We start from the raw sequence: 68,109 nt of genomic DNA on the forward strand, positions 1-68,109 counted from the left end.
ACATCTTACAGCAGCAAATAGGGTGTTGCAATACATCAAAGGGACTCCTAGACAAGGCCTTTTTCTATCCTCTAAATCAAAGCTACACTTGAAAGGTTTTGTAGATGCAGACCAGGCAGGTTGTGTAGATACTAGGAGAAGTGTCACTGGCTTTTGCGTTTTTCTTGGGGCATCATTAATTTCTTGGAGGTCCAAGAAACAATCAACTGTCTCTAGGAGCTCTGTAGAGGCAGAATACAGATCCATGGCATTGACAGTTTTTGAATTAATGTGGCTGGTTCAATTACTCAAAGACCTGCATGTCCTTCACTCACATCCAGCATTTTTATTTTGTGACAACTAGGCGACATTGCATATATCTGCTAACCCTGTCTTCCATGAGAGGACAAAACACACTGACATTGACTGTCATATAGCAAGGGAGAAGCTTCAAGCTTGGTTGATCAAGACACTACATGTCAAAAGCAATATGCAATTAGCAGACATTTTCACCAAAGCTCTAGGACAGCAACAATTCGAAACTCTAATTTCTAAGATGAGACTATTGAACATGTATAGTCCATCTTAAGGGGGGATTGTTAAAAGTTCTAGTGTAAAATAATCATTCTTGAATATTTTTTAGCATATGTGTAAATCTGCTATTTTGCACGTCAATAAGTTTGTTAGGATTTCTTGTCATTTTCTTCTCTGACAGTATAGAGCAGAGGCGTCAAGTGTATATAGTAACCATTATAGGAACTTTTATAATAGAAAAATACTATTTCCACAGAAGGGTAGAAAGCTTCTACTGAATTTCATTTTGTTTTATTTTAATTTTTTTTATTTAATAATTAAGGAAGTATTTTTAAATGAATTTGTACTCTTTTTGTATCTTTTAAAAATGTTTAAAGTTTTTTAAGAAATGATTGAAAAAAAATTGCATTTGGGTGAAGATCCTCGTGGGTGTAGCATCACCCTTTGTAATAATACAATTCAGTAAAGAATATTCGTTCACCCAACAACCTCCTTTTTTGTCAAAAAACCAAATTACATGGTTGGGCCTTCTCTCTCATCCTCTCTCTCTCTCTGACTTCTCTCTAGGAAAAAACCCATATTTTCGTTTAGTGTTGTAGGAGAGGAAACTCTACCTTCCTCTCCATCTCCTTTTACTTTTCCTTTTCTTTTCCATTACCTATATGTGAATATATTTATATTGTAGTTTTTCTCTCCCAATTAGGATTTTCTCAGATCTGCTGCATTACGGCCATGGAAAGTCTTCACGCGCCCCACCATGAAGTACTCCTGCTGTTGATCTGCTGGGATGATGCGGAACCGCCCCCAAAATGTCTGCTTGTGGCTCTCACGAGCAGCTTGTTTCCACGTGTTGTCTTCATGGGCCGCCGCCCTCCAACAGCTCTGCCAGCTACACGCGTCCCACTAGCAGAATCCCCACCCTCCGATCCTTTAGATCGACCTGACCCCACCTCCATACCACCGGCGCGTGGCTCTCACTCACCACTCCAGAGGCGCCGGTTTACTTTCCCTCTTTAGATCTGCTCTTACGATGCTGGTCTATCTGGGTTATTGTTTTCCCTAACCAGTTATCATGTAAAAGGGACTAAGGATCTCTCCAAAAAATATCTCAAGACAATGGACTACAATGCACCCGCTTAAACCATTTCCAATGGTGGCGTGCATTCTGAACCTCTTTTAAGACGGTACCCTCTTTGTAGGGCTTGGGTAGAGACCAAGAAATTGGTCTCAAAATCCGTTTTATTTTCTTTTTTATCACCACTTTTGCGCCGTGGTTGTTGTATTGGGGTATTTGTTGGGGAACCCCACCCCCTAGCATGTATCATCTTTTATTTTAATGAAGTTTGCTTGCTTAGGAAAAAAAAAAAACTCATTTTTTTGTCAGGATCTAGCACTCACTCTCATATTAGACCAAAGCTGTGAATTCAGCTCAATCGTCTATTTCTTCATCTTCTTCGTGAAGGACCAAAAAAGGCGTGTTTGACTCGCTATCTGACTCAAGATATTGAGGCCAAGCTGGAATATGGTGTCCTTAATTTCTGGCTTATTTCTCGGATATTCAAACGATTAATTTCCCTTTGTCCCAAAGAGCATAACTCCACTCTTTAGCCTCTGTTTAAATTGAGAAACCATCTCAATTTATCTTATCTCATCATTACAATTTTCTCAAATTTTCATACAAAATATAATAAACAATTCAATTTTTTCAAATCAAATATTCAATTCTTACAAATCAAATATTATATTATTCAAGTGATATGGATGGTGCGCTCTACAGCCTACACACCAGTTTGAAAATAAAATATTTTTTCTTAAAAATCATTTTATTTTTATATTTAAATAATAAGTAAATGAAAATTTAAAATACTACATATATATATATATACTCCTTTAATTCAACATGACATTAGAAACAAGGCATTTGCACTCTTAAGTGGGATCAGTTGTCATCCACAAATATAATCTTACAAGAAAAATATTAGGCTTGATTAAGTTTAAGTCTGACTTTGTCTATATTGAATGAGAAACAAACAAAAAATTATGATAAGTTAATAAATAATATAACTAGTATAAAACTCGACTCATATAAGCTCGTATCAATGTGAATATATTCGTATTTATTATTTGTAACCTTATAATAAGAATATCTTCAGAATTAATTATGTTTCTCTCTTCCCTCTCTTGTAACATTAATTTTTTAGAATTGAAATCGTCTCCAATTAATTATGTAAACTGAAGAATTCAAAAAACGAGTAATAAATAATAAATAAGCGAATAAAAGTAAATAAAGAGAGACACAAAAATTTACATGGTTCGGCATAATGTCTACATCCACGAGTTGTTTCGAGATGAAATCTAATATAATGGGTGATTTTACAATCTTTCATGACTCACACATCTCACAATACAATGAAGGAATTTTGGGAAGATCAATTGGAGTCGCTATGTGTGGTGGAGTTTGGCATAAGGAGCTTCTGTGGATAGAGCTTGTCGAGAGTCCATCTGTTCTGTGGAGAGAGCTTGTTGAGAGTCCAACTTGCCTTATGAAGTCCTTTCCTATTAGAAGTCTTAGTCACTTTCCTTTTAGGAGTCTGAATCACTTTCCGTTTAGCAGTCTGAATTCTTTCTTTTTAGAAGTATGAGTCAACTTGTCCCACCTCCTCATGTCTTTATCTCTTAGCTTGATCTTCAGTTTTATCTCGAGGCTAAATTATAGGCTGTTGATTTGACCCATACAGATGCCCACGATTCTTAAGGGCGATTTGCAGGACAAGAAGGCCTTGAGAATTTTCAAGTCAATAATCTACAGAATAAATTTTGAAAATTTGTCCCTTATTTGTTGTTTGGTCCCCGTTTGTTGTTTGGCCCTTGGTTTTCTGATTGTTTTGTGCTAGGCGGTGAGGGGCTCAGCTTGGAGAGATAGACAGGAGGTGTAACCGACCATATTAGGTGTGAGCGTAGAGCTTTACTTTGGTAGGAGATGTACTCAACCGCATTAAGTGTGACCGTGGAGTTCGACTTTGGCGGGAGGTGTACTCGACCGTAGTAGGTGAGGGTACAGAGCTCTACTTTGGCGGGAAATGTACTCAATCGCGGTAGTGGCGAGCACGAGGCTTAGCTTTGAGCTTGTTTATTTGTGGAGATGTTTGTCATAAGAGAATGTTTTTTGTCAGCGAAGAGTGCATATTTCCATGATTGGTTTTTTGTATATATTTTTGTGGTCTTTCTTACTTTTGTTGGTAGTAGTGGATTTTTTGCCTGCTTGGTGTAAATTGTTGTTGGTGTTCCCGTTTTGTTGTTTTTTGGTAATAGTAGATTTTTTACCCACTTGGTGTGAATTGTTGTTGGTGTTCTCATTTTGTTGTTTGTTTATTGTAACTTGCGTTTAAGTGGTCAGGGTGCCTGTCGACCCCCTCGATCCATCTTAGGCGGTTGTTGAGCTTGTTGACTCATTTCCGAAGGACACCAGCTCGAGGCAGTTGTAGACCTTGGTGGCTCACTCCCAAAGGTAACCCGCTGGCGGTGGTTGTGGCTTAAGCATAAACACTCGTTGTTTGTTGGAAAAGATGATGTGCTTATATTGCTATACATGTGAGAGACGTTAGGAAGTCCAAAGAGTTGCCTGCCAATTTGGTGCCTAGGAGGTCGGACAGTCCTTGACCTTTCCTGCTTGTTGGTTGCACCGCGAGTCCTTAACTCAATCCAGGTGGCTAACTGCTGGGATTGTGGGGGTCTTGTTGCCTCCACGTCTATTGATTTGCATCGTGAGTATTGACTCGACACTGGTGGCTAAATGTTGGGGTTACGGAGTCTTGTGACCTCCACACAGATTGATTTGCACCGCAAGTATTGACTCGAAGCTGGTGGCTAACTGTTGGGGTCGCGGGGTCTTTTGACCTCCACACCGATTGATTTGCACCACGAGTATTAACTCGACACTGGTGGCTAACTGTTGGGGTCGCAAGGTCTTGTGACCTCCACACCCATTGATTTGCACCATGAGTATTGATTCTGCAAATAGGTTAGCATGATACAAATTACAAGTTCTAGATTTGTAAATCCAAGCCATTCTGCTAGAGTGTGGAGAAGGCCGGTGACACACGTGTGATGCCCGCGGGCTGTCATGCTTTGGCATTGATAAAGGTCCAGGATGCCCGCAATACCAAACTGCCTATTCTAATGAAGACAGTTTAAGAGGCCCGAGAGGGACTTTGTAAGCGGTGTTTCACACCACATGGGTGATTTCCAATCAAGTATATAACAGATCAATCTTACTGCTACTTTTCCTTTTTCCTGACTAGGATTGTTCGCTGCTGAATGATTTTTACATGGAAAAGTTGTTCATCCTTGAGTGCTTTTGCAGCAATAATCTTCCACAGTTTAGACTGCTGAATTTTTGCTCACTGAGAGGTGTTGATCTTGTTCATCGCCCAACGTGTTGGTCTTGCACGGTGGACTAATGAATTTTTGCTTGCCGAGAGGCGTTGGTCTGGTTCCTCGCCCAAGGCATTAGTCTTGTACGGTGGACTATTGAATTTTTGCTCGCCGAGAGACGTTGGTCTTGTTGCTCACCTAAAGGAGTTGCCCGTTTGCGTGTTGTTGCTCACCCAAGGGAGGCGAGACGTTGCATGTTGGCCGCCACATTTTGGCGAGGTGTTGCATGATGTGACTGCTTGCACGTGCATGGTGCAGTTGAACCCACCTATGACTTCTGGGTTGAGAGTGCGTTCGCGACAGTAGGAATCGCCGCTCGTTCGACTACTAAGGGTTGTGTGAGTTGCTCGGACGAGGTTGACGAGATGTAGTTGCGGTGGATTTAGCTAATGTTCGCATAAAAATATATCTGCAGGAGTACAAAATCGTAACAAGTAGTAAAGTGTTTTAAAGAAAACAGATATCGAGCCCACGTGGAATAATTGTGCTATTAAGTATTGAAATTGACTAAATTAATTACTATTTAGAATACCGAAACTTGAAAGGATGATTTATCTAAATTAAACTGAAAAAAGAATATTAAAATTAAGATTTTTAAATTAATAAGAATCTCAATTATAGAATCTCAATTATCTCAAGTTGATGATAAAAATCTCTTAGCTATTCAATATTTTCTCTCGAACAATACCAAAAATATTCCAACTAATAACTCCATATCTCTATGTGAATTTAACTAATTGGAGATTCATTAAACTCTTTGAATTTTTCTTAAAAATTACACTACTCGCGGTAAAGCATATCTGATTTCGCTCAATTAATGGTGTTTAATTCTAGAGCTTCAATCACAAATCACCTCTCGGTCTCATTGTGATTCAATAGATCGAACAATAGTTAGCTAAAAAATTGTAAGCATTAAAAACAAAAATAAACACTCAATCATGGAAATATTGAAAATAAAATAAATTGGAATATAAATTGTGTGTTCAGTGCTAGACAACATCAAAGCTCCAGAAAATAGAATTAGTTCATAATGAAATTAAAAAGAAAAAGAATAGAACTGATGTTCTTTGCTGAAGTCGGTTGATGAAGCATTCAACTCTGGCCTCTGCTCCCCCAAATCCACCTTCTCGAAAGACCACTTCAAGAATATAAACTCAAAACTCTCAATCTCTGATTCAGATCTCCCCCAATTCATCCGCAAGACGAGATTAAATAGATGTCGAAATTCAAATCTGAAAACAAGATAATTGTGGGTAGAATCTCGCTTAAAGATCTGGAAAATAGTTTCTAAAGATAAATGTTATCTTAAAAGGAATTATTCCAATAATAACGAGATTGTCAAAAAATGGAAGAATCAGTGATATGTGGCTTGAATTATGAAGCCTGGAAGGATTTGGTCTCCAACAGATTGATTGCGGAACTCGGATTTGGTGGTCAACAGTAGATTGATCCCGGTCGGAAGAATTATCCCATCGAGTAAATGTCGTGGGCGCTGAATATAATTGGTGTGGAGGTCACAAAGACCACACGACCCTCTCCTCTCCTACCAAGTGGAAAGACTCCCAACCGGGATGAAAGATTCCTCTCGCCTTTTCTAGTAGTTGCTCACGATGTCGTTTAGGTTGGTCTTTTAAGTTGGTCATTAGACTAGTCGCCCAATCTAACCGCCTAGAGCCTTATCGCCAACTCTTCGCGCCTTCTGGTTGCGAGTTTCCTCGCTTACCCTTCTCGCCTTTGAGCGAGAGAAATATCTTTATTGCCCACGGGACAAGGTTCCTCGTCCTAATTTCTTCGGCTCTCTTCAGATCTCACTACCTCTCATCGGTCTGGATCCGTAGTCTCTTCTTTTGTACCAAAATGCTCTCCTTTTGCACTAAATCTTTTCATTCCTTCAAATCCAAGAAAATAAATAAAAATATATAGAAATAAAATAAAATCAATAGTATTGAAGAGAAAATGACACTTTTCATAAATAAAATAGTGATAAAAATCACATAAAAATAACACTTATCAACTACAACGGAGTTGCATGGTTTCGAATTGGAGTTGCCATGGAGGAGGATGGTCGTGGAGGCTAGATCTGACAGTTTAGAGCTTGTTGGGATCAATGAAGCCATGGCAGCAACAAAACACACCAGAGGTTCATGACATGGTCGTGGGTAGTTCCACTAGCCCACGGTTGGGCTGGGCTAGCGAGCACATTATGGTGTTGGCGTCAGGCAACTCCTGCAATAAGCTTCGGTAATGGTAGCGAGGGCTGATGGCGAGGAAAGCCTCCATGGTTGGGGACCTTCTTGTCACACACAGAAAACACCGGCTGGTCAGGTGATCGTTGGTGGTGGTCGCCAACTCATAGACGTCTAGACGTGGCTCTTCTCGTCTACTATTGGGATGGATGGTGGCAAGGATTTTGCCGGAAGCGCTTCCATGGTCGAGTTCCCCCTTGAAGGCGGCAGAAAACGTCGGCTGGACAGGTGGCAACTGCTAGCTGTTTGCAAGCTTAGGATCGGTTAGCTCTTGGATCTAGTGTGTGAGGGAGGAGGTCGGTGGAACCTGGTGAGAGGAACCAATGTGGAGCCAATGGGAAAACTGTAGCCGGCGTTGTTTAGGCGTCTGGGAGTGGCGAACGAACCTAATTCGTGCCATGCAATGGAAGTGGCAAGCTTTCATGTCCGCCACGTGATACCTTGGGTGCACAGCTCCAATATGCATCGCTCACGACACTGTGCATGCCATGCACAACGCGAGCTTTACAACAAGCATGTGGTATGTGCATGTACATGCACTTGTCTAGTAGAGCATGCATGTACATCCAACGTGCACAGTGTATATCATGTATCTACATATACTTCTCTCATATTTTCCATTTGTTTCACAAGTGTTAGTCAAGTAAAAATAACAGACAAACAAGTGAGAATTCTTATCAGGTCTTTCGAAGCCAATCTCAAGAGTGTTTGGAGAATATCCTCTTCCAATTCAGGAGTCAGGATAAGTCGGCATGCTGGGTGTGCTCGATCTGGTTCTCTCGGGGTGCTCGCATGGTGCACAGCATGCACGATGTGCAACTGTAGCTTGGATCGATGGCGAAAAAAGCCACTGTGGTTGGGAACCACCATGCCAACAATAGAAGATCACGACGAGTTAGACGTTGGTTGACGACTGAACCTTCCCAGCGAGCTACAGTCAAGCAAGCTGCCCATGGTGCATACTCGTGAGAATGGCGAGGCACTTTGGCAAGTACCACCGTGTGGGTAGTGACCTCCTTGCTGGTGACAGAAATCTCCAGCAGCTCTGGTGGTGGCTAGTGGCGGTTTTGTCAGTGCACGAATGCCAGATTTTTGTGGATCTTTGGCACTGTCTATCCTCCATTTGCACTGTGCGCAATGTGAATTGCTTCATTGGACGAGGGCCACCTCGCCAGTGACAGGGAGCTCCAAAGGTTCAAGCGGTGGCTAGCGGTGGTAGACGACCATTGTGCTGGTGATAGAGGGCATTGGCAAGTTGTGTGGTGGTTGCTGACAGGCTCGTTGGCTAGTGAGTCATTGATGTGTGGGGCTTCCTGCCTTTGTTTGCCAGATCCAGGTGTGCCATCGTGCGGGAAGTGGATCGTCTGGCAGCCTCAACTGTCCATGGGTAGCTGATTGTTGGTTTCCTGCATGCTTCTAGGTTGTTCACAACGAGACATCAGTAGGGGAACCCCCATTGGCGATGTCCCGATGCTAGATCCCATGGCTAGGACTAGGACGTACCGCATACAAGGGTGATAGGCAGGGAACCCACCATGCACAATGGTCGTCTAAGGGGCCGAGTAGGTACACATGCCACCGGGCCATGCATGAGCACGTAACGTGCATGACACATGTCACCCAATGCTTGGTGCATGTTCATGGTGCATGCCCCATTTCGAGGGTCCCTATATATATATATATACTCTAACAGTATTGATGAAAGATCTCGTGAGTCGGAGAATATCCTTCTCCCAATTCCGGTGTAGAAGATTAGTTGATCTCACAGAGGGCACAAACTGTTAATGCCTTAATTTGAACAACAGACTAGAAGGGAGGAAAGAATTATCCCTGGCCCACGACATGATTTGGGCTTCGATACGATGCTTTTTGCGTTTATCCATATGATAAATTATAAACAAGTGAATAAAAGTAAATAAAGAGAGATATAGAAGTTTACGTGGTTCGGCATAAGGCCTATGTCCACGGGTTTTTTGGGGGGCAAAATCCACTACAATGGGTGATTTTACACTCTCTCATGGCCCACACATCTCACAATACAAAGAAAGAATTTAGGGATGATCCTTTGGAATCGTTATGTGTGGTGAAGTTTGGCGTAGGGAGCTTCTGTGGAGAGATCTTGTTGAGAAAGCTTGTCGAGAGTTCGTCTGTTTTATGGGGGATCTCCTCATATATATAAAGGTCCAACTTGCCTTACGAAGCTTTTTCTTGTTAGAAGTCTGAGTCCCTTTCCATTTAGGAGTCTGAATCTCTTTCATTTTAGCAGTCTGAATTCCTTTCCTTTTAGGACTCTGAGTCAACATGTCTTATCTCTTCATAGTTTTATCTCTTTGCTTGATCTCCGGTTTTATCTCAAGGCTAAATTACAAGCTCTTGATTTGACTCCTACAACCATATTAAATACTTATCTAGGTTCCATATTGACAAAAACAAACTCAATATTAATTATTGTAAAGCCTATTCATTGTAATGCTATTATAATAATTAGGGATGTAAAAAAAAATCGAGAAATCGGAAAATCAGACCGGACTATTTGGATCAATTTAGTCTAGAATCGGTTTCAGTAATGGCAAAACCAGCTGAACCTGTCCGATTCCGGTTCTAAGCTTTTGAGGTCCGGACTAGATCGGCTCTATATAATATATATTTTAAATTATTTTTTTAATATTATATATAATAATATAAATTAATTTAAAAATAAATTAAAATTGTAAAACTTTAAACTGAAATTGATAAATCACATCAATATTTTTTATCACTTAAAATCAGTTTAAAATTGAAAGAAAAAATCCTAAATATCAAAATATTTGTATTTATATACCAAAGTTGTAAATAAGATCACTAAAATATTATTTATCAAAAAGGAAAGAAAATCACTCAAATATTATTACTCAATATATTCTTTTTTATAAGTTCATAATGCATTAGTAAATTAGTAATACTAATATACATTAGTATATATATTCTATATTAATTATAATTTACATTTTATGGCCTAATACTAATAGTCTATTACTATGTTACTTTTAGTAATATACTTTAAGTCTATATATAAATTAGTATATAAATCATTATACTAAATAATTACATATTAAAAAATGATATAGTAATACTAATACTATAAAAAATATTTTTTTAAAGCAGTTTTTTTTTAAACATTCTTTTTACAAATTTTCATCTTATTAAAACTGAAAAACCGGACCGAATTGGGTCGGAACTAGTAAAACTAGATGTACCGGTTTACGGGGTAACCGGTGCTCATCGGTTTTTGAAAATGCAAAACTGGTACTTACCGGGTCGGTCCTAAATTTTGTCCAAAATCAAACCGAACTGGACTGGTTACACCCATATTAATAATGGTTAAAAAGACTACTACTTGTTGAATCACTTTTTTCATACCAAAGCAATGGAAAAATACCATGGAAGTTTTCAAATTCCTACTTGGTTCAACTGGACAAGACATTTTTCCTGAGAAAGTACCATTTCACCATAGTAGAGTTTCAGGCTGAACCATGAAGAGTCATAGAACAGCACTAAGGCCTAGTTTGGTTAGTCAATAAAGATGGAAACATCTCATCTGGAGTTATACCATACAGTAGTTTTTGCTATCCAAACTCAATATCTCATCCCTTAACTTTTGAAAATATCAACCTAAATGAACAATAAATAAATAGTGTGTGAACAATGCCAAACTGACGTAAACAGTGCATAAATAGTACATAAATAGTGAAAATTGAAGTGAACAGTGCATGAACATTACGTGAACAGTGCACAACTCGGGTTCTCTCTAAAACAGTGGGACCTATACCTTTTTCAAATCCCAAAAATTAAAAACTATCTCATCTCATCTCACTATCCAAACACACATTTGTTTTACAAACTATCTCATATTATCTTAACTTAAATAACTATTTAAAATATATCATCTTATCTCATATGAACTGTCTATCCAAACCGGGCTAATACTCCCATCATCCTAGATATTTTTTAGATAATTATTAGATATTGTTCTTTAATTAGTATAGTGAGAGTTGCCTATTTCAGTTGACTATAAAAAATAAAATACAAAAAATTCTCAAAAGAATAGAAATATTTTATTTTATTTTTATTTTGAAGAAAAGGTTTTCATGTGTTTTTTTAAATGTTAATAACAAATTGGGTTTCTCCGAAAGAGAGAAAAATAACAAAGAGAGATGGCCGTAGAGAAAAGAAAGCCAATGTTTTGAATACAATACTGGTAATTGTTTTGGTCGAGACATTGAAACGAGATATTTCGGTACCAGTACTGTTTGGGAATAGTCTATATATGAATATATTATATATAAAAATATATATAAATTATATTCTAAAATAATAGTCCATATATGAATAAATTATATATAAATATATATAAATTATAAATAGTCTGGTCAGAATTTGGGAGTCAAAAAATGAGTTTACAGTTTGAAAAAATGAAAAAAAAAATAGAAAAAAGCAAAACCTGAAATATCAACTGGTATAGGTCAAAACGACCGAAATTCCAACCGGTATGAAATTATACCCTTATCTATACCACCTACGCCATAGAAAATGTATATTTCGGCCGTACCGGCCGGTACAGTATGAAATTCAAAATTTTGAAGAAAAGATAAATTTGTACGGTACCAGCTGGTACGGTACAAAAAAGATAAATTTTCAACTATTTTTAACAAAAGTTAGATTTTGAACTATTTTTCATACCACGGGAGAGGTCATATATTTCTATTGATTTTAAAAGGAAATGGAAATTAAAATTTCATAGAACAAATTGCGAATTATGTCTGCATCGAAAGCTATTTTCATACGTTAGGCTATGCACATAATAACACCCAAAAGGCTGCTAAATTATCTTACAAAACCTTCATTAAAAAAATAGAAAGAAAAAGAATTACAAAAACGAAGAGCATTTTCCCGTTAAGCCAATGGACTTAATTTGGTCTCAAAACTTGCAACTTCATCATCCACATGAACGTGCGAGCCGTTGATTTGGATCTCCACTTGCTAGTCCTGATGTGGCATCTTCTTCGACACCTCTGATCTCAGTATTTAATGTTAACGATGAAGATTATATATCGAATAACATTAAGATTTGCACATACACCTCAAATTAAAAAAAGTAAATCAATAGTTTCCTTGTGTTAGTAGCTGTTGTGTGTGTTGTTTAGTTTTGTTATGGGTTGAGTAGGTCGCATTATCATCTTCAATATCTTAGTCTCTTTTATATGGCTACCTCCCTCTTCCCTTACACTTTGAACAATCTCTTAGCATAGCCTACTAGTAGCTCTCATATCATTGTCGTATTATGATCAGTTTTCTATATTTGCATAGAGCTGTAAATATACCAGTTTATCGATAGCCCGTTTGGTACTTGCTCGATTAAACTTGAATCAAATTCGACTTGTAAAAAGAAAGCTCACTCATGATAGCAGATACCCGCTCTATTAGTAAATGACACATATATGATTAAGCTCGATTCAACTCGGTTAAGACTCGTTAAAACCCCCTTGTTTATGCTCAAGTCCACACGTAAGCTCGACTCAATTAAAGCTCATTCAAACTTTCTTTAAAAAAAACAACACATTCATACATTGCTAACGGTGCATATATATGTAATGCCCCATTTTCGGAGGTCCGAAAAGTTAGCTCAAGTTACCTGAAATCATATCCAAAACACAATTTTATATATATATATATATATATATATATATATATATATTCCAGAGACTCTATGACGCCCCCAGATTTCATTTGGGATCGGACGAATATTTGAAGCGTCGAGACATGCAACACAAGATTACCTGCCCCCGATCATGACATATAAGATGCAATGTTCCTAACATGCATTTAGTATTATGCAATATTTACAACGGATAATTTTTTTTTTCTTTAGCAATACTATGCACCAAACTGAAAGTATTTCAAATACTTAAAACATACTCCGTACAAAAGGACATACTAAACAATTGAGATCATAAAACTAGTCCAAAATAGCTATGATCAAAAGAGTACTGGAGATGCAACTCCATAGTACAAGAAGTAAATTAAGTTAACTACTATAATAACATTGATGATGCACCGTCACTCAGTCAACTGTATCCAGTTGGTCGAATTCCGATTTTCCTTCAGGTCCTGTAACAAGATGAACTTGACTTGCTTAAAATGAACTAGACTTAAACTCAAACTTGACTTGAACGTGAAATACATGAACTTGGAACATAACATGGACATGAACTTGAAACGTATTCTTGTCTCATGGGATCACCATGATAAAGTAGTCTTATCTCATGGGGTTACCATGATAGTGTAGTCTTATCTCATTGGGTTACCATTATTGAGTAACAACAATGAACTGAAAATAACTTAACTGCACGAGGGCGTACATGAATGTGAACTTGACATGATTTAAAAGATTGTTCCCAAGGTACACAAACTGTACTCAAGACGGAACGTGATATGAAATGAAAGCACAGAAGTCCTGACGTTACGTAACATGGCATGAACATACTTTGAAACACATGACGTACTTGAGACAGACAACATTTCGTAGCATTACATAACATGTAACAAATAACATTTCATAATATGGCATAACATGTAACACCCTATTCCTTCTTTCTGACGTAAGCAAATTTCATCCTTGGAATTTATTACAAGGAGGAGAGGATGTAACAGTCCACCCCTTCTCTCTTACGACTGCGAGTCTCGTTATGAGTGTGGAATCGCGATGGCATGTTTTTAAAGATATTATGTGATTTCTAAAGCTAGCTCAGTGTTTTAAAGCCACGAGTATTTTAAATGGGATGTTTCCTAGTGTTATTTGACTAAGCCTGATTTTTAAGTAAGACAATTATAATATTTTTTAAGAGCTGCAAAAATATTATAATTGTAGAAAATCATTTTTATTAAAATGATTTCAGTTATTTAAAATATTATGAGATTTACATTATGTTGAAAACTCTAATTAATTAGATAGTTTTATTCTCTTAAAGATATTAAATAAGACTTCATCATTTTATTGATGATGAAATAATATTATTTTGTAAACTAAAGTTTAGTTTAAATAATATGCTATCTTAATTCCTCTCTGTACTTTAAGTTAAGTCAATGTTTATGCATTTTGAAATCAGTATTTAAAGCTCACCGTTAGATCGTCTTGAACGATGAAGGGTTGAGATTAAAGCCCTAAGGCCCTTAACTTTTTCCCTATTTCCTCTCTTTTCGTCTCTCTCCACCCTCTCCCCTTGAGCCTGACAGAAGCCCCTCCTCCCTCTCACCCGATTCTCTTCTCCTCCAACCCAGCTCGACTGTGCTTCACCCAACCTCACGGCCACCACCAGCGACTACCCACTACCGAGCTCCGCCACACACGGCCACCGCACCACCACCAGAAGCCTCCTCCCTTATTGGCAACCTCCCTTAGCCAACCCCATGCCCAGCCATGCTCTCCCTCTAAATTCCCTTGTTGAAACCCACGGCCTAAACTCCTCCACGAGCCGCCATGTCTTCAACGTGTACCACCTCGGCACCACCACCCAGGACCACGACCCAACCCTCCTACACATAGATCCACATCTGTAGCCATCTTCAATGACCCAAACAGCCACTATACGTGGCTAACCACCACTGTAAACGGCCTTAGCTGCCACCCATGGACTCCCTGCCATGTCGGCCAACCTCGTATATCCCAGATCCACCCTCTAGAATCCTAGATCCAGTCCCCGAGAGAGTCCCATCGTAAGCTGGCGGTAGTGACCGCTACCACCCAAGTTAGTGGCTTCTGATGCCACTGGCCATGCTAGACAGCAAGCAACGCATAGGTTATCCCTTCGATGGTATAACTCTCTTTCCCTTTATCCTCGTTATTATGTTAGTTGGTTGTTTAGGTTGTAGACTGTGATGTTGGTAATTGTGGAGTTCATTGTATTGTGGAGTTTCCTGTGTAGTGTGGTGATGTGATATGTTGTTTATATGAAGTGTTGGGCATAGTTGGGAAGTGTGTTGTGTAGTATAGTGGATTGTGCTGGGAAGTGTGGTGACGTGGCGTTGTAATGGTGACGTGACGTTGTGTGGGATGGGAAAAGTACACGTGGAGTGTACTCCATGTGGTGGAGTGATGCACCATATGCCTTGTATGTCGTAGTGGTGATGTGGCATAGTGTATGTGAATGGAGTATACGTGAAGTGTACTCCATGAGATGAAGCGGTAGACCGTGTGGCGTGTTGCGAAGATAAGGATGGTTGCGTAGTTGATCAGCGTAGAGAAATGATGAGTAGTGTCTTGAATTGCGGAACAATGTCCCGAAGTAGCTGTGTTGTGGTCTGTAGTCTGAGGTGACAAGTGTCACCGTGTAGTTGAGTTATGGCTGGGAGTATGTGTGAAATGACAAAATAGTGTAAGAGTAGCACAACGGAAGTTTGACGGGGAAATGTCACGAAGTGACATGGTTAAACAAGAAGTTGTACTTATGATGGGTGAGGAGTTAGTGTAAGAATGGCACAGCGGGAAAGTGACGAGATGTCACGATGTCACAGGGGTACGTAAGGGACCATACTCATGATGAGTTAGGAGTTAGCGTAAGAGTGATGTAGCAGGATGTCAGGTGACGTGACAAGGTCACAGTGTAGCTTGGGAGTAGTCTCAAGCTATGACGTAACGTAAGGTGTAGTTATGAATGTAATCTTGTTGTGTCAAGTGTTGGGATGAGTTGTCAAGAGGGATGGGTAGTATGAGAGTCATGCTAGCCGAGTTCAGAGTATGACGCTTGTTCATACAAGCAAGTAATGGATTATATGTTGATCTTAGGTGATAAAGGGATCAGGTACGTGTATAATCTGGTTAGACAAATGTGTTGAAGGAATTCACCATATGTAATGGGTAATCTGTCCTAAGCATGGTTACACAATGCTTAAGCCTCAGAGTTGGCTTAGAGTCGTGTGGCGTGTATGGATGGGTATGAGGATTTAGTGTGAGCTAAGATGCATGAAGGTAGTGACGAGTGTATTGTCTAGGATTGGGATGTGTGACTCCATCGGTCAAAATAATCCGTCAGAATCTGGTCAATAGGAAGAGTAAGATGAAGGTCTTGGTGTCTTAACGCTAAAGTGAATCGTGGAGGTTCAGTTTAGTGGATGAGCACTCGATGTAAGACCTTGAGTTTGGAAGAGGTAGTGATTGTAAGTAGATCCCGGAAGTTTTAACATAGTAAGGGACATGTAAGAGCTCGGGATAGAAGGAGAGTGTTTCCAAATGAAGTGTAGTTCTACTTCTAGTTTAATTGCTTATGAACTAGATAGAAAATAATGCTAAGGTTATCTGTATGCATGTAGGTTGCCATTTGACACGCACATGAATGGACGGCATCATATGAAAGTAACATGGAGTACAGGTAAGTATTATGTTCATTCTCTTCTAGAGTTTTCTAAAATGATATGAAATGAAAATGAAATGTTTTTCCTTTACGATGCTTTACGAAATGAAATGAAATGATGTTTTATGAAAGCATGCTAAGTATAAGTATTCAAAGGTATACGTATGTATGAACCTTCTTGGCAGCCCCCTTTTTATGCAACCTAAGTATTAATTGTATACATGCGAATGGATGATTATACGTAGTATGCATTGTATGTATTTTCATGAAACGAGATGTGAGGCTTTTGCTTTAAACGAAGCTTTAAACGACATGAAGAAAGTGTTTTAAATGTCCCTATGAACCGATGTTTAAATGTCCCTATGAACTGATGCTTTATGGATGCCATGAAAGATGATGTTTAAGCTCAAGCTTTTAAATGACGTTTTTCCACAAATGAACTGTTAAATGAAAAGGACTAAAAGGAAATGAATGTTTAATGTATGAAAATACGTAACGGCTATATAAATGAAAAGGGTACCAAAGGAATGTGCATCCAATGCCGGGTATGTAGTACTAGGAGTGCACCCAGTGCTGCCCCCTGACTGAAAGAGATTCCCAACCCGTGGCCACGGGCGAATCCAGATTGAAAGGAAGATCGCTAATCCCAACACATGGGGCGTAACAGTGTGTACCGGCCAAAGTAAGTGATAAGAAAGAATGTATGAATGCATCGAACTCTTTAAGAAATGAAGGCACTAATGGGAGAAATGTTTTACGAAAACAAAACCATTTTAAGAAAAATCCCGCCTAGTCATGTTTTCAAAAGGAATATATGTCTTATGTACGTATAGTATGTATGAAGTGATGAATGCATGACTGAAAACCTATGTTAGTATATTTTAACTATATGAAGTAATCCCTAGTTTAAAGCTCAGAATGACCTTTCATGGTTAAAATAATGTTTGACCAAACAAATGACTACGAAAGTAAACAAATAAGATATCGACGGAAAGTAAACTCAAAGAAGAACAATTTTCATGAAGGAGTCATTGCGAGAAAATATTTACAAAGGATCGAAAATTGCCATGCAAAATGACTAGAAAACTTCCCAAGAGAGCTACTAAGTGTTTCTCTCTAGGAACAAGGATGAGAAGTGATAAAATGAAAGGAATGATGCCTTAAAGGCCTCTAGACTTCTGGAGGGTGAGGTTTAGGCTTGAATGACCTTTGAGGGATGGTGCTTAGGTCACAAAAAGATGGAAATAGTGAGTGGTTTTCAACCAAGGTAACTTCCAAGAGAAGGGTGGCGGTGAGGAGGCCTTTTCCTCTCACATCATGTAAGACTTTGGGGTGTAATAAGCAGTGGATGGTCAACCATGGATGGGTGGAAGCTTCTTCAAGAATTTTTGCCAAGGTAGTCAAAATTCGTGGGACTTGGTGGGCCTCAACCAAGTGGGCTTCAATTTGGAGTTTAGAGAGGGTTTGGTTAGGGTTTGGGATGCTATCAAGCCCAAATCCAATTTTCCTTGGCTTAATTAAATTTCCTAGGTTTAAATGGTTCGATAATAATGTCATAACATGAACTTCAAGAATTAATAGCATATGAAAATGATTTAATCAAGTGATTAAACATAATGCTAAAAATTGGATCAAATAGGGTTTGGAGGCCAACTTTAAGGCTTGGAGAAATCATTTAGGGTTTCATTTTTCAACCAAAATTTTGGGGTTTTAATTAGATTCCAACCATTTAGGGTTTCACTAGGGTTGAAACCCTATCTGGTTCGGCACAATTTGGATGGTTAGATGGAAAACAGGGTTTTGCGTAGGTGGCATGATCTCACACCTTGATTCCTTCATAATTCATTTCATTGTTCCTCTTTGTGCCAAGTGTCAAATACTATTCACCAAATTTGGTTAAGATCCTGCCAGGTATCCAAATAAAATTTCTCTAACCTAATTTGGACATTCTACACTGTAATTTTGAAAACACTACACTAGATGCTACTATAAAGGTTACTATTCACTCCGGAAAAGTGAAACATAAAAATATTAACTTATTTGTTCAACACAAATATCCATGTTCCTCAACATGGACACCAAAGAAATTCCTCAATAAAATAAATTAAAATAACTACAAAAACTCGAGAATATCCATAATTCAAAATACTACAATTACATCAAATAATAAATATACTAAATAGGACTCTCCAATAAATACGTGTACCCTTTGACACTTTTTTATCTACAATCATCAAACATTACTAACACTTCCTACTCTTGACTTCCAGTTGAAGTATCAAAATTATCTGAAAAATATTGTGGAGATAAGGCATAAGATATCAACAATTCAGTAAGCAGAGAATCTATACTAGTATATAAACATGAGCATTTACTGAGTTCAGAATGTAGAACAAAATATTTTTTTTATTTCCATAATGTAGAATTAGAACATGTTATAAAAAATATCAGAGCGGAAGTTCAAAATCTTCTTTTTCAAAATTTCTTTGGCACAGTATAACTGAAACATCACATCAGAACATAATTCCATATTTAACCCGCGTGGTAGAGTTGTGCAAACCTCGACGGCCAACCAAGTAGAAACAAAATGTGAATCTTCCTCTTATTATTCTTGGAACCCTAAGTGTGCACACAGGAAAGACCATGCAGGAAACCACTTTGTTTCCAAAGTGGTTTCACTGGAAACAAAAAAGTTGGTACCAACCCGAACAGAGGCCATGGTTTTACACCTGTGGTAAGGTCAGAACAGAATAGAAACATAATGTCATGCTAGAGCCTTCAAAAATCACATCATGTCATATCACAGTATAAAACATTTTTAAAACAGAACAGAATCAAGTCACAAAAATATAATTTATGCACAAATTTTCATATTCGCTCTCTTTTGTATAGTTCAGAAATAAAATGTCAAAACAGCTCATGTCTACATCAGTCATGCCAGAAAATACGTTATTCTTATACAAAATTTCATGAGTAATGCCGAATAAATAATTGAAGTTGTCAAATTTCATTTTGTAACAAAATATGCATATTTTTTAAAATTGACCTAAATTCATTTATTTGATGTAAAATCTAGCGTATGAATCTCGCTTACCTGGATTTCTTAACTTTTTAAATTTCTTCACAATAGTCCTGAATAAAAATTATTCGTCACCTATAAGATTGCTGCGTAATTTTCATAAATGTCTGAAATTTATGCATTTTTCAATACTTAAACCTAAAACACTAAGTTATCTCTTTTCCTAAAAATCTAAATTTTTCGAAACCCTAAAATATCATAAATTCTAAATACCTCGATATTTACTTTAAAATCTCTAACTATTTAAACTCTAACTTATTTATTATCGGAATCTAACTATAAAAATTAATACTAAATAATATAATGTAAATCGTAATTATTTTCTGTTAAATCATTTTTTAGACTAATTTAAAAATGAGTGGGAGTAAAGTTAAAAATAATAAACAATTTTTCTACGATGAGACCCAGGTCCATCAATAGTAAAATCAAGTCTACTAAAATATTCGTAAAAACACTCGGTAGTTTTTTATAATTAGAAGGGCAAAAGTGTAAAAACACTTAAAAGGGTATGAGCTGCTTAATGTATAAACAATAACCAAAGGCTTGATGGCATTTCCGTAAATACTAGGCCTGATAGCTAGAGGTTATTTTTCGAAGACAGGCATATACGAGTTGTTTCTAGAGAAACAAGAAAAGCAAAACAAGATGAGGAGAAGAAACCAAAAGAGAAAACAAACCTAATGTCGGGATGTAGAGCTTACCTGGAGGCAGATGCGGCTAAGGTTAAGGCGGAGCAGGGTGGCTAAACACTAAGAGAGAGAGAGAGAGAGAGAGAGAGAAAGATGAGCGAGAGAGAAACAACGTGAGAGGGCGGAAACAGAGAGGTGGCAGTGGCTTACCGAGGGCGTTAGCGGGAGCCTTTCGTTGGCGACACGAAGGAGCAGCAGTAGTAGCTAGACAACGTGGGGGTGTCACTCGAAGGGGTTGAACGTGGGAGGGTCACGATGGCTATCAGTGTGGACGTGGATTGCTCTGTTTTTAGGTGTGAAAAACAGAGCTTGCCGTGCGATGCTTCCCTAGTGGCTGAGACGTGAAGATTCAAGGGTGGTTTAGGGAGGTTCTTACGGCAGTGTGTCTCTCCCTCTTTTTGTTGCACTACTATGCAGTGGGTGGCAGTTTCAACGTGGTGGTGTGTGGAGGCTACAGTGGTTGAGGCACAGATTAATTTTGGTTTGTGCTTGGTCTCATGGTGGTTAGCTTACTGGTGTGGGTGTTTCCGTGCAGTGGATGTACACGGGTTCGGCTCGTTCGCGGCAGTGGCTAGGGGTGTTGCGCAGCTATTCCACGGTGGTCCTGTGGTTGGCGCTAGGAGAAGTGACTTGGTTTCTTCCTGGACGTGGAGGCGTGGAGATGTTGGTTGCGGTCTGGGGCTGTTTCTACGGTGGAAAGAAGCATGAAGTATGAAAAGGGGGGTAGTTTCTATATTCAATAGGGGCGTACGTGTGTATATATATAGACGATGAAAAAACCCTAGAGAAGGAAAGAAAAGAGACATGCATCATGCATGCCGTGGAAAAGGGACGTGATCACACCGTGTATGAAAAGGAGCCTGTGGAGGGGCTATGCGTGAACTTGTGTAACATGTAAATATAACGTGTTGTCGTTTACCTAAACGGAAACAAACATGCATGTAGAAGAAAATGGACATGCATGCTGGGGGCGCCGGTACCAGCTCTCATGGGCTTGGGCTCGGGCTCGGGCTAGACTTGTTGAATCCAAGGTTTCAAGCTTTATATAATTATGTATCTACATATAGATTTTGATCATAACAAATGAATTGAAGTATAAATGAATCTTAAGCTCAAGTTGTCTACACAATAGAGTCAAGTACATCAACAAATCAAGCATGAACAAGAAAGAAAACAAACTTACAAATAAAACACTTAGAGTAATTTTGTAACTCCGTTGATAAAATTCGAAATTGGATTAAAGCTCAAAATTAATATTTTCTCATAAGACATCAAATTTCATTTTTCACATATGCATGACATATTTTTGATGATTAAAATGTTGAATCTTGAAACTTTGAAAGATGATTGATTGTCATCTTTCACATGTGCATATTTTGTTTGAAACTTTTCAAAAGTGAATAATGTTGTCTTTGACAATTTCAAGAAGTATAAACTTTGATTTGAATAGTTTAAAAAGTTAATGATGTTACCTTTGATAATTACGAAAAGTAAAACTTTGATTTGAAAAATTTTGAAAAGTGAATGATATTGTTTTTGACATATGAATCTTTTTAAATTTAAAAATGAAGTCTCATATGCCTATAAATAGTTCATTTGAGATCTTCAAAACATATACAATAATAAGAGCATACGCACATCATTGCAAATTTTACAACATTCATTCAAAGCTTTCACTCTCTCTTCTCTAAACATTGAGCGTTAACCCTTATTCATTTTGAGAGATATATAGTTTGTGCTGTATTGTTTTTATTCCACTCATTGAGGAGTGTTTTCTGATAACCTACCCACTATTAGTTCTTGTATCAATAAAAGGGTGTGTATAACCCTTGTGCATGTAGAATGTGTTATACACAACGAATAGATGTTGAATCACCACGTGTAAGATGATTGCAAGTGTAGAGGGTGTTCTACATGGATTCTTTGTAGTGGTACTACTCAAAGGTATAATAGGTTTCTATCTCCACCTAAAGGAGGTTGAATTTGGGAATTCTTAAGGAGTAGCTTGAGGCGAGGACGTAGGCAGTGGGGTTGAATCTCATTAAAATATTGAGTTTGCTTTCTCTTACCCTTACTCTTTATATTTATTATTGCTTCGTATTTTGTAGTTATTTTATATTGTGTATTTGATTTATAACTACAAATCTTTAAATACAATCCAATTCAACCCCCTCTTGTGTTAGTCATCTAGGCAACAAGGTTGTTGGCCCATGTTTCGTAGTGAACAAAAGAAACTAATAAATGGGCTTTTCCCTTAGTTTTGGGCCTTAACTCATCATTTAAAAAGCATAATTGTTCCATAAATTTACTCAGCCCAAAACAGATTTTTCATCTGACCCAAAAATATTTAATGAAATTACTAAAATACCAAGCCCATTAACAAATATTTGTTATCCACCAAAATACAATTTGGACCCGCAATCAATAAAATAAAACTCAAAAATTAACTGGGCTCTTTATACATATAAATTCAAAAATAAAAAAGTTAGAAAATGGCTTGTTGTTGGATCTGGGTGTTACAATATACATATCTATATATGTATATATTAGTTAATAATTTAAGCATAGCACCTGTTATAATTAAATATATATTATTATTATTATTTTTTCACCAAGAGTCAGGGCACCAATTCACGAGTGACCTGTTCCAAATTTAATTAAATATATATATCATTCAATCTAATTACTTATGGCTATATATTAAATATACTTCATAGCTAGTTTACAATTTGTACAATAATTAATTGGTAAGATTTAATAATTTTGTATACTAGTATATAGGAACCATATATGAAATGTTGATATATACTATCATATTATCTATATGTATTGGTAATTTATGTAGGCATAAATGATGCGGTTATTATGAATAAATATCAACTAGTTCATGCTAATGATTTATAGATTTTTACAATTTTCTAACTCAATAAAGAGTCTATTTTTTAGTTGTAAAAATTTCACTAAATCTAGATATTTATTTATCTATTTTCTTAATTATTAAATTTTATTCAAAAATTAAAAAATAAACAACTCTGGCTCGACTCTGCTCGGGTCAACATGACTCGACTCTACCTCATTCTTTTATCAAGCTTGAGTTGAAAACTTAGCTCCCTAAGCCGAACTTGAACAAAGATTAGAGAAAAATCTCGAGTTTGAGCTCGAGTTTTTTGTACCAAAAAGTTTGAAGAAAGTATTTTAGTTTATTTTCTAATTTTAGTTTATGCATTCGGTCATGCATTGCCATTGAACATAATTTAGGCCCAATAAAATTATCTATATTCTGACTTTATTGATATTGGGTCAAGTGTTATAGTTATTGTCAATACAAGTATACTTATTTCAGTGTAATATGTTTAGTGAATAATGCAAACAACATGGAAAATATCCAAGTATTATTACAGGATTTTTCTAGTAAAATCCGAAAAAAATGAATAACCAATGACATTTTTCATTTTAAGAAAACGAGGAATACAAATTTTTTTGAGAAAAAAGCATATTGAATTCATTAATAACGGACAATACAAACTGGACCTGAAACATACATTATAAGCCAACTACAACATTATTAGCTCCTCAGTACATGCCCGTGACTAACATGGTCTAGTCCAAGCTACAAATCTCTACAGATCTAAAGTCTGAGAGAAAACACAACTCAGTCCAAGACAGAGTTAATTAAACCCTAGGACTAGGTGTGACTGAGACTGTGTAGGAGGACCTCCTCAATCAGTGATGATTTTAAAATGAGAATAATTCTAATATTGCTAACTAAACCTAACTTAGGTCCAATAAAATTAATCTTATTCAATTCCTAATAATATTGGATTGGGTCGTTACATACTCTCACAATTTCAGACATTAGAGTCTACAACGAACAAAGGGAGGTCGAATCATCACTAAGCATTTAAGTGAAAGCTCATTACTAAGGTAGGTTCTTCTCTATGACTACGACAATGTGCCTTGGTATGTATGATCTTCCTTCTATTGTTTATGAAGTTAATTTATTTATATTCACCACCATTGTTTTGCATTAATAGTTGTTGTCTTGAATTATAACTTATTAAGATATCTTCAAAATCTCATCGTGTTAGTCTCACTACAGTTTTACTCTTCGCAATCATAGATTTTGATGCACATGTAGGGCAAGTGTTACAATAAGTAAATATAAAATAAAATACCTGATATACAAAGCTCAAGTTACATAGGTAGAATAATAGTTCTTATGAAAAAAGATAGACATGATGGATCTGCTTATGTTCTCACAGTCTTTATAGTAAATCTTAAAACTATTGAAATAAATAGTTACATAAGCTTTAGGATCAAATACTAATATAATTTCTATGATTTGTCTCTACAACATATTAATCCTTAAATTTTAGGTGCCGTTTGGATAATGAGCTGAGCTGAGCTGAGCTGAGATGAGATGAGATGTTTTAGATGGGTTGAATAAAATATTATTAAAATATTATTTTTTAATATTATTATTATTTTGAAATTTGAAAACTTGAATTGTTTATTTTATTTTGTGCGAGAATTTGAAAAAGTTGTAATTTGAAGTCAATAAAATTAGTACCCAAAAAGGATAACTCCACTCTTTGGGTCTGGTTTGTTATATAGTCATTATAATTTTTTTAAATATTCATATAAAATATAATAAATAAATTCAACCTTGTTAAATTTTAAAATAAAAATTATATTAAAAAATTATATTCTAACAATATTTTATTTAACTTTCATCTCATTTAATCTATTTCACCAGACTTTAGTCTTCACTCACTCTCAGTGCTCTCCCATGCATTCCGAACCTCTAAACTTTTTCCTCTCACCGGCCCACTGTAGCTGTAAAACCACCATCACAAACAACATACGAGACACTCGTCATGAATCATGATCCTTATTACTTCAATGTTTTTCTCGGTCTCCCATGTTGGTATTGGTTTCATCAAAATCATTTTTAAAATTTGATAAAAATTATATGTTTTTCGTAAATCCAAAACCTCCCTATCCATAACTTCACATTGAATTAGCTATTAGATTCATCAAAATAATTATATAATATTAGTTTTTTAATAATAATATTTCTAATTTTTTTTCATATTTTGTAATTGCACTGACCATATCTTAATTAAAGTAACCATAGTCATTGCAGGAATAGAACAAATAAATATTTGCAAAATGTCAGACACAAAAATTTAGAGAAAATGTTGTGATATTGTATAGAAATTAAAGTAAAAGCTCCTCCAAATTGCCTACTTAAAAAATGAGTGGATTGCAGTAGCCGAACTATCTCATCACACTAAACTAGATTCTACTTTTGAGTGTATCAATCACATAAGATGCTCGAACATATAAATATTAGTTACTGTTGGAGTAGTAAATCATTAAATCAATATAAATTTGCATTATTTTCATTCATTCATGAGCAGCAGTTGCTTCCAACATAGATAACAAATGAAACAAAGAACTCCCTCCATTCATTAGTCAAAACAAAAGCTGGGTCATCGTCCTCTTCCTCTTTTAATTCCTCATAGTTATGCTCTTGTAATATCCTATTTCAACACCACCATGAAAGACCATAGGAATCTTTTTGATGTAAAACAATAGAACTAATAATGAATGTGTTTATGCTGATGGCAAAGCTTGTGAATCACTTTTTTCTATTAGACATCAACAAATAAACAAAAAGACATTAGATATTCAAGGATCTAGCTAGTACCATTGCCACAATTGACTTCTTTAGCGCAGTAGAGGAATTGGTTCTCATTCATATTTAGACAAGAAAACTGGCTTGGGCTACCTGGAACATGTTCTAATTGACAAAAAAAATTCAAAGGTATTCTCTCATTTAGACTAACTAGTTTGAACATTTATAGCACATTTTATTGAGCAATGGTCTTAGTTTTGCAGCACCATGGATAATGAAAAGATGCAAAGTGCCAAACTTTCGTAATCATGCCAACCAATGCAAGCATGAAAATTCAATTGAGAAACAAGTCTCATTAGTCATATAAGTTCAAAAGGGTTAGAAGCCCTTGTTGGAAGTTCTCTCACAAACAATGGAATTTGTTTTGTTTCTTGTACAAGACCTCAATGAACTATCTCTAACCCAACCCTTTTTCCCCCCTTCATTATGTGTAATAACCACTTGAATCAGGATGTCCAAATACTACCTAAATCAATTCCCAGCCCAACCATCTAAAATATAAAAGAAAGAATTTAAGCTCACTTAACTGAGCTCAACTTAAAATTCAATTAAAAACAAGCACATAACTTGGAGTTGTTTTCATCATACCTTGTGCCACTAAAATTGAACTTAAAAATAGCTCCAAGTTAAAAATGCACACAAAATAAATATCAAACATCTAAATATAGCCAACCTTCAGATTAAAATCAAGTCACAATTCACAATACACTGAAGTCACAACATAATAAAACAACATTCATATCAATATAGCCAACAATCAAACAATCAATTTATTTTTTAAGGCTAAATTTAAATTTTACCTGTGTGTTGTTTTTAACACCCATCATCAGAACAAAGAGTGGCCAAGTGTTGAATTCATCTTCCTCATTCTTCCCAGTTTGTCACAAACAGTTTGGTTGAGCAAAAGTCTATGTTGAAAAGGCAGGAAATGATAAGTGAGACTTCTCTTTAGTGCTCACAAGTTCCAGATCATTCCACAACCTAACGGTTCCTGTGGGCACACACCTCCTCCCCTACCTTTTATATTCCCAATTCCACCTATTTCCATCTCCATTATTCTGCAGCTCGTGCTTACCCAAATCTCCCTCTCACGCTCTTCAAAATCTTGACTCTGTATTTTGGTGTTTCTGGGTTGTGGTTGTGTTCTTAATCCTATGGCTTATGAGCCCAAGGTGTTGGATCTTTCTTCCATGTTCGATAGGCTGGTGAGGAGCTGAGACCACTCTTTGTTCATACCCTTGATCCTTGGATTCACCAGCCTAGTAAGAGACTCACAAGCGCAGTGTCACGGGTGCTTGGGGAACAGGTTCTTGAAGAGGAAGAAGGCGTTGTGTTGCTATGAAGAGGGGTAGCAGAAAGGCGATGAAGCAGCAACGACTTTAACTACCATTGGGATGAAACAGGAAGTTTTGGTTTAAGTAATATGTTGTGTATTGTAAACAAAAGTTTGTTGGTGTCGTTTTTTTTGTAGAGTTCTGAGTTTTGCTTTTAGTTAAATGGTGTGTTTTGTCTTTAGGAGTCATAAGGTGTGTTTTACGTATTGAGTCCTTGCATTTTGGTATTCATTCATGCTCTGCTTGAATAAAAGCAGTGCATGGCATGTGTAAATTGGATACTTTGATCATTGAGCTTAATATGATTGAGAGGTTGGGGATTCCTCGAAAATCCCCTATCAAGATTCAAAGATTCCAATCTTGACAGGGGATCTTTCATTGAAGTCTAGTTTCTGTCTCATTGTGTAATCTTGTTTTCTCTACCCTTGTGAATTCTCCTGTGTTCTGGTGTTTCTGGTAGTGCAGTAGTGTTCATGATATCAAGAACATTACAAGTGGTATCAACAGTAGTCGATCCTTACAAGGAGATTCTGATGGCAGAGGGTACGCGTGCACCATTGAAAGGTCAGCAAGGAGGGTTTCAAAGGCAACAAGAAATGGTGCAGTTGGAGCATCAACTATCGGCAATTATTGGAATAACAGAAAGGTTAGACCAAGTTTCGGATATGTTGAGATCTTTGGTTGAATCTGTTAATGTCAATTCTCGTAGAGATAGGGAGGTGTCTAATGAGCCTAGAAATAATGAAGAGAGTAGTGTTTTTCAAAGGGGTTTTAGATTGGATTTTCCACATTTTAGTGGTAATGATCCAGCTGGTTGGATCTTTAAGGCCAATCTTTTTTAAGTATCCTTTCATTAGAAGCTAATGGTGGCATCGCACCATACGGAAGGAGAGGCATTGGTGTGGTACCAAAATGCCTTGGATTCTGGGTAGTTTAATTCTTGGGGGTCTTTAGCTGTGGCATTGCAAGGAATATTTGGGCCATCCGCATTTGATGACCCAATGGAAGCTTTAACCAGGTTGAAACAAACTACTTTTGTTAGTTTGTCAAATAAGTTTAAAGGCTTGTCTGAAAGGCATAAGATGAGTCCCTTTATAAGTGGATTAAAAGATGACATTCAAATTCCTGTGAAGATGTTTAATCCACTGAATGTTGGGGTTGCTTTTAGTTTGGGAAAGTTACAAGAAGAGCATGTGTCATCCTCAAGAAAGGGCCAGTTGACTATGTGGGGCCTGTTGATCAAGCTAATAAAGGCCAGAAGAGTTTGTTTCCTCTGAAGAAGGTAAATTCTTCTCATATGGATGAAAAAAGAAGAAAGGGATTGTGTTACCACTGTGTGGAAAAGTGGAATCCTAATCATGTGTGCAAGAACCCTAGGGTGTATTTCTTACTTGGGGAAAGTAGTGAAGTGCAAGAGTTAGTTGACAGTGGGGATGAAGTTGAGGCTCAGTTGCTACTAGAATGTAATGAATTGGTGAAGAAGGGAACTGAGGAACATGAGGTTTCTATCCATGCTATTTCTAGTTATATTAACAGTAATGCCATGGAACTGTTGGGCAAAATAGGCTCATTTTCTGTTGAAATTCTTGTGGATTCAGGAAGTACTCACAACTTCCTAAATCCTTTGGTGGTAGAAGCAGCAAAATTGAAGGTGGTTGAAGATGGAGTCTTCAGGTGAAAGTGGCAAATGGCACTAGCATAATCAGTCAAGGCAGATGTGTGGAAATGATTAGTGTTCAAGGAACTAAGTTTCTGGTTCCTTTCATGTTCTGACTCTTGGGGGTTGTGATATTGCATTAGGAGTTCAATGGCTTAAAACATTGGATCATATTCAGTGGGATTTTACAAATATGTCAACACAATTTGAGGTTGGTGGTAAGAAGTTGTTTCTGCAAGGGTTGTTGTCTGAGAAGGTGGAGTTCACATGATGAAGTCTTCTTTCATTGGGCAGCAGGGTTGGCTATTACAACTTGTAGCAGTTTAGATTAATGTAGAGAAGATGCAGCCTTTACCAGAAGTAGAAGAAGTTCTGCAACAGTTCAAGTCTGTTTTTGAGAAACTAGTTGGGTTGCCTCTACCTTGAGAATTTGATCATCGAATTGTCTTAAAAGATGGCACTGCTGCAATATCTGTAAGGCCATATAGGTATCCTCACTATAAAAAAACAGAAATTAAAAAGATTGTGCAAGACTTGTTGACTAATGGTGTGATCAGACCAAGTCAAAATCCATTTTCCTCACCTGTCCTCTTGGTGAAGAAAGCTGATGGCATATGGAGGATGTGCATGGACTATAGAGCTCACAATTAGGAAACTGTCAAGGACAAATTTCCAATTCTTGTGATTGATGAGCTCATTGATGAGTTATATGGAGCAATTTATTTTTCTAAACTTGATTTAAGATTAGGTTATCACTAAATAAGGGTGAGGGAAGAAGATATTCCTAAAACAACATTTAGAACTCATGAAGGTCAGTATGAGTTCTTAGTAATGCATTTTGAGCTTATAAATGCACCTGCCACTTTTCAAGGTTTAATGAATTATGTCTTTAAACCTTTCCTTCGAAAATTTGTCTTAGTAGTTTTTTATAATATCTTGGTTTACAACCAAGATTTAACTCAACATCTTGTGCATTTGAAAACAGTACTATTTGTTTTACAGCAACATACATTGTTTGCTTAAAGGTCTAAATGTAGATTTGGTGTCATGGAAGTTGACTACTTAGGCCATATTATATCTAGGGAAGGTGTGAAAGCAGATCCTACCAATATATCAGCCATGATATAGTGGCCTCTTCCTAAAACAGTTAAGACTTTAAGAGGTTTTCTAGGCCTAACTAGTTAATATAGAAAGTTTATCAAGAACTATGGTTCAATAGCTGCCCCATTGACCATGTTGTCAAAAAAGAATTGTTTTGATTGGACTGAGAAGGCTGAAAGAGCTTTTTTACAACTCAAGCATGTTGTGGCTCATCCTCCAGTTTTGAAGTTGCCAGACTTTTCTCAAGAATTTTCCATCAAATGTGATGCCTCAAGAGTTGATTTGGTGGATGTGTTGTTGCAGAACAACTGATTGAGCTGAGTTATTGCATATTTTATACATTTAAAATTAATATATTTTATTTATTTCATTACATTATTATTGGTTTTAGATAGAAAAATTATTAAGATGAATAAATCCGAGTTGTGATTTAAATTGGTTAATAGCATGATTTATGCTTAATTTTATAACTTGTGATTTAATTGAACAATGTTCATTCACATGCATAACATATTTTTTATATTTTATTATTCTTATTTTATTTTATTTATAATTCCTATTATTTTATTTCTAATTTCAACGAGTGTAGGACTTTCAAGTTGGCAAGATGTTGGAACAACCTAAGAACTTTCAACGAGTGTAGAACTCTTCAAATAAGGATAATGATATGGTTTGAGAGTAATTAAGATCAGAGTCCAAAATGTTTTAGGAGACAGAATGGATACACTTTGGTATTTTAATCATAACTTTCCGCTCAAATATCGGATTGATACGATTCTTGATGTATTGAAAAGCTATATTAAAGGGTTACAAAGTTGTTTCTAATAAGGATTTCTAAATTCAAACTCATAAAGTACATATGTGGCTGCCAAGTGGAGTCTTAAAATTTAAGCAATTTTATGTGCGGGAATATGAAGACATTATGATTTTTTTCTTACCCTATATAAGCATATCATTAGCATGAAATTTGGGACTTTTGGAGAGCAAGGCCGCGCATTTGAAGAATTCCTTTGGGGTCCAACTACCGCTCCAACCTTCTCCTCCATTGCCTACCACCTTCATCTCCATTCATTTGACTTGCTCTTTTCATTCCCTACTCTTTATTTAATTCTAGTTTAAACTCTATGGAATATTTTTGAGATTTTTGACTTAGAAGTTGGGCAATTTAATTGTTATTTATTTTAGTTAATATCGTTATTTTTCTTGCTCTTTTAAGCTTTCATTGAACAGTGATTACAATTGCTATGGATTAATTTTGAGAATTTGTGATTTGAATACAAGGATGAACCCTAGAATCTTGATTTTGAGGCTTTTCAATTTTCAGTTCATATTTTATCAATTACTTTATAATCTAGTTTAATTCTTATCTTAGTTTTATTAATCTCTTAGTTTTATTGCATGTTAGATCGATTAAAGTTTAATTAAGACTTAAATAATTTCAGTTTTATTGTTTAATTTTCAGATTAATTAAGATTGTTCATGTTAGTTGATTATTTGATTGTTAATTTCAATTTGTTAGTCTTTTTCATTTCATTTCAACACTCAAAAATTCAAAAATATGAATCTAGTCTATGACTAGTGCCTTTTTCATTTTCGTTGCACTCTTCCATTCATTGCACATACCACCATTTTTATTTTCTCTTTGTAAATACTTTTACCATTTTAAACGAGTTTGATTTAAGTAACTTTCCCTACGGAGACGATCTATGAATTTATTCCTAATTATTACGCGACATCTTCCTACACTTGGGATAGCCTTTGTGCTGCTTATTTTTGAGTGAGTCAACAGCCAACCTATAGCTTATTTTAGCAAGGCACTTAAAGGTAAAGCCTTTCTTTTGTCAACCTATGACAAAGAATTTATAGCACTTGTGAGTGCAGTGGGGAAATGGAGACCTTACTTACTTGGTCAGCCATTTAAGATCAAAATTGACTAGCAAGCTTTAAAGCATTTGTTGGAGCATGAAATAGCTACAGAAGCACACCGCAAGTGGATCTCAAAGCTCATGGGATATGACTTTAAAGTTGAGCATAAAAGGGGGAGAGATAATAAAGTGGTTGGCGCACTTTCAAGGAAGATAGAGAAAGATTCTACTACTTTGGTACTGATATCTTTTCCTACACCTGTTTGGATAATTGGTTTGAAGCAAAGGTATTCAGAGTCTTCTCACATTACTCAATTAATCAAGGCATTGAAGAAAGGGGAACAAGTTCCTAGAGAGCTTTCTCTGCAGCTAGGCCTTCTTCTCAGAAAAGGCAAAATGGTGATTATTCCAGGTTCATCATTTTAGAAGAGAGTATTGTAGGACATCCACTACAATCTAGAGGCAGGACATGTGGGTTACCATAAGACTCTACAAAAAGCTAAAATTGATTTTTTTTTTTTTGGCCTGGTATGACTATGGATATTAGGAAATTGGTGAAATATGTCAAGTCAACAAGTCTAAAAATGTTCTTCCAGCAGGGTTGCTCCAACCTTTGCCTATTCCTCAGAATCCTTGGCTTGATATTGCTATGGATTTCATTGAGGGTCTTCCTAGTTCTATTGGCATGACAGTTATTTTCACATCGGTGGATAGATTGACCAAGTTTGGTCATTTCTTTCCTATGTCTCACCCATACACAACATCTAAAGTGGCGGAAGTTTTTTGCTCTTGGGTTTTCAAGTCTGCCTAGGACCATTGTATCAAATCGTGATGTTATCTTCACAAGAACTCTTTAAACTGTAGAATACTATCTTGGCCATGAGCTCAGCTTACCATCCTTAATTTGATGGTCAAGCTGAGGCTTTAAATAAGGTTGTTGAAGCCTACTTGAGAGCATACAATGGCTCTAAATAAAAAAGCTAGAGTACTTGGCTACCTATGGCTGAGTGGCATTATAGTACAACTGTGCATGCTTCCACAGGTGTTTCTCCATTTCAAGCTTTATATGGAATGCCACTACCAAGATTGTTGTCTTATGTAGCAGGTACTACTGCTAATGATGCAGTAGATCAGCACTTGAAGACTCGAGAACAAGTGTTGTCTTTGTTGAAAGAAAACCTGAGTAAAGCTTAGAATAGAATGAAGGTGTATGCTGACAGGAAAATGTCAGAAATAACTTTTGAGGAAGGAGATTGAGCTTTTCTAAAACTTCAACCTTATAGAAAAAAATCAATGGCCATGAGACAACATGAAACTTGCTCCTTGAAACTATGGGCCTTTTCAAGTTATTGAAAGAATTGATTCAGTTGCTTAAGTTGAAACTGCCATTCACATAAAAAATCCATCTAGTTGATGATGAAGGTGTTGTTCAACTTGAGCCTGAAAGGATTCTTGAGAGAAGAATGGAGAAAGTTGGTGACCATGATGCCACTGAGGTGTTAATCAAGTGGGTAGGAGCTGATATGGAGGATAACTCTTGGGAATTATTGTACAAACCGATGTCTTTATATCCTCATTTGGTGGGCACTATCTTGTAATGGTCACAAGTGCTTGGGGGGCAGGTTCTTGAAGAGGAAGAAGGTGTTGTGTTGCTGTGAAGAGGGGTAGCAAGAAGGGGATGAAGCAGTAATGACTTTAACTGCCATTAGGATGAAACAAGGAGTTTTGGTTTAAGTAATACGCTGCATATTGTAAATAGAAGTTTGTTGGTGTTGTTTTGTTTGTAGAGTCCTAAGTTTTGCTTTTAGTTAAATGGTGCGTTTTGTCTTTAGGAGTCATAAGGTGTGTTTTACATTTTGAGCCCTTGCGTTTTGTTATTCCTTCATGCTCTGCATGTATAAAAGCAGTCCAGTTTGGGAGGTTGGAGGTTCCTCGAAAATTCCCTATCAAGATTCATAAAGGGAATCTTGCATTGAAGTCCAGTTTTTGTCTTGTTGTGTAATCTTGTTTTATCTTCCCTTGTGAATTCTCGTGTGTTTTGGTATTTCTGGTAGTGTAGTAGTGTTCTTGATATCATGAACATTACATGAAGGAGCCCCCGAATGAAGAATCTGACGATACACCAACAACCCCGTGCGACAAATTCATCCTCGTTAACCCTTTGATGCAAGGCATTATGGTGATTGAAGTATCTACGAGCTTGGAGAACTTGTTGCGTGAAGCGGCGAAGAAGGTTGTGGGAGGAAGCCAGAGTATTGCTTAGCCGTGAAGAATCGAAGATGCTCAGCCGATTTAGTGTACTGCGAAAGCGAGAGAAAGAGAGAAAGGGAGAGAGAAAACATGCGATGTGGAAAATAAAGTGGGAGAGGGAAAGCCAAGAAGGAAAAAGGCCATTGTGGGATTGAACTGGAATTAAAAATATATTTGGTTGATGAACAGTAACCATTCATATTTGAAGGAACCCATCCATTAACTGTAGCTCAAAATTTCCCACTCATCCCTTTAGTTAATCCAATGCATATGTGTTTTAATGAAATTCATCATATTTTACATTTGGTTAGGCTTTTGATAAAGCCAATGTCAATGCTCCTAACTGGCTACCAATGTTTGGTGTTTGAGAATTTTGAGATATATTTGTTTAAGAGATTTTTGGAAATGAGAGAAAGATTTGAATAACTTTTTTTTTTTTTTTAAATTATCTTTTAAGATTTTTAGTGGAGATATAATATAGGTAGAGTTGAAAATATGCTAGCTTGAAAATAACTTTTTAAAAGTATTTTTTGTTTTGGTATTTGTACAAAAAGAAGAAAAATCGTATTCTCGAGCCGTTGTATAGAACACATCTAGTAAAATGTTTACATAACATAATTTAACTTAAAACATAAATTTTAAAATTTGAATCTTACAAATCAAATCTTATATTAATTAAGTGATATGGATGGTGCGCTCTACAACCTATTGAATGAGAAATGAACAAAAAATTATGATAAGTTAACAAATAATAGAACTAGTATAAAACTCGACTCATATAATAAGAATATCTTTGGAATTAAAAATATAAAAGGAAATTATGTTGCTAATACTATGCTTGGATATACTATTAAAAATAAGGTAAGAAACGTTATTAATTATGTTTCTTCCCTTCATTATTAAAAATATAGGGGAGGATTGGCTACTTGGGTTCAACTCTTGTTGAGACTGTGTATGCGCCACTATAACCAAAGGTATCAATGCTATTAACATCCTTATAAGGATGCTTAGAAGCACTTGGCTTTGCAGCTCCAAGGTCACTTGTAGAAGACAACACATATGTGCTTGAAGCCATCCCATCGTTTTGTAATATTATTTCAAATGCCTTTACCACTTCATTCATTGTTGGACGGTCTTCAGGCGAATCTTCAATGCATTGCATAGTAATTTTCAAGAATTGCTCAAACCCCATAAGATTTGTTGTGTCCCTAATGGATGAATCAATCATATCCCACAAGCCATAGTGCTCTTCGTCATCCTTGTTCATCGCTGTTCTCACTTGACGTACAATGTACATTCCCCTCTCAATCGGTCGCTTGGATGTTAGCAATTCAAGCATAAACACTCCAAAGCTATAAACATCACTCTTCTCAGTTAATTGTTGAGTCTGATAATATTCAGGATCCAGGTAACCCTGCAAGTAGAAGGCATTTTGCAAAAATTAAAATCGAAAGAGTATTCCAATGAATGCAAAGTCAAAAATACATTACATAAGACATTTTTAATTTTGTTGTCGGATTGGAAGGATATGCAAGTACTTTGAATTTTACAATACCATGTTTGAACAAGAAAATGAAATAATAAAAATTTGTTTATATATATATATATATAGATGTTAATCTACCAATTTGGTTGCCTCAACTTCCTCAAAATCCTCTTTCTCTCTCTCTCTCTCTATGAGGTCAAGACCTTGCAAATTTGTTAACCACAATCATTATGCAGACGAGCCTATAACCCACACAATGCGCAGATTGTTGTGTATGATGGAGAGAGATTTAGAGAAAAACCAGCTTTTACAGTGGAGAAATTTGAAATGATTTATATGGCAGTTTTGTATTGAAAAGCCGTTATTTTGTATTAAAAAAAATGACAGTCAATCACATTAGTAGAGTGCGTAAAGAGTTTGCAAAAGTGACTGCACATAGAATTTTTGGACTCCAAATCCTAGTAGATTTAGGAAAGTTTAAAAAAGTTTAGGGCTAAATTGCAAATACTTAAACCTAGAAGGATCAAAATATATATAAAACTTAGGGCAGATTAGCAAAAGTAGAAAGTCTAGGGATTTAAGAACTTTTTACCGTCACTAACTATCTATACAAAAATTATGAGACTCTATCATTGACTATGACTGAGTTGTTTTTTACCTTCGAATTATACATATATTCTAAATATCATGACATTAAAAATAACTTTTACAGGTAAAAGTAGGTTTTTAACTTTTATTGATAATACTTAAGACTCTTTTGTTAATATTCTCTACTCTTGAGAGATCAGGTAGAGATATTATAATAACATGACTTACCATCGTGCCTTTGACTTGAGTTGAAACTTGGCCGTTCAAAGCATCAGATACTAGCTTAGACAAGCCAAAATCTGCAACCTTTGCAGTCAAATTTTCATCCAACAGAATATTCGTGGACTTAACATCTCTATGTATAATAGGAGGATTGGCAAGCTCATGTAGGTAAGCTAGTCCTCTGGCTGAACCAAGAGCAACGTAGAGTCTTCTGTTCCAATCAAGATAAATGCCAGATTTCCCTACAGTTCATATATATTTAGGCAATTAGTTTCCTATATATTATATATTTGCAAAGAGGTAATTATTTAAGAGTAATTCTACGTACAACCGTGAAGTGCGTAAATATTATCACGTAATTACTTTAAAAAAGAGTAAGATCTACTATTAAAATTTTTTATTTATTTTTTATGTGGGTCTCATATTTTATTCATTTTTTTTAAAACGATTACACGACGATTACACAATTCATGATTGTAAATATTTTTTCTCATTAATTAAATAGATATGAATATAATGTACGTACGTACCTGATAAGCTATCTCTAATTGTTCCATTTGGCATAAATTCGTAGACCAGCATCTGCTCTCCTTGTTCAAAGCAAAAGCCCACAAGGCCAACAAGATTCTTGTGATGAACTCGGGAAAGCAATTCAATTTCAGTCTTGAACTCAAGTAAACCCTGCGTTGATCCTTGCTGAGCTCTTTTGATAGCAACAACTAGTACTCCATCAGAAAGCAACCCTTTATAAACCTGGAGAGATAAACATGATAAAAGCATCAGTAAACATGAGTTCTTGGAAGCGGATTTTGCAAAAGCTTGACTGAATACTGAGAGATTTACATACCTTGCCATATGCTCCAGAACCTATCTCATTTCTCTCGGCGAAATTATTTGTGCACTTTCGGAGTTCATCATAAGAGAACAATCTTGCACCTTTTAATTGTGGTGCTGCCCCACTCCTATCATTGCCACTTGATTTCCAAGTAGCTGAGATATGGAGAAAATTAGCCATATAAGACAACAAATGCATGCATGATCATGTTCCATTCATCTTCCTTAGATACATAGTCTTAAATTTGAACTATACAATCAATCACAGGAAAATGATTTACCAAACGGATTACTAATTCCAATGGCTTCTTCTGCACGTCTCTTTTGTCGAACAGCATATATCCCTACTCCCAAGAGTCCCAGAACCAAAATGGCACAACAAGTAGTTGCTATCTCAATTATTACACGAGTGCCAATAGAAGTTCCTCCATGTTTGGCTGAAGAACATTTTCAATATTGTCAGGTAGAGATCATATAATTTTCACTCTCACACACACAGAGTAAAGATATGATTCGAACCTGGGAAAGCATAAGGGTCTGCAATAAAAAAATAGGCTCCAAATTTTAGAGGTAGCCTATATTGTTGAGTAGTCATGAGGAACCCAATTTTCTGAATCTCTGATCGATTAAAGTATATTCCGGTTGAGGGAAAGAATGCCAGTTGCACTTAAAGATAGTCATCAAAATTGAATCCGGTACTTAGAATAGAAACTGAACGTGGAAGGAGACTCAGGTTCACCCACAAGCTATTTTCCAGTAAGCTAAATACAGTTGCATTGGACAATTCACTGAAAAGTGATCCTACAACATATAATGTCCCTTTATATGGATAGGCGCATTCACAATTCCCAGGGTTGCAACTTTGATCAGGAGGACATGATGTACTTTCACAATTAGCCAGGCTAGTAGAATAGGATGTTGTTGGTTTTTGATTTTGCTGGCAGTAAGTATCCACGATAGTATCTTCTTTACACACTGGGTTTCCTTTTAGTCTGAAGTACATCAAATTGACAAAGAAGGACGTTGACGGTCAGAAGAAAATACACAACATATTTTCGAATTGAACATTTAAGGGCCATGAATTCACTCACATTAAGGAATTATGGTATTTAGAGCCCACCATTACACGAGAAATGTCGTTGTTTTGTAAATCAACAAGCTCCAGTTGTGGGCTGATCTTTTCATGCAAACCCATCTCCACTGTGTCACTAAATTTGTTGTTTCTCAATTTCCTGAGAATTGAAATCGAGTGTCATGAGTTATCAAACTAACAATTAATATTTTCTCTTTATTTCTGAATATTCTTATGAACTATACCAATAATATATGAAAAATGATAATTGCAGTGTAAGTGCACAAGCGCTACGTAATCATTTTGAAAAAAGTGAATAAATACAGAACCCACATGAAAAATATTAATTTTTAGTAGTAAACCCTACTCTTTTTCAAAATAACTACACAATACTTAAGTATTACTCATAATATATAGCAAGCTTGCACACTACACGATTGCATGCACGTAGCATTACTCATAATATATCAACTTACACTTGTTGTAATTGTGGAAGGCTAAACAATTCTCGTGGTATGGACCCTTGAAGTGACCCATATTCCATAACCCTGTGCACCAATCACATAGTGGTAAGTATTGCTAAAATTTGAGGAATTTTCATCTGTGAAAGATTGAAGACATACAGAGTGGTGAGTGTTCGCAAGGTTGAGAACCACTTTGGTGCTTCTGATGGGTCAAATGAGTTATTACTAAGGTCCCTAGTAAAATAAGCCATCGTACACGATTCATCAATACATAAAAAGAATAAATTACTCGAACATATATAAAATTGGCAATTGCATGCAATACTATGCATCAACTTACAAGTAATTGAGTTTCATCATTTGAGTCAAGTTTGGTAAAGCGCCCGTCAATTTATTTTGAGCAAAATTCCTAAGTCGATAGCAAGAAGGAGAAAGATGGTAACCACCAGTATATATGAATATACTAAAAGAAAACCACCACTATATAAATGTTGTGAAAAAGTACCCACAATTCAATGATATTTGTTAGGTTGCTGAGATCTGGGACACTTCCTGTCAGAGCATTTCTGTCAAGCCGACTGTTGCAAGTTGGAATAGTTTTAATTCTCAAGAAAAGGCTAGTTGAAGAACAGTACCAATGTGTCATTAAATTAGTGTGTATTTTACTCACAGAACTTCAAGAGTTTTTACAAGCCCTAATGTTGGTGGGATACTTCCAGAAAGTTGATTTCCATCAAATAATCTGTCTTTGAAGAAAGCATTAATTAGAAGTGGAAGAAAGCATTTAAAGCATGCATGAAAATAAACTAATAGTTGGAATCAACTTACATGTGTATCAAACTCATATTAGAGCTGAATAGTTTGGCTGGAATGGGACCTGAAAGCTTGTTCTTATTGAAATGGCTGCAAATTTGAAGACATGATCACGTTATTCTTCTTTTATGAATGCAATAATAAACGTTGTGTATCCTTAAACATATTCAAATTATTGTATTTATCTTAATAATAGATTGAACCAAAGATTGGGAAAAGAAAAAGATTAAAACTCACAAGTGTCTAGCCTTCAAAAGAAGGTCCAATCCTGGGGTCCCCATGGAGTCTGATATCGGGAGAGGTCCTGTCAACATATTCTCCGCGACGTCTAGCCAAAAGAGTTTGGCGAAGTTACCGAAAGATGGAGGTATCTTTCCAGTTAAGTTGTTTGAATTGAGAGCCCTGAGAGGGAGAGTGTGTTGGTATAAAAGTAATAACTATGGACATGCAGTACGTACTCATCTTGTCATGATAAAATGCCATACCAATCAAAATTGAGGCTTAAATAAAAAAATATATTATGATAAAACGAGATCAGAACTATCACGTAATTCGGATTTTGTAAGTACTTAACACTTTTCTAAAGTAGATAGAGAAAAATTACTGGCATTGTGATTCATGTAGTGATCTTATATATATAATAAGCATTGAAAGATCTTACAAGAAGCGGAGATCTGAAAGATTTCCCAATTCATCTGGAATATCACCAGTGAAGCTGCAACCAGCTAGGATTCTGAAACATGAAAGGCAAAAATCATGTATACATGATATGCTTCTCACTGTTGTAGGGTTTGATGGATATAATATGCAAATAGGCCAGAGATTATAGATTATTAATGCTTATAATTGGATGTTACAGGAAATTTAGCTTCTTCAAATCCCCAAGCTTTGGAGAGAGGGAACCTGTGAGCCCAAGGTTAAATGATAGGTCCCTGAAATTTAATATTAATGTTAGCAATACTTCAACAACTTAGTAGTGGCAAAATCTATTTAAAGAAAATGAAAGAATGATGGTACTTACAAGGATGTCAATTCAGTAAGTCCCCCAATGTCACCTTCAAGCTTCCCTTCTAGGCCCATCGTTGATAATTTCCTGAATAGATTTGAAAGGAATCCTCAAAATAAGGATATACAAGGACTTACCAAAAGATCACGAAGAAGGATGAAAATGACAAAAGGAAAAGTAACCTTATTTGGTTACGCAATTCATATGGGATGAGATATTTGTTAAAAGTTAAATAAATTAATATTGTTATAATATAATTTTCTAATATAATTTTTTTTTAATTTAAAAAAATTGAATTATTTATTATATTTTATACAGGAGTTTGAAAAATTTATAATAATCATATAAAATGAGATATTTTAGTTTTGTGTAACCAAACTAGCCATCTTAGACATATAATGTATATTGTTCTGTCAAGAGTACTGCAAATTAATGTTAGTGTATTTTCTTAACCAATTTGCAAGAAAGAAGACGACAATATAGAAAAATAGTCATTTTACTCATTATACCTACACCACACATTACATATATATAGTATGTGATGTGTGGTGTAAGGATGTTATGTAAAATTTTTCTACCGGAAGAACATGAATAAGGACAGTAATAAGGGGAAGATGTTTACAAGGTAGTAACCCTAGAAGTACTACTGTTGCAAGTAACTCCTTCCCAACCGCGTAATCCACATGGATCATCTGAATGCCCCCAACTTGGTGGTGTGTTTTTCCACGCGGCCTTCAAGGCTTTGAGTACTGCAACTGCATTCATGCACCAGTAAAATGTTTAATCATCGACTAATGATCTCCAGATTGATCACTTTTAGCATTACGAAAATGATAAATGGACTAGTTAACTTGCTGATCATGTATTTTATTTTTTTTTCATTTAATTATTAAAGAATTGACTATTAATAAAATGGTATATTTTTTTATTTTTTAATAATTAAAAATATTAACAAAATATTTAACAAAAATTTATAAAAAAAAAAAGCATAAAAAATTTCAGCTAGCAGTACACCAACGAAAGCTGGGTGGCCCACTAGCAGCATCCTTTAGCATTAACCCAAAAATAAAACAAGCTATATAATCCGTACAACAAAAAGGCTAGGGGTAAAAGTTGGTCGGTCCGGATCAGAGAAACCGACCGGACCAACCCAAGACCTAGACCGATCGAGACTTTTCGGTCCGGTCCTAGTTCAGGGATTTCCCATCCCGAATTGGATCGACCAACTAAATTTATAAATTTATATATATATTATATATATTATATATATTATTTAGCATTAACCCGAAAACAAAACAAGCTATATATTCATCGACGCACATGAACAGAAAGCTGGCTAAAGCCAATAAAAAAAAAGCATGTATCGAAATAACATAAGAAAACAAAATAAGGGATTTCAAAATTAAAAAACCCTATAAAAATTTAAAAGAAATATCATTTTTAAGATTTAATTTCAATTTAAACATCTAAAAATATTTAATTTTCTTAGGATTTAAATTGAATTTAAATTTTAGAAAAAACTCTAAAAAATATTTCAATATAGAAATTAGCAAGCATCTAAAATGCCTCTGTACGTGTCAAAAACGTCTTTCTTTAAACAAAAAATATAATTATTCATTTAATTACTCATTAGAGCTTAGTTGAAACTTTTTACTGAGCTATTTTATTGAGTTTGGAGATCAGGATCGAGTGGCGAAAGAAAGAAAGTTTCAGACTTGGAAAATTATTTATTATAACAAAAATAGATATCATGAAACCAATTTTTGGGCGGATCGACGTTGACACTGATGAGAGACAACCCAGTATTCCTAGATTATGTATCAAAGCACTCATGATATTATCATGAAAAAAAAAAACGCAAACATTAATTGTACGTTAAACCAGATGAAGAACGAACATATATATATATATATATGGTGGCGTGGTATGTAACATACCATCATTAGGATCAGTAAATGAGTCGATGAAGTGAATTCCTGAGAGAAACAAAGCCAGAAAGAGCAGCTGCAACTTCATGCCGATCGACTTCCTGCACATTAATCTCTCTCTCTCTCTCTCTCTCTCTCTACCAGCTCAATGCTCAATCTCTTCTCTCTCTGTGTGCGCGGGCGCTTAATAAATATCTCACCACACATTCTTATATATCAAAGAAGAGATAAGTCTACGTACACGCGTATAGGACGTCTTCCTCATCGTCTTGTTCGTGGAGGACGACAAAGCAAGCTGTGTTTGACAAAGTCATCCCGTTGGTCAATACAAAACTAATGCATAATACGGTAAGGATGGCGCTACTCATACAGAGAAATAATGGTATCGACGTTTTCTATCCATAGGATCGGAGTACCGTTGGTACAGATGGGAGTTTTCCATACTGTAATTCACTCTTCGGTGACTGATCTTTCATCAGTGGCGCTATCGCATTAATGTACGTTTTCCTCAGCCTCCTGCAAAACTGTATAAACTACAGTGAAGAATATCATCGTCATCATCATTTATTACTTGGTTTGAAGTGGCAATGTCTATACAGTTGGTTGATTGTAATTTCAGTGAAGAATATCATCGTAGTCATCATTTAGTACTTAGTTTAGACAATTGGTTGATTGTGAGGCGGCTCCCACCACCTCGGCACCTCATTATAACTGTCAATTTCTGTCTCCCAATTTGGACTCTATCCATTTCTATATTTTTTTTTTCATCTTATCTTGTATAAATATTTTTAGATTTTTAAATTTTTAAATTTAATTTTTTTTAATTAATATAAATTTTTTTTAAATAAAATATAAAAAATAATTGAACTTTTTTCAAATTTCAAAATAAAAATTATATTCTAATAATATTTCAACTTTATAATAATTTTATTCAAATTTTTCTCCCTCATTTTCCAAAACTTTATAAAACATCCTAACTCAAATCATTTCACTACTATTTACAGATAATTTTATCTCATCTCACTATCCAAACAAAATCTTAAGGAAAAAGGAATGATATTTCCAGCATAAAACACGTAAGTTTCGTGCACCATTTTTTAAAAAAGTGAACAAATATAAGATCTATATGAAAAAATTAGTTTTTAAATATAAATCATTTTTTTATTTTTAATTTAGACATAAGAGCGACTTTCTCCCTACGAACATCTCCATTAATCTAAAATCTAACGGAGAATGCTTTGTACACAAACATAAAACATTGCTCGCCCCTAGGCCGTTGGCGATTCCTAGTTGGATGTTAGGCGAGGATAGAGATAGTTTACTACGTAGTTAATGTAATTTTTCAGTATGGCCAAAGTTCAAACAAGGATAATTATTGAGTTAATACTCTCTTATTACTCTCCTACTACTCTTTTTGTATTTGATTTTTTTAAAATTTTTATTTTACTTAATGATTAAGGAAGTGACTATTAGTAAAATTCTATATATTTTTTAATTTTTTCTTAATGATTAAGGATGTTAAAAAACTACTTAAAAGAAAATGATTAAAAAATAAAAAACTTCATACACATTATAAGTAGTAAATAGATAGTAAGAGGGTAGTAGCCCTAGCACTACCCTACAAGCAACATAATTGTGTTGACACAGTACTCAAATATTTATTTATAAAATAAATAATAAATCAAACGTATAAAAGGTAAATAAAGAGAGAAAAGGTCTTATGTGATTCAGCATGAATGTTTACGTCTACGAATCGTTTGGGGATAAAATCTATTATGTTTGATGATTGTATACTTTGGTATTGTAAGAACTATGCCCTTAGAAGAAATGAACATCCCACGTTCAAAACTAAGGGGAGGTTTGGATTAGAGAGTTGAGTTGAGATAAAAGTTGAAAGTTAAATAAAATATTGTTAGAATATTATTTTTTAATATTATTATTATTTTAAAATTTGAAAAAGTTGAATTGTTTATTTTATTTTGTGTGAAAATTTAGAAAAATTGTAATGATTAGATATGATGAATTAAGAATCTTTCACTATCCAAACCTCCTTTAAGGCTTTGCTTGGAGAATGAGATGAGATGAGATGAGATGAGAAATCCGTGAATAATAGTGAAATTATTTGAGTCAAAATATTTTTATAGATTTTAGAAAAATAAAATAAAAATATTATAGAATTAAAATATTGTTATAATATAATTTTTGTTTTATAATTTAAAAAATTTGAATTGCTTTTTGCATTTTGTTTAGAAGTTTGAAAAAGTTGTAATAATCAGGTAATTATTAGATAAAAAAGTTAAAAATTTAAAATTGAAAAAATATTTGTATTTGAGTGATGTTAGAAAAATAAATTATGAGTAATTTTGATATGAGATGAGATGTGTTCACAAATGAGGCCTAAGACATTTGTTCAATTCTATCGAATAGTTCAATCAGGCAAAAGTTTCACAAACAAAGATCCAGGAAAGAGCGATGACAGGAAAGCGATGATCAGAAAACGATCAGTGGATAATGAATGGGAGTATGCAAAATTTTGGGCAAGGAAAGGTATGCAAAGGACTCGCGAGATAAGAGAAGTGATATTTGCAGTCGTGGTTTGTGCAAATGCCACGTAATCTCTTTAAAAAGAAGTTAGTAAATATGGAACATAAAAAAATAAATTTTTTAATAGTAGACCTCACTTTTCTTTAAAACAACTTCGCGATGCTTGCGTATTTTACAATTATATATAGTATTACTCGAGACATAAACATCAAACGAGTAATGTTAAGGGTGTGTTTCACTGCTACGCACTCTTGATCTCCTGCAACCAAAGAGTAAGGTGGCTTTGGGGGTATGATGGGGCGCTTCTGGTGCCTAAGCCAATAACTATAGGAATTTTCTTAGAGCCAATTTATTCGAAAGTTTCATTAGCGTACCTGGATTATTTAAATAGAGATTTTGACTGCTTACGATCACCCAGATTAATTGCGTCACCCATTATTTGAAATTTGTAACCCTGAACATTCGGGCTATTTACTCACTTTGAATAAGTGAATATATCAATTGTCCCAGGATAAGCAGACGAGCATTCTTGTCCTTAACAAATTGGCATGAACGCTATTGAGTCAGAGAGGCTTGAGTCTTGAGTGGAATGATTTGTCGAGCCACCATGACCTAGGCCCATGGTGGCACCCCGCAATCCCTTATATTGGTATTAAAGCCCTTCCAACTATCCCGTGAAGTCTCATCACACATTGTTCGATCAAAATTTTGTACAAGATGTCGTTGGGCCCTTTCAGTAGAATTAATTGATGCCCCTCCAATTAGCCCACAAAGCCTCATCGTACGTTGTGCGATGGGGCTTTTAAACTATGAGGTGTTGGTTCTTTTGAATTGGGCCAAAGCCCTCTGGTTACCCCACGAATCCTCACCATGCGCAATGCAATGAGACTCATTCTTGGGGCGCAATGTTTGGGGTTCTGCTTTGTTATTCTTTCAGAACGTCTATCAAAGTTGTTTCATCATCACTTCGATATGCATTCTCCTTTTTCAACCACCGCATGTATTTATTGTTCCCCACCACTTTACTTTTTTTCCCCTTGACTTCCTATCCTCTTGCACAAGCTTTGTTTTTCCTTCCTTTTCTTGCTTCGCGTCCAAAACCCATTGTGCCCTCTACGCTGCAAACCCTCTCATCCTTCTTCTTGCATTGCTTTCCTCTCTTTTCTATGTCCCATGGCTACTGGCAGAGACATAGGTGTGAGCCACTCTCGTGGTTGTGGTTCTTCACAACCTCACTATTCCTTTGTCCATCGTGAAGGCGCTACAGGTAACCTTAGAGTCAAAGGAGATGCTTCCCATTCCATCTTCGATGGTCATCACTTGGTTTCCACCCTCTCACATCAAGAACTAGATGTTGTGAGGGACCACTTTAATATCCTGATTTGGTAGGGCTGTCGCTGCTCGGTCAAAGGTATGGCAATTTCTATTGTCCTCTATTTAGCTATGTTTTAAATGGGACTTCGCCTGCCCTTCATGTGGCCTATTTGTGATGTCTTAGGCCTTGCGTCAACCCAATTGGTACCTAATGATTGGCGTATTTTAATGGCCTGCTGCGTTCTGTGGCGATGGGTCTTGGAGCCCACTAGTGATGACCATCCCGATGTTACAACTCTGGAGTTCCTCTCTCTTCATGGGTTTAGGCATTTGGATGGGAACCTTTGTAGGGTTAGGTCCTACAGCAAGTTGGTGCAGCTAGAGCGTAAGTATTCCCAAGCCAAGGACTGGACGAAGAAATTTCTTTTTGTGATGGGTAGGGGGTGGGAATTTCCGACGAATGAAGCCTCACATTGGGAATTCCCTATCAGGGCATCTGGATTAGCCGTTCTCGACAAGCATGACCTTGAGATTTTGTTGTCTCCCCAAGAGCAAGCTCACATCCACTTGGTTCAATCTTGGACGATGGCTACCATTAGGTCCACTTGGTCAGACACTCTTTTAATGCCCACCAACATCGATAGGTTCCTGATGGAAACTAGCTAGGCCCATGTGCTCAACCACAAAATTCTGGGCACCCCATCGTCGACAAAAAAACTTAACAAGGGGACCACTCCCGGAGGCAGGGGTAAAAAGAAGAAAGCTTGCGTTGGGGCCAAGTCCTCAGACGCATCCAGCTCTTCTAGGAGCATCCCTTTTTCCCCTCTGACAAGTGGAGGAGAGGGTTTAAGAAACCCTCCAATCTAGTGACTCCTCTTAGGCCTCCAAGTCGCACCGCAGTGAAGCTTTCTGTCCCACTGTCCTCAACCTCCGTAGCATCCTTTCGCTAGTGAGCTTCACTTTACTTTTAGTCTAAGTTTCTATTAGGCTGTTAAATTCTTGTCCTGACTAGGTTTTTTTTTTGTAGGGAGTTGACAAGTTTGCTACTACACTGGTGGAAGGGACCGTATGGGACTCGAGGAGGAAAACAACTTCATGCATGCATTCATTGGCAAATCCAACAGTGCTGTTGTCTTTGCCCGAGTGGAGAAAGAAGAGCTGGCTAGGGAGGTTTCCCGAGTTGAAGCTGCCTTTCGGGACCAGATTGCCTCTCTCCAATCTTAGTTGGCGAGTGAGTTGGAGGAAACTGCACTGCATATGGCTAAAGTGTCTAATAGGGAGGTTGAACGAGATAATCTGGTTGCCCGCTTGAGTGAAGTGGAAAAATATGCGGAGGGATTGCAGAAGGTGAAAATTAACTATATTAGCTGCCTGACTGCCTTGGAGGAAAAATGTCAGGAGTTTAATACTCAACTAAGCATAGCTCAGGGTGAGAAGGATAAGGCATAGTAGGATTTGGTCGCGACTAAGAGTGCTCTCAAGGAACACGATCACCATTATTAGGTGTTAAATTAGAGCTTGGAGATTTGCAAGAAAAATTTGGCTGCTTCCGAGTCGAAAGTATCCGAGCTCAATGGGGAGTTGGGACACTCGCAAGAACATATTAGTCTCCTACTCCTCAAACTAACTCTGCCAGTTTGAGAATAAAATAATTTTTCGTAAAAATCATTTTTATTTTTATGTTTAAATAATATTTACATGAAAATTTGAAATAGCAAATATATATATATATATTTTAATTCTAAGAAGTTTATGGTTTGAAAATGAAACGTTATTAATTATGTTTCTTCCTTTCATTCTTACCTCTCTTGTAACATTAATTTTTTAAAATTGAAATCCTCTTCAGTTGTTTATGTCATAAACTGAAGAATTCAATAAAAAGAGTAATAAATAGACATCATATTAAATACTTATCTAGGTTCCATATTGACAAATACAAACTCAGTATTAATAAATATTTTAAAGCATATTTTGTAATAACTGGGCCTCAAGCCCAGCCCTTTTAGATGGCAACCAGATACTTGAAGCCAGCCCAGCCCACATGCATGTGTTGAGGGACTCGGACGGCGTCGTTTTGGTAAGTTATTCCTCTCATTTCCGTCGGTTTCTTCTCCTTCCCTTTCTTCTTCTTCTTTCTTTCCCAACTGCTCTGCCTTCGAAAACTGCTCCATCCTGTGTGCCTCGTTCCCACCCTGTGCCAGTTTGTGCAGTTTCTTCAAAGAATTCTTCTTCTGCATCACATCTGCATCACACTTGAAACACCCAGAAAATTTTCCTCTCTACAGATTTCGGTTGATGCTGCGTTTTCTGTGGGTCTTCAGGCCTCACGTAGCTGTTCTGGTTGCACGGTAATGAGTTAATCTCCTCCCTTCCATTGCTTCTTTGTGCTCTTAGATGAATTTGTAAATTTTCTTCCTTTGGGTTTCAACTTTAGGCAATGTTTTCGTGAGTCCCGCATACTGCCTTCGTTGAAGCTCTTCTCTGAAGTATTTTCCTTCTATTCTCGGTAAGTTCCGCCCACCATTAAATCCTTAGTCTCTCTTAATTTTTACTTGCTGTTACACAGTTCACAAATCATTGTATTTCCTCCCTTCGGGTTGTCTATCACACACACACAAAATGCTTTGTAGCTTTGTAAGGTCGTGTAGTATTTCCTCCCGAACACACACACACACACGCTGCTTTGTATGGCCGTGTATTACACTTAGTCAAATTCCCCTTTGCGCAGACCATTAGTATTTTCAGTAGAAGAAATTTTGACATTTATTTTTTGAGTTGATGTTTTAATTGTGGAAGCAGTGGAGTGTGTTGGAATTATGGATGTTGAGGAGTATAATTTTGGGTGTTTTGTGAGTCGGTTTTTAAAGTATTATTTGAGACTTTTTGGGGTAAAATGATGGGTGTTTTGGAACTAGTTGTATTGAACTTTTGTGCAAGTTTTGAATTGTTGAATGATTAGAGTATTGATGTGTGCACTGAAATTGTTTTATTCAAAGGTTGGAATTGAAGTTTGGATTGAATTATATTTTAATTATTGGAGTTGCTGTGGTTGGTTTTGGAAATAATTATAGTTGGTTGGTGTTAATAGAAAGTGGTGGCTGTTTTGAGTTTTAAATGCGAATGATTTGAAGAGAGAGTTGTTCGGATTTAATTGTTAGATAGTTATGGAGTTGGGAAGGGACTGTTTTGATTTATTACTCAATAAATAACAGCCTACTAGATTGATTATTAAATGTTAGATATATGCTCTTTTTGTTTAGGTGGTGTTACTATTAGAGTTCCGGCTCAAGGTGTTGATAATACGAAGAAGTCAGGTAAGCGGGGTTCATATACTAGTTTTGCATAAAATAAATAAAATGAGGTTGACTTTGAAAATAAATGTGTTTATTTTCTTTTTGAAAGAGATGATCTGAAAACAACCTCAGATGTTTATTCTGCATATGCATAAATTCTATATAAGAGAAAGTGTTTTTCTGTCATGACTGGTGTAGACATGAGCTAGTTTTGTGCACTTTATTTCTGAACTATGTAAAAGAGCAAATATGAAAAATCTAAAAGTTTTGTTATGAACAAATGAGAATATTTTGTTTATGTTTATCTCGAACATGTGAAATGATCTGAAGCTTTTCAGTATTTTGTTTTGAAATGATGTGTCATCTGAGAACCTTGGCATGAAGTTCTGATTCTGTATATGATTGTAATCGGATTTTCGATGAAATCTGTTCTGTTTCTGTTAAGGCCCAGCCGCGGGTATAATGGTGGTTTATAACCCTACTACGGGGGTGAAACATTGTATACAGCCCAGTCACGGGTATAATGGTGGTTTATAACCCTACCACGGGGGTGAAGCATGGAATATGGCCCAGCCACGGGTATAATGGTGGTTTATAACCCTACCACGGGGGTTAAACATGGTATTGTCCTGATGTGATACCAAATGATGATATGATTATAATGTTTCAATTTAGAAATGCCAACGGATTTTCTTTTTGGAATAAGTTTATTTTTCTGAAAATTTCGCTCTAATGTTTTTGTACAAGTTTTGTTTCTGCATTCTGAAAGTAAATGTTTTGTTCGGCTTATCAAATGTTACAAATGCTCATGTTTACATGCTAGTATATTCTCTCTGTTTGCTGAGTTGTTGATAACTCACCCCGTTAATCTTCATAATATTTCAGATGACATCGATGGTTCAGCTGAAGATCAGTATTAGACTCTATGGAGAAGATTAGCAGTGATTTGTTGTTGGGTATCTCATGATATTAGTGTTGGTGTTGGAGGTTAATTATTTTTCTTAAGTTTGCTTCAATGGTTTTAGACGGTTTATGGAGACTTATGTTAATGTTATATTATTTCTAGTTGTTATTTGAGACATGAAGAAGAGTTGATTTTATTTGGGATGTTGGATTGATTATTGGATAAATGAGTTTATATGGTTTATTTAATTGAAGTATTTACGTTTGATTTGAGGTTTGAGAAATATATATTCTTGAATTTGGAAGTACTCTAGCCTTGTTAGAGTTGATTATCAGGTTATATGAGTTAACTCTCCGGACCCTCGGGGACGGGGCGTTACATATTCATTGTAAACTTGTAATAATAATGTTTAAAAAGACTACGACTTGTTGAAGCATTTTTTTCATACCAAAGCAATGGAAAATTTGTAATGCCCCATATCTGGATGGATTGGAGAATTACTATCTGTCACTTATAAACATGTCTCCCAACACATCTAAATAAAAAATATTCAAAAACTTCATATGCAAAATCAATCTCATATCTTCTAAACAAACAGCTTAAAAACTTCACAAAGTCATTATTGCAATAATAATAAACCAAGGGGTCCACAATCTCCTGGTAGTCATAACGTAGCAAATTGATAATTCCATAAGTCCTACTAAAGCAAAAACATAATTAAATCTAAAAGACATCAAATCTAAAAGACATTAGTATTTCTTCATTTAACATCCTTTCCTCAGCTTAATCATGCTCACCATTCCTAATCCAGGTCCTCAGTTGGACTCTCCATATCATCTGAAAATATTATGAAAATAAGGGGTGAGTTATCAACAACTCAATAAGCAGAGAACATATGCTAACGTACAAACATGAGCATTTACAAAGTACCGTATGCAGAACAAAATATTTTCCAGAGTTTATCATGCAAAAAAACACATGTTTTCAAAAGTAACAAGGCGATGGTTTTAAGACAAGAATAACCCAAAGTACTTTGGCATAACAAAACCTGAACATCATCATCACATCAAAACAGAGCATCTTACAGAGCAGAGACCATGTTTCACCCCCGTGGTAGGGTTGTGCTATCCCCGGTTGCCAAACCAGGCATCGACAGAGATGAAATATTTCCTTTATTTTTCTCTGAGCCCCGAGTGTGCACACATGAAAGACCACAAAAAAATCACTTTGTTTCCAAAGTGGGTGCACTTAGAGACAGAGAAGTTGGTACTAGCCCAAACAGAGTAGAGCATAACAGAGCAAAGCAGAGACAGAGTCAAATACAAAATCAGTATGCCATGCCAAAGGTTTTTAGATGTTATATCAAAATAAAATAGTGTACCAAAACATAATCAAATCATTTTCACATGCTAAAAACAAAAGTCAGAGCATTTTTCTAAATCAATGCACAATTTTTCAGATTTCCAATATCGCTCTTTTTCAGATTTTAGAGACCACATGACAGAATTTAGCTCATGTCTACACAATGCATGTCAAAAGATATTTTTCCTTATCCATACAGATTTCATGAGTAATGCAAATAAGCGACCTAGATTGGTTTTGTTTTCCCAAGTTCTCATTTCATCACAAAATATGTAAAGTTTTTATAAAGTCAACCTCAGTCTTCATAACTCGTATAAAGCCTAGCATAAGAACCCCACTTACCTGACTCCTGCAGTGTATTATATATGCCTTGAATTCGACCTCTAATAATCTCGTCACCTATTTATAGAAAACAAAATATACACCAAGTGTTAAAAGGCCATTCACACAACTTTGATCCAAAATGATTAAAACTCATGATTCCAACCCTCATTTCAACAAAATAACCCAACACAAATAGCCAAATAATAAACCGAATAGCTCACACTTCAATCCAAAATACCGTATTTCAATTTCAATAATGACTGATACATCCACCAAACCAAAGTCAAACACACTTCGTCATATGAAACCAGCCATAAAAATAGTCTTGATTGCCAATATCAACTCAGACCATAACTTATAACCCACAAGGAAATCACATCAATTCCATAGTCTATATAAACACTCAAAACAGACATCAACAACCCTGAACAGTTACAGAACTCCTCCCACACAACCACATCAAACTCAACAGCCACCCTTTATAACTTTTTGTCAAAAACAACTCACCAACAATTTACATAGCCCTCAAGTTCAATTTTAAAACAATAGAAATTTTCCAACGATCACAACAATATAAGCCACTAATTTACACCATGTAAAATGTAAAATGGACACTCGGGTTACCTTACCTTTGTTCGACAGGGCTCGACGTCAACACCTCGGCACTGAGGTTAACTACTTCACAGACGGGAGAGAACAAGAGAGAAACGAGAGTGGGTGAGCGTCTAAAGGGGAGATTAGTGAGGGAAAAATCGCAGCGACACTACCTGAAATCTCAAAGCAGAAACACAGAAAATAGAGGAGTAAGAGAGAGGGCGTCAACTTGAGAGAGAAACTGATTGTGAGGGAAAAGAGATACGGTTGAGAGGAAGGGTTTTGGGAGAGAAGAAAACCGTCAAGAATTAAATGAGAAAACTCACAAAATGCAAAATAGAAGGAGGAAAAATTGGGTGAGGGAGAAACTGAAAAGGATCTTACCTGGAAGAGAAAACGGCATCGTATTAAGGGGTTTTGGGTTGGCTTCAGCTGACATGGGCCTGGGCTTCACAAAAATACCACGGAAGTTTTCAAATTCATATTTGGGTCAAATGGACAAGTACGGTTTGACATTTTTCCTAAGAAAGTACAACTTGACCACCGTAGATTTTCAGAGTGAACCATGAAGACTCATAAGCTCAGTTAGATATTGAGATGAGATGATTTTAGATGAATTGGACAAAATGTTATTAAAATAATTTTTTTATATTAATATTGTTTTAAGATTTAAAATATTGAATTATTTATTATATTTTGTGTGAAAATTTAAAAAAATTGTAATAATGAGAGGAAATGAAATGAGATAAAACCATCTCTATATCCAAACATGGCCTTATCGCCCCACACTCAGAAGTCCAGAGAGTTAGCTCTTGTAATCTTACATTGTCTTCCATAACAGATTTGTACACTCTAATATTCCATCAAAATACACAGTCTCAAAATTTCCAAGACAAACCATACCAAAACTAATATAAAATCATAAATCAACTAAAGAGACTCCCAAAATGAATACTTGTACCCTCGGGTACTTATTCTTCTATGATCTTCACAACTTCTTTAACACAATCTACTCTTACTTGCCAGTAGGACCATCATAATCATCTGAAAATATTATGGAAATAAGGAGTGAGTTATCAACAACTCAGTACGCAGAGAACATATACTAATATGTAAACATGAGCATTTTCAGAATGCATAATTCAAAACAAAAATATTTACTTTCAGAATTCATAATAAAAAACATTTGCTTTCAGAATGCAAGATCAAAACAAGTTACTAAAAATTTCAGAGTGAAGCTTTCAGAAAGTTTTCTTATTCAAAATCTTTTGGCATATCAAAATCTAAGATCTCATTTTCATCATATCGAGGCATCACATCGGGATAGATACCATGTTTCACCCTCGTGGTAGGGTTATAAACCACCATTATACCCATGGCTGGGCCATATACCATGTTTCACCCTCGTGGTAGGGTTATAAACTACCATTATACCCACGGCTGGGCCGTATACCATGTTTAACTCCCGTAGTAAGCTTATAAACCACCATTATATCCGTGGCTGGGCTTTATCCACTATTATAATCCGTGGTTAGGCTGTATCCACTACTATTACCTGTGGTTAGGCTATATCCACTATTATAACTCTTGGTTTAGCCGTATCCACTATTCTAACTAGTGGTTGGGCTGTAAAGAAAATCGCACAGAACAATATAATCAGACTTAATCAGAATACAAAATCAGAATCTTATGCCAAGGTTTCCATATATCGCGACATATCCAAAACAAAGTACTGAACAAATTTAGACCTTTTCATTTATTCAAAAACAGTTCCAGAACATTTTCATATCACATGTACAAATTTTTATAAATTGCATATTCGTTCATTTTGCATAGTTCAAAAACAGGATATACAAAATTAGCTCATATATACACCAATCATGACAGAAAAATATTTTCTCTTATACAACATTCATGCATATGTGGAAACACATAACTGAGGTTATTTTTGGATTTCTTTTCAAAACAAACATGCATATTTTCAAATCAAACTCGTTTCATTTTCTTCTTTTATGCAAAGTCTAGTATATGAATACCGCTTACCAGGATTTCTTAACTTTTGAAAATTTTCCCACCACAGTACTGAGCAATCTTCAATCGTCACCTATAAAAATTCATGTAATTTAAATCAATCTCCAAGGAACAGACATCTCATATTTACACCTGAAATATCTATTTTAATACCTCCAAAACCTAAAGTTTCTCTTAATTCTAAAATACCATCACTTTTCCAAATCCATCAATATTCACTTAGTTTCTCCGACTTAAATCCTAACTTATTACTATTGTAATCAAACTATAAATTTAATACTAGATAATATAATTATAACAAAATATTGTAAAATAAACAACAACTATTATTTAATAAACTAGATCATATCTGAAGTGTCAAAATAAAATTACACCATTATGGATTACTCTTAAAATAAATCTTTACTTAATAACATGTTAAATTACTTAATAACTATAATGTTTTATAATCATTATTTAAACTAATGGTTTTTTCTATTGTTTTAATGGTATAATTTGTAAGAAATGACAATTTAGAAGAAAAAGTAGAATGTTTGTATATTTGACTTTTTGGAACATTAGGAATTGTCCAATCCTGTAGATTTCTTTCAATATTTATTATACTATAATCTTCCTGGTTGATGTTATTAGGTTCTATGGAGATACTAGTAGTGGATTCATTAGGTTTGAATAAAGAATTCATTGAGACAGATTTTTAAGCAAAGATTTCCTATATCCAAAGAGAAATATGTAAATTAAGAATTTGAGGGAACACCGCCGAGGCCACCTTTAAAGCCTTCCAGCATGAATGGGCTGACCATCAGTTTTTCATGACTTACCAAGACAAGCTTCCAAAAATACTTCATTCTCTTTTGTTATAGGTTATCTTTGTAAAGATTTGTATCAATGATTTCATACTCTTTTTTTTTTTAAAGCAAGAATCCTTAAGTGATTTCTTACACTTTTAATTTCGTTTCTTAAGAAGTTGTAGTCAGCTTCATAATATTCTATTGACACTTGTCTACTTTGATATACATGATATTTAGTTATCATTAGTGTATAATCTTGTCTCATCAATTGTTGTTGCCTCTTAAGATCTCTTATGTTATTATTAATATTTCTAATTCAAGTCTTAGACTATAATCTAGACATCTTAACTCATATAAATCACGAAAATTAGTACTATGAGCATAATAATTATTCATCATAAAATATGCAATTCAAAATCACAAAGAACAGAAATATGCTTTCATTCATATTGGACTAGTACAAGTAGCTATAAAACCACTCACTAGAAGTAGATTAAACACCTCAGTATTACTCTGTTTAAGAGATGGAAGACATTATAATTTTCATGATTCATTACCTGGAATGGTAAAATCAAGCCTGTTCGAAGGGCCAGTGTGACGCCCCCAAATTCCGCTTGGGATCGGACGGACATTTGAAGTGTCGAGACATGCAACACAAGGTTACCTGCCCCCGTTCATGACATATAAGATGCAATATTCCTAACATGCATCTAGCATTATGCAATATTTGCAGCGGATAATTTTTTTCTTTAGCAATACTATGCACCAAACTAAAATATCCCAAATACTTAAAACATACTCCATACTTAACGACATACTAAACAACTAAGATCATAATAATAGTCCATAAGGTTGTGATCAAAAGAGTGCTGGAGATTGAGCTCCACCAATACAAGTAGTAATCTGAGGTAACTATTGTAATACCATCTACGCCGCACCGTCGCTTAGTCGGCCGTTTCCAGTTGGTCGATTCCCGGTTCTCCTTCAGATCCTATAACAAAATCTACCATTCGGGGGGAATGGTAGTTGGGACTACCATAATGAGATTTGATTACAAATCTCAGCAAGTTAACAGAAAACCTCCACATAGGTTAATGATGCATGCATGGGAGTAAAAGCATCAAAGCATAATCAAATCATAAGTAATCATAGCATAACTTGACGTACAACATAACATAACTGGCATAACTTAAACTGAAACTGAAGCTTAGCATGAACGTGACTTGAAACATAGCATGAACGTGAACTTGAAATATAACATGGACTTAAAACATAACATGAACGTGAACATGCATAATTTGAACATGAACTTGAGCATGACATAACATAAATGTGAACTTGAAATATAACGTAAACGTGAACATAACATAACATGAACTTGAAACATATTCTTGTCTCATGGGATTACCATGATTGCGTGAACGTAAACTTGAACATAACATAACGTGAACTTGAAACATGACTTGAACGTGAAGTACATGAACTTGAAATCTTATTCAACAGACTTAATCATTAAAGTGACCATATGGGTGCTACACAGGTCCCCTTGAGCCGTGTGTCCTTGCCGATTACCGCATCACATCACAGGTGTCTATACCAGCTGTGAGTGCGTTAATACGTACTCCATAGCTGTTGTGGCCCCACGTATTCTACGTGTCACAATTGATGTGTCTCATGTAGTGTATGCTCCACAGTTGTTGTGGCCCCATGACTTATTTGTTAGTGCCACACTTGCTGTGGACACACGTAACATAATGTGTGGCACCATCGGCGTTAGTGCCTGGCGCGCTCCGGTGACCAGCTAATTAGGCCACATTCGCAATCTGTTGACTGTACTTCGTCAACCCAAGAAATTTCACTCCTATTTAGACACTCCAGCGTGAACAAAGGAGTTCCATTAAGATATTATCCTATCCTAGCACTTAGGGTCGTGATTGACATGAATAAATTAACTGGCATACATGACATTTCGTAACGTGACGTAACATGAACGTGACATAAAAGACAGAAGTCCTGACGTAGCATAACGTGACATGAACGTAAGACGACAGACATGACATACTTCAAGACATAAATGTAATAGAGAACATTTCATAACATGGCATACATGTAACATGCAACATTTCGTAACATGGCATACCATACAACATACAACATTTCTTAACATGGCGTATCATGTGACAGTGAATATTATGTGACATGAAATACATGTAACAAATGGTATACTTAACTTAACATGACATACTTGCAATGTATAGCAATACGTGACAGAATATCTTGTGTAACAGATGAATAATTCATGACAGAATAAATTATGTATAACAGATAAATATGTAATGACTTGGCATGGCACATATGATAACACGCATACATACAATTTAGTTCCCTTACTTATCACTCATACACATTAAGCTAACTTACCTCGGTCGTCGCGTTCTACTAGAATAAAGCGCGAAACACGAGGAACTGTAAGAAGGTATTCTAAAAGTTAGAAATTAATTACTATCAATTAGAAATGTGAAAAGAGGCAACTTAAAGCAAAATTACCATTTTACCCTCTACATGTAGGAAAATGACCATTTTACTCTTAACTTAAGGATTTCAAATCCTAACTCCAAAATTACCAAAATTTACATTCCTCATGTAAATTTTGTCCTAAACTCAAATATCAACTCAGAAGAATTTAAAACCATTCACAACTATAGAAAACTCACTATGGTCGAAACCTACATACGCCTTTTGTCTTGATTTTGGTTGCAATTCTTTCAAGTTTCAAAACTCATGAATAAACCAAAATCTTGTAACAAAGATCTTCCTATCCTAAGTTTAAAAACACACTTAAAAGATATCCATTAAGAAAAAGCTAATTATCAACACCAAACTTTTTGTAAAAAGACCCAAACTTTTTAACAAAAAGTAAACCTTAAATCACAAGTTTTGACCTTAATAAAAACATCTCCAAGAATTTCAAAAAAATCAAATCTTATTTCTAACATATTCATAACATCATCCTAAGATCAAACATGTTTTAAATGATCAAACAAAACTCACCAAAAATCATAAACAACACTTGGAGTTTTTGGTTTTAAACTTAGTCCAAAACAGAAACTGTTTTTTCCAACTAAGTTTGATCAATCTCTTGATCCATGGCTTAAAGACATGTGATCTTCAAACTAACACATCAGATGGTTTAAAAATGTGTCCTAAAGAAGATCCAACCATCAAACTTAAAATCACATGGCTAAAATTTAATAAAACATGGATCTAACTCAAAAACATCAAATTTTAGGCCTAACCGAAATTCTCTTGCATAGAAAATCATATCTTTAAAACTAATACTACATATCTTTGAAATAACATCCTAACATGTATATAAGAGGCTTAGGATCATCATATAAAAATATCAAAACCTTTGGAATAAGATTAAACCACGAAAATTCAAACTTTCACAAAACATAAACTGTTTTTTCCACTTCCAGTTTTCAACTTTCTAACTCTAAGAAAATATATCATCAAAAGCTTTATTCATGCAACAAAACCTCAATGACCATTCATAAACACATGTTAACAACACTCCATAAAATGTTCGGACCAAGATATGTCCATTAGCTTAGTCAAAACTTCCAAAACATAACATACTCTCCCGTTTCACGCCTAGAATGACCTTTCTATGGTTAAAAATACTTTTGACTGAACAAATGACCATGGAATGAGACTAATAAGATATCCACAAAAACTAGACTCAAAGATGAACAACTTATGTGAAGGAATCATCTTGGTAAAATACTTAGAAAGGGTCTAAAATGGCCATGCAAAATGTCCTAAAACTCTGCCCAAGAGAGCTCTTTTGGGTTTCTCTCTAAGAACGGGGGAAAATAAGTGATAAAAAGGAATGAAAAGTGCCTTGCGTGACTATAGACTCCTGGAGGGGGAAGTTTTGGGCTCGAATGACCCTTGATTGGAGGTGTCTATGTGACATAAAATGGAGAATAGTGAGGGGCAAAGACAGCCTGCAGCAGCTGTGAAAGATGGAGGTTGATGGAGTGGATTTCTCTTTCACATCAAGGCACTATTGGGTGCAGCCAATGACAGTGGATGGTCTGCCATGTGGGGGAGGAAACTTCTCCAAGAAGCTTTGCCAAGGTGGCCATTTTCGTGGGCCTTGGTGGGCCCCACCAAGTGGGCTTCAATTTGGGGTTTAAAGGGGGTTTGGTTAGGGTTTGCGATGCTATCAAGCCAAAAACTAATTTTTCTTGGTCCAATCAAATTTCCAAGGTTTAAAAGGTTGGATAATGATGTCATAACAAGGATTTGATTAATTAATAGCATGTGGAAGTGATTTAATCAAGTGATTAAACACAATGCTAGAAATCGGGTTAAAAAGGGTTTGGAGACCAACTTTAGGGTTTGGGGAAATCGTTTAGGGTTTTGGTTTCAACCAAACTTTTGGGGTTTCAATTGGATTCCAACCATTTAGGGTTTTTCTAGGGTTGAAACCCTCTTTGGTCTGGCACAATTTATTTGATTAGATAAAATAGAGCTTTGCTTAGGTGGCATAATCTCACACCTTGACTTCCTTCACAGATCCAACTAATGGTTCCTCATGGTGCCAAGTATCTAATACTATTCATTATGTGTGGTTAAGATCTTACCAAGTGTCCAAATAAAACTCCTCCAATCTAATTTGGACATTTTACACTGTGATTTTGAAAATACTGCATTGGGTGCGCTTATCGAGGTTACTGAAAAATTCTAAGTATTCATATTAACCTAAAGTGAAAATCGTTTACCGAAATTCAACCCCAAAGTGTCCCTAAAAATAAATTTCACAATTTTCAATAAACGTTTCGTTCGGAATTATGAAAAATGATTATTGGGCCATAAAATCATAAATAATCCACTGAGTCTAATGGCGTAAACCATAACGCATTCTGATACTTCTAACTATCTCAAATAATTAAACTCATATTTCTAGCACCATAGTGAGTGATAACACTGACTATGTTGACAGACTAAAACCCGTGCAATTGATCGATTCGTAAAAACTTATGGGGTTTTCACGAGATTTCTAAAGTCAATAGAAATTCCATCAATGAATTTCGAGCGGGCTGTTACAAAATTATTAACATCAAGCATAACGACCCACAAAGACCTCTGATCTAAATACCGACACTTAGTATAAACCACAGAAATCAATAAACTTGAATTAATAAGCAGAGAAATATGCTGATCCGAAACACCCATAACATCCACCTTCAAACAAAACTTCCAAAAACACCAAATCTTTCATGCTTGACTAGCGTTTGACAGGCACTCATCAAACTCTAGAGAGTCTTCCAATAAGTCAAATGATTCTCATTCCTGAAATGTTTCGCAATAAACAGAATAATGGGGTTTTGCACTCGTAACAACCCCCTCAAACGTTTTCTAGAGGTGCCAAGACCTCGAATGTTCCAAAACAACAATTTATTAATCATTTATTATGATGAGAAGGCTTGCTCGGAACCCTATAGGAACTATGTAATGTACGTTTACTAGGTATCTTTTTCACTACTAATTCAGAATCAGAAGAGTCATCTTTCTGTTCACCAGGATGGGGAATATTACCTTAATCATCAGATTTGGACTCCATGGTAGTTGCATGGTTGAACAACACCATCTGCAATTCTGGCGACTCTAACTGCGCAGCAACTACCGCTACTGGTGGATTATCAACCTAGGGGTTATTCTCAGCAAATGGTAATTGATTTGTTGTTGATAAAGACACCAACTCCTCAACTAGTATGGTCCCGCTGGGTTCTCCGCAAATCAACATATCTTTCTTATGCACTGGAACTTCCATGTCTTCGATATCTGCCTCAGTCTCCAACGTTGACTTCCCTACATCCTTACCCCCATCCAAAACAGGCTCCTCTGTCTCCAAGTCTTCCAAAACCAAAATAGGGGACTCTGTAGTATTCTCCGATTGCCCTTTATTAACCTTCACGTCCTCTTCTTTATCCATCGGCACCCAGATTCTACTAGACTTAATAACCTTCAAACTCTTCCTCTCTTTTCCTTCCTTTATGTTAGCCTTACAAGTCTTTAAATTATGCCCTTGCACCTTACAAAAAGAACAAAATGCAGGCAATGTTTCATAATCAACTTCTTGAAAAATGATAGTTGGATGCCTCGGCGTCCCAATCCAAATGGAGTGAATCCGCTCCTGATCTATATTCATCAGAACGCACACCCGTGCACCATTTGTTCGAGTCGCATAGTGTGTCGCATTATCTCTCCTCAAGAAGACTCCAATCGGCGTAACAATATTACGTAAGAACGATTCTTGATAAAGATTTGGAGGTAGTCCAAGTAACATGATCCAAACCGGAGCGAATGCCGGTTCCTCATCTTCTATAAAATCCGTTGACCATTGAAAAGGCCTATAAGCAACCCCTTCCATATTGCAGCTTTCACGAGACAAGGACTTCAAGGAATCATCTTCATTTGAGAATCTCACAAAAACATTCTGAGCCTTCCGCATCGCTGAAACTACTGGTTGTTTCGAAAGGACCCATCTGCTATGAATAAAACCTTTGATGCGATCCAAAGATGGTCTTTGCCTTAAGAATTTTAACACCATAGAGAACCGAAAAGGGACTGCTGAACGATCCAACTCCTCCTTGGTAAATTGCAGGAAATACTCACCTTCAACACATTTAGGTGGCCAAAAAGGAATAGATACCTCAGGGAGGGCCTGAGAGACTTGGAAAACCAATTCGGCGAAAGTTCGTGGCTTGGCATGCGACGTTGGCTTGGGGCTGGCTACCCCGAGCACCATCCATGCACGTCGAAAACTAACAATCCCTTGGACCAAAGCTATCCAAGAATCAAGACGATATCTTGGAGAAAACAGTCAAATTACACCTAAGAATGAGTCAGTATATATTTAAATTATTTCATTACATTATTTTTGGTTTTGGATGGAAAAATGGTTAAGATGTATAAATCCGAGTTGATTTAAATTGATATATATTATAATTTATGCTTAATTTTATCACTTGTGATTTAATTGGACAATATTTATTCACATGCACAACACATTTTTTATATTCTATTTTTTATTTTTTATTTTATTCTATTTTATTTTTTCTCTCTGATTTCTATTTTATTTTTTTCATGCTAAGAAATGCAAAGAATGAGAAAATAGAAAAGTAAAAAGTAGCCAGTTTTTGTTTTCTCTAAAGCCACAAAATGCATGCTTGGCAACACACGGAAAATGAAAAGAAATGCAACGCACGCGGAAATGGCAAAAAGGGATCAGGCAGCAAAGTCAAGTTTTTCCATGTGGGATCCAGTAAAAAGGGGTTTTTTTTTTTTCTTTTTCACTTTGGCTTTTGGGAAGTAAGAGGCACTAGTTATTTTCTTTTTCTTGTTTTTCGTTTGGACGCAACACAAATAGAGAGCGCCGCATGTTGAAAAACCTTGAAGGGCCCAACTGCCACTGTCCAGCCTTCTCCACTGCCTACCACCTCAATCTCCATTCATTTGGCTTGCTTTTTCCACTCTCTACTATTTATTTAATTTTACTTTAAATTTTATGATGTATTTTTGAGATATTTGGTTTAGACCTTTGGACATTTTATTTGCTATTTATTTACTTGATGTTAGTTATTTTTCTTGCTTCTTCAAGCTTCCATTAAACTGACATTACAATTATTATGGATTGATTTTGAGAATTTATGATTTAAATAAAGGATGAATCTTAAAATTTTGATTTTGGGGCTTTTCAATCTTCAACTCATATTCCATTAATTATTTTCTAATCTTGCTTAGTTCTTAGTTTAGTTTTGTTAATATTTTAGTTCCATTGCGTATTAGGTTAATTAGGACTTAATTAATTTCAGTTTTATTAATCAAATTCCTGATTGATTGAGATGGTTTAATTATCTTATTTGGTTTCTTGATTGTTAATTTCAATTTGTTAGTCTCTTATATTTCATTTCGACACTCAAAAAATCTAAAAATATGAATCTAGTCCATGACTAGTACCCTTTTTATTCCCGTTGCACTTTTACATTCATTGCCCCTACCACAACTTTTATTTTCTCTTTGTGAATATTTTCACCATTTTAAACGAATTTGATTTTAAGCAACTTTTCCTGAGGAGACAATCTAGAAATTTATTCCTAATTATTATGCGACATCCTCCTACACTTGGGACAGCCCTTCGTGTTGCTCATTTTTTAGTGAGTCAAGATTTTAGTGTCGTTGCTAGGGAATAGTTGCTTGACGTAAATTTAAATTTGTTATTTTTATTTTTATCTTTATTTTTATCTCAAATGTTTCTTTCACTATCTTATCTCCGATTACATATTTCACTTGTCACCTACTACTCAGTCGCTTGAACCTTACTTATGTTATTTGGATGGATGTTTCATATCATGTGTGAGAGACAATTCAAATAGGCTGCTTAGAGTTACATCAAGCACTGAGAGTAGTATACACAGTTCAGAGATAGATATCTCTTTTATTTTTTCTACAGACGAGGACATTGAAATTGAACAAACCATGGCTGCACTTGCATCACGCACTCTTAGGGATTATTTGCAACCCACTCGCACCATTACACCATCATGCATTATTTTACCTGATGATGCACCTAATTTTTCTATAAAGCATGGCATGATATTAGTGATACCTCAGTTTCACGGGATGGATTCTGAGAGTCCTTATCAGCACCTAACAGATTTTGAGTTGGCATGCACTACTTGTATCAATGAGCCACTACTGATGAATTTATTAGACTTCGTTTGTTTCCTTTATTTTTTAAAGAATAAAGTGGAGATTTAATTTAATTCTTTGAGGCCTAATTCTATCTCTAGTTTGTCTGATATGCAGCGTGAGTTCTTACAACAAAGTTTTCATTTTCAGAGAACTCAGTATTTACAAGAGCAGATCAGCTAGTTCAATAAAAAATCTAACAAGACTTTCCAGGCCAGCTGGGAGAGGTTTAAGGATTTGGTGAACTTCTGTCCACATCACGGTTTTGAATCATGGAGACTAGTGAATTATTTTTACACAAGTCTCACTCTAAAAATGCAAGCAATTTGTTCAGACTATGTGCAATGGAGAATTCTTTCACAAGAAACCTGATGAAGCATTGGCATTTTTTGACTATCTTACTGAGAGCACACAACAATGGAACACTCGGACTGATCGAGTTTCATTGACAACACAGCCACTAGGGGCTATTGCTAGTGGGGGCAGATATGAGCTTAAGGACACTGACGTTCACGTTCGAATAGCTACATTGACTAGAAGATTAGAGGTCATGGAGATGGAAAAAGTGAAGGTCGTGAAAATTGTATAGGCATGTTCTTTATGTGCTGATTCAAACCACATGACCCAAGATTGCCCAATTATGCCAGTATTTCAGGAGAATGGGTCTGATCAGATACAATCAGCGAACTGGGCTAACAGAACACAAAATCAGCCTTTCTCCAATACATATAATCTGGGGTGGAGGAATCACCCAAATTTCACATAGAGCAATGATTAGCCTGGCCGGTCTTCACCACTTTCTCAGCAGCCATTTCAATAGGCTGCTCCTCAGCACCAATATCAGCCATATCAGAGTTCTCAGAGCTATCCTTTTATAGCACATCCAGGATTTTAGCCTTAAGTAGCTGCACAGAGTTCTCAGCCATAGCTTAATCCTTAAGTATACCGGCAATAACCACAACAGGTACATAATGTCTCAGGAGATGTTATTGAGACAACGAAGGTTGTTCTTACTTTGAGAAGTGGAAAGTTCCCCAACCAGAGAAGACCATAGACAGGCAAATAGTTGCTCCTACAGTTGAAGATGTAACATAGACTGATGAAGCTGAAAAAGAACTAGAGGTAGTGAGACCAGAGTCAAATAAGCCTGTGAGTGCAGATGCTGAAATAGTAGGGGTAACAACCTATGGTTCCCTATCCTCAGAGATTGGCAGCTGGCCTAAAGAACAAATACCACACTGAGATTCAAGAGATCTTCAAGCAAGTAAAGATTAATATTCCACTCTTGGATGCCATACGACAAGTTCCTTCATATGCAACATTTTTTAAGGACTTGTGCACAGTGAAGAGGAAGCTGAATGTATAGAAGAAAGCGTTCCTAAAGGAGCAAGTTAGTGCATTGATATTGAGTGAGACTTCTTAGAAGTTTGGAGATCCCAGCTCTTCCAACGTTTCCATTATGTTCGGTGAGTCACGCATTGGGAGAGCTTTACTTGATTTGGGAAGTAGTGTGAACTTGTTACCTTCTCAGTGTATGAGTAGTTGGGATTGGGTGAGCTAAAAAAGACCTTCATCATGCTGCAGTTGGTTGACAGATCAATTAAGGTGCCAAGGGGTATTGTTGAGGATGTGCTTGTTCAGGTGGACAAATTTTACTACCCAGTGGATTTTGTAGTTCTTGATATGCAACAGCCATCCTTCACTATTTACCATGCTCCTGTCATCCTTGGAAGACCATTTCTAGCTACGTCAAATGCTTTGATTAATTGCAGAAGTGGAGTTCTGAAGCTTACTTTTGGGAACATGGCACTTGAGTTGAACGTTTTCAATGTTTGCAAGATGCCAGCACATTTTGATGACACAAGTGATTTGAATACTGTAGAGAGTTTGACACCAACATAATTTATTTGCTCTACTCTTCCTTTCTCTGATGATGATTCCATTTAGACACCTGAATTTTTACTTGATAAAAAAATGACCATGTTGATGAAAATGTCCTTGAAGTTTTGGACTGTTTTGCAGATTCTTCTTTACCAATTGAAGTACAATTTGCAGGTGTAAGATGGCAACCACTATTTGAAACTCTACTACCACCAGACATACTTAAATCTTCAGAGGAAGAAGTTCCCCCTTTGGAACTGAAACCACTTCCTCAAGATTAAAGTACATTTTTCTTAGTCCTGAATAAGTCACTTTTCCTGTGGTGATTTCCACGAAGTTAAATCAGAAGGATGAAGCCCAGTTGATTGAAGTCTTAAGAAAGCAACGAGGCGCAATTGGTTGGACAATAGCCAACATCAAAGGTATTGATGCTACTATTTGTACCCACAAAATCCATCTTAAAGACGATGCTAGGCCGGTTCGTGATGCTCAACATTGACTTAATCCTGCCATGAAGGAAGTTGTCAAAGAGGAAGTGCTCAAGCTGCTCATAGTGGATATCATTAACCCATCTCAGACAGTAAGTGGGTAAGCCCAACTCAAGCAGTACCAAAAAAATCTAGTTTAACTGTTGTAAAAAATGAGAAAAATGAATTGATTCTAACTAGAATGGTCACTAGTTGGAGGATGTGTATTGATTATAGAAAACTTAATTCAGCCAGTAGGAAATATCATTTTCCTTTACCATCCAAAGCAAACCAAATTGCTGTAGCACCTGAGGACAAGGAGAATCGACCACATTCACCTGTCCTTTTGGCACGTTTGCTTTTATCAGAATGCTTTTTGGTTTGTGTAATGCTCTAGCTACTTTTCAGATATGCATGATGAGTATTTTTTCTGACATGATTAAGGATATTTGTGAAGTATTCATGGATGATTTCTCTATTTTTGGAAAATCTTTTGAAAGTTGTTTACATAATCTTGCTTGTGTTCTTCAAAGATGAGAAGAAAAAAACATTTTGCTTAATTGGGATAAATGCCAATTTAAGGTTACTCATGGCATTGCTGGCTTTTATAGGCGATGTATTCAAGGGTTTAGTTCTATTGCAAAACCTTTATGCACTCTTTTTCAAAATGATGTTGGATTTTTTGGTTCGATGAGTGCCAAAAATATTTTAATACCCTTAAGGAATCACTTACCACTATCTTCCATTATGCAATCCCCACAAGGGGACATTCCTTTTAAAATCATGACTGATGTAAGTGATTATGCCTTAAGGGCTGTTTTGGGTCAGCGTGTGAATAATATGCCTTTTGTGATTTACTATGCCAGTAGGAATTTAAATGATTCCTAGAAAAATTACACTACTACTGAAAAAGAATTGCTTGCAGTGGTTTTTGCACTTGATAAATTTCTGGCTTACATTCTTGGTTCCCATGTTACTATATTCACTGACCACTATGCTCTTAAGTATTTGTTGGCTATGAAAGATGCAAAATCACTCTTGATCCGCTGGATTTTACTATTTCAAAAGTTCAACATCACCATTAAGGACAAGAAAGGAGTCGAAAATGTGGTGGCTGACCATCTCTCCAGATTGCCACCATCCTCCCCTTCAAAAGTCATCCTTCCTCTTAATGAT

The 68,109-nt window shown here is 36.0% G+C and overlaps 1 long non-coding RNA gene and 1 pseudogene across 1 annotated transcript; both read right to left on the minus strand.

The window, feature by feature from the left end:
* Window positions 1-35,029: 35,029 nt before the first annotated feature.
* LOC108998348 lies at window positions 35,030-42,846 on the minus strand (annotated as a pseudogene).
* Window positions 42,847-51,335: 8,489 nt separating this feature from the next.
* Window positions 51,336-53,554, minus strand: LOC118348739. The gene is made up of 3 exons (XR_004801724.1): window positions 53,039-53,554; window positions 52,428-52,484; window positions 51,336-51,560 (listed from the first exon to the last, which is right to left on the minus strand). It is a non-coding gene; the product is annotated as an uncharacterized LOC118348739 (long non-coding RNA).
* Window positions 53,555-68,109: the final 14,555 nt, after the last annotated feature.

This window comes from Juglans regia, chromosome 6 (assembly GCF_001411555.2).
Source record: "Juglans regia cultivar Chandler chromosome 6, Walnut 2.0, whole genome shotgun sequence".
Taxonomy (NCBI): domain Eukaryota; kingdom Viridiplantae; phylum Streptophyta; class Magnoliopsida; order Fagales; family Juglandaceae; genus Juglans; species Juglans regia.